Source organism: Castor canadensis, chromosome 11 (assembly GCF_047511655.1).
Source record: "Castor canadensis chromosome 11, mCasCan1.hap1v2, whole genome shotgun sequence".
Lineage (NCBI taxonomy): Eukaryota > Metazoa > Chordata > Mammalia > Rodentia > Castoridae > Castor > Castor canadensis.
Window position 1 is genome coordinate 71368004 of NC_133396.1, and position 72089 is coordinate 71440092.

Sequence of the window (72089 nt, forward strand, 5' to 3'; positions counted from 1 at the left end):
CTCACCCAACCTTTCCAATGCTCTTGATCCAATTTTCATTGTATTTCAGAGCTTGTATGACATATTTTCATCCATTGTTATGAACATCTTTAAATTAACTGAAGATAGAGTGGCCTTTTTTGTTTTTTTCTCCTTTTGTTTTCATGAATACTTTCTAAAGAGGGGGCAGAGACTATTTTGCTCAGCTTGCTTTTCCCAGAGTTCTCTCAAAAGGCTTCAAGTGTGTTTGAAGAGAGATTGAATGCTAAAAATCATCCAGTAAAATAAAACACAGAATTTAAAATTTAAGAGGTTGATATTTTTGATGGTGACAAATTTGACTATGGAAATAGTATCAGAGGTAAATATAAAATATAATGCAGATAAAAAGTTAAGAAAACTGTGAAGCTGGGGTGCAATCATTTATGTGAAAACTGAAGAATAATGTAATATTTGGGGTTGATGGGAAGACTGAATTGTATAATGAAGTTTTCAGAGAATGTGCATTAATTGGAAGCTCTGAGGTGGCAAAAGAAAGGAAGGTGGGTATCTTGTGCTGTGTGTAAGAAGAGAGAAATTGCACCTATGGCAGTTTAAGGACTGAGTCCTGTGACAGATGCAGTTAGCAAGTGCAGGCTCAGGATGGCGATGTTTTCATGCATTGACAAGAACTGGGTGGAAGTTGGAAGGGTGACAGACTGCTTGTTGAAGTGTATCTCTGTGCTGGAAAAGATGGCTCCTGCTTTTGCATTAGTCACAGGAGCATCGGCAGGATCTGAGCTTGTGCCTTTCTAGGTATTTTTTATGATACACAGAAACTCTATTAAAATCTGTGGGGAACATTCTGATTTCATTACATTTTCACAGTTGCATTTTTGTTGCTTCTGAATTAAGCAATGGTAGAGTAGAAAAATGTGATTAAAAACCTGGCTGTGGCTGCTTCTTACTTCATTAATGGAATTCCTTAATTTATCTCTGGGAATGGTGATTCTTTTGTTGTTGAAAGTGCTGAGATGGACTCTGGTGGAATTTTTGCTTGAAGAATGAAAGGCTATGGGGCAGCTTGGATGGAGTGAGTGGAAGACAAACAGGAACTATTCAACAGTACAGTTATAGGTATTTGGAGTTACAGTGAATAAACAAGATTATTGTATTTAAGAGAAGAGTCAAAATAGGGGGAAAGAGAAAATTAAGAACATGATAGCAAGGACTGGGCATGGGGTTCAAGTAGCAGGACTTACCTCCTATGTGTAAGGACAGTCCTCAGAACTGCTGCAAAAATAAAAGAATGTGATAGTGATAACATGAGGATGTTTGTGGATGCAAGGGCACAAAGATGAGTACGTCTGTGTCGGAAAAGTGGAGTGGAGTATCTAGAAACAGTGATGTCCTCCACTGAGGTTGCAGTATCTCTTCTCTATTCAATGCTTCCTCATCTCTTCATGCGATGTTTCCATTGAAGTTTTGTATATGTTTTTATTTAAAATAGTCTTGTGTCATTTAACTTGCAGAATTTGTGTTACAATATTGAGGAATATTTGGGCATGGTTCTCAGTGACAGAAAAGTTAAAGAACTTGGTTCAAATATGATGGGAAGTTTATTCCTCACATCTAGAAATTCCAGGGGAAAGCAATCCATGGCAACTATTAAGGTTCCAGGGTCATCAGGGACTCCTGCTCCTACTAGATCTCTACCCTCTCACCCTGAAGGTGTGGCTGTCATCTGTGTGATGACCCATGCACTCATCACAGAAGAGCATCATCTGTGTGATGACACATGCAGTCATCACAGCATATCTGCATTCCAGGGATAAGATGGGAAAGGGAAAAAGAAGAGTATATTCCATCTTTTCAATTGAGGGTTTCTGGAAGCTTCACAGAAAGCTTCCATTTGCACAGAACTTATACACATCTCACTATCCATTACTTAGGGACTAGGAATCGTGGAAAACATAGACTTTTTAGCTGACTGCAATTTGCCTCCAAAAGTTACTATCCTATTATTATGAGAGATAAGGTGAGAATGTAAATTTGGATGGTGAAAGAAAAATAACTTGGAGTATCATGGTGGCTGTAATGAGAACTACAGCTGGATGAGGCAGGCAACAGTGAAGAATCATCTGCAAAGTAGATTGATTCAGAAAATAAATTCCTCTCCATCCTTAATCCCTCAACTCCATCCTCAGAATGCTCAGGAATTGTCTGGAAGAGACAGGTAGGATTGCTTCAGCATATGTAATGGAGTCAAGCCACTCTTCTTGACTATTCTTCATGATCTCAACTAGACTTTCCTATACCCAGAGGACAGAAACACGGATAACTAGGGAGCCCCAGTTGTGACATCTCAGATTTTACTTTACTCTCCAGTGCTCATTGCTAGTCTCCATTTGTACATATAAGCTTCATATTCCCTCATTTAAAGCATCCATAGTCATAAAAATATTTGGTTAGGTACATTTTTAAATATTTCATCAAATCTTAACTCTGTGCTTTTATTCAACCAATACATTGTATGAGTTCGGGATCACTGTCAAGACCTTGGTGAATTCTATCAACCTGATCTATGTATTTCTATCAGAAGACTGATTTTCATCAGCCTGTTTGCAGGATGCTCTGGAGATGTCTAAGGGAAATTGAAGGGAATATTAAGTTCTGTGATTAGATATCTATAGGATTTAAATTTTTAAATGAAAAAGAAAAAAATTAAAGAGAAAAATAAAAAGTATCATTTTGGGGCATGCAGATAAAAATAGGTGTATGTGGGCTGCCAGTGCAACATTGATGCAATTGCCAAAGTCCAGAAACTTTGATTTATACAGCCTTAGCAAAAGTAGTGGGAAAGGAGAAGAACTGATGGATATATTTTGCTTTTGTTTTTTTGAGACAGGGTTTCACTAATTCAGTCTAGCCTTGAAGTCACAATTCTTTTGCCTCAGCTTCCCGAGTGCTGAGATTACAGTGTGCACAATCAAGCTTAGATCAGTAAATGGATTTAGGATTTCACTACAATAGGATATGTTTCAAATCTTTTGAAATAAATACCTAAGTCCCATATTTTTGAGTAGTGTAATTTTTGAAATAAGGGCAAAAAAAAAAAAAAAAGGCAAGCACTGGAGGTTCACACCCATAATTCTAGCTACTTGGGAGGCTGAGATCAAGAGGATTGCAGTAGAACCCAGCCTATGCAAACAGTTCAAGAGACCCCATCTCCAAAACAACCAGAAGAGTGGCTGAAGTGGTAGAGCACCTTCTTTGCAAGTGAGAAGCCCTGACTTAAAACCCCAGTTCCACTAGAAAAAAAAACAAAACAAAGCAAGACAATATAAAAGTTCAATAAATTAATTTGTGGGTATAACAGACATCACAATTAATGGTGAATTTTTTTCATCAAAAGCAGAAGTTTTCATAACTTTTGGTTCTGGACCATTTTCTAATTCTGAAAGACACTAAAGACACCAAAGAAATTTTGATTATTCATATTTATGAATAGAAATTAAAACAGAGTATAAATTTTTTATATTAATTCATTTAAAAACTACCAATAGTCACTTTGCATGCTAACACAAATTACATATTTTAATGAAATATCTGTATATTCTGATAAAAATTTAGTAAGAAGAGTGGCAGTATTTTATACCTCATACAGGATCTAATCGAGAACCGCTGGGTTATTACATTTGCTTTTGCACAGCAGTGTTTTGTGACACGTTGCTCTGGTTGAAATAAATGGAGAAAATTCAGCCTTGTATGCATCATGTATGCAGTTTAAAAGGAATGAGTGTTCAACAGTTGTTAATTGTCTCTTTGATACTGCACCCAAACTTGACAAGTAGTTTCTTAAAGTTCAACTTGAAATGTGGAATCTAAAATTTTATCAAGGAAGTCTTTATAATATTAGAATTTACTAGTATATCAATGTAATCTGAATCTATCTTTTCTTTATTTTGTAATATGGCACTTAGAAAATACAGTGATGCTGATTTATGCCAAACTTCTAAATGTTGATGACTTTCATTATATGAAAAGGAGAAAATCCATTATTAGTTTCACTAACAAATTCCTAAGAAATGTCTTTAAGTATTGGAAAACTGTCAAGCTAATGGAAGCTTTCACTTGAAGTTTGAATTATTATTGGCAATAAATACTGTTACTTGTTTTCCTTAAGTGACAGTCTTACTTTGTTCATTTTTGATAAAATAGCTGCCAAATATCCAAGTTTGCATAACCTTATCTGTCTGCCAATTGTTCTTTTCAGTAAAAATTATATTTTATGAAAATGGTAGCTAGTTCACTTCACAACTTCAATAATTGCACAAATGATTTTTTTTATAGCAACCATCAGGTGTAAAAAAAAAACAAAATAAAAAAACTAGAAATAACAACCATCAGGTGTATTTCCCATTTTTTCACATATAATCCAAAAAGAGCATGTACTTAAGGGTCTAGATTTAATAACATTCATAATTTTTGCTGTTTGATCCAGAACCTTTCTGAACTGGCAATGAATGACTTGGCTGTGAAGAGAACAGAGACCTAGGGATCACTATGGTTGGTGATATGGCCTTGTTTCATTCTAAAATGCAAGTGGTTAAGTCTTAATTTCATCATTGTTTGGTGAATTAAATGCAAATATCAAGGGGTGGGGAGAAGGATAATAGAAAACAATGACTTCATTTTATTAAAATATGTCTAAATTTTTTGAGCGTCCAAAATGATCTTGGGGAACCTAAGCTCGTTTTGAGAACTACTGAAGTATCCAGTGGCGTGGTTCAACATAACTAGTGCATTAGATTTTAGTGGTCAGTTCTGGTTTTGAACACCTTGAAATTAATAGAACAGATTTAATTTTTGTGTTTTTTATCTCCATCTTAATAAATAAAACTATATTTTGACAACTTAAAATGTCTAGTAGTGACCAAAATGGTTGAATATTCTCTGCTACTCCATTTTCCTGTAGAATTTAATTTATGAAGCAAAAGACAGTAGATAATATTGTCTCTGAATCCAATCTTGGTGCAAGATGTTGGGCTAAAGAAAAAAATGCTCTTAACTGAATATACTATTGTAAAGTGTATCTCACTAATGATCACATTTTCTTCAGTAGTTTCTTTTTAAAGGTTTCTTTTATTAATGGTCATTATTCAGTAAGACTGGCCATGCATTCAGTATGGCTTAAATATGATAGAAATTTGGTTTTTTTAAATTAATCAACCATATTTCTCTCTTCCTAGCCATAGGCAGTAATTTTTGTGTGGGAAAGATTTTACTGGGATATCTGTGGTCATCTCCATCCGGTGCCTGTGTTCACCTTTTATTCTGTGCTGGAAAGCTCTCTTGTCATTTATTCTTGTCTGCAGTTACCAGCTTCTCTTTGACCCTTAGGTTTTCTTCCTCCTCAAGTGTGTTTGGAGAAAATACTCCAAACTCTCTTATTCTTTTCTGCCTGTAGAAAACTAATCATACATACAGACCTCTATTTAATTTTTATTTATTTAACTGAACAATAGCAGGGATATTAAACATTTAAAAGTCAATTCAACCCATCTCTTGCATTGAATCTGAGTTGTTCCCTTTATTGTTTGCTTTCACCTTGTCACGTCTCTTCTACCACCTCCTTTGCAATAAGTCCTGCTGGTCTTCATATCAGTGAGGAGCTGCATGGTTGAGTTCTTGGACTTTTTAAAAACACATTTTTAATTATCTTTTATTTTTTCCATCTGTTGTATCCCCTGTCTCCAAGCTCTTATGTTGAAGTCCTAACCCCTAGTGGATTTGCTAATTGGCGATGGGACCTTTTGGAGGTAGTTAGGTATAGCAGAGGTCATGAGGTGAAGGGCTCATTAATGTTCGTATAAGAAGAGGCATGGGAGAGCTCATTCTCCCTCATGTTCAGACTTCTGAGGATGCAACAAGAAGGTGACTGTCTATCACCTAAGGAGAGAGCCCTGATCTGATCTCAGACCTTCAGCCTCCAGACTTGCAAGACATACATTTGTATTGTTTAGTTCATTGAGACTGTGGTATTTTGTTATAGCAGCCCACTGAATGAGACATCACCTAACTGCAAAAATCAATTTAACTGTCTGCTTTTTCATGTCTATTGCCAATTGAACTGCTGAGACAATCTTGAAATTACCAAGTGACCGGTAAGACAACCTAATTGTACTCATTTTTGGCACTATTTAGAAACCCTTCTAGTTATAATGAGAGGAAACAGTGACAATTTTGATCTTTTATACTCTGTTCAGACTTCTGTCTTCATTTCCTCCTCACTCTCACAGCAGAGAACTGTTTCTTCTACTTGGATAGAGGAGCTCTAAAGAAACAGCATGGAAACTCTGGACTCTTTGACTCTGACACAATCTGGTTGTAAGATCTTGGGAAATCTATCCTCTGGGGTAGTCTTTTTCATTTGCAAACTGGGAAGAATCATATCAAGGTTACAAGAGGTTATGAGTATTAGAAGAAACTTAAAATATTGTTAATAAATTTGATTGCTATATTTGTTCACATTAAAAAACTGAGACTATTATATGGGAATTATACCAAAATTTTGCTAATGCACCATTATATTTGTCTATTTTCATGTTTTTTTTTATTATATTCCCATTATAGTGCAATAAGGACCCTTCTAAAAAACTCATTACTTTGTGGTATTATGTCTTCCTGAGGCACTTGTCCTATTAATTAAACCCACTCTCATCTCTAGTTCTGTATACTTACTCTTTCCACTGGATTCTTCCCATTAGCATTTAGACCTAGACAAGACTGTCATATTTTAAAGGGAAATGATTTGCTTTCATTTTGCATTGCTCTTTCTTGTTCTTTTTCTTCAACCCTTCTGCCTAATAGCACCTCACTGGAGACCCAGTTTAAATGTCACTTTATCTAGAAATCTTTCCATAATTCCTGTGCTCTGGTCTTGATGCCTTTTTGATGTGTCCCTTACCAAGCTGCTCCTCTTTGTCAAAGGACATACCACACTTGAATTGTCTCATTGCTGGCTGTGTCTCCAAAAATATTGCAAGCTCTCTCAGGGCAAGGAACCTGTATTTATCTTATTTACTATCATATCTTCAATATTGGGCACAGTGCTTGGAATATAGTAGGCATTCAGTAACCATTTATTAACTGCATAGAGAGAAACAGATAAAGCTTAAGAAAAATAACAAGGGAGATTGAGAAGGTTGGTATTATTTTAAAGTCACTGTCTTGGCTACTCACTGACTTACATGTTCTCCTAAGCTCCCTTAAAACTTGTAAGATACATTTTAAAAGCTAGCAAAGTAGAGACATTATGGTGCAAAGGCCCAATGTTAATCTAATGTCAAATATAATTTAATAGTAATTAAATGGTCAGTACAATTTTGAACTTGCAGAATTGTTCCCCATTTTCTGTCTGCAGTCAAACTTAATTTCTCTTAGGGATAACAGTGGTGAAGAAACAGACTTTTTGCAGAGGGTTTTCTTTTCTTTGTTTTACTTCCAAATAATCTTTAATAATATTGTTAAAATTCCCCATGTTCTGAATAGAATGAACTTTACTTACATAGAGAATGTGGGATGTTTTGAGTCTAATGCAGAACAAAAGCATGAGAAAGTTTTTAAGTCTTGAGCCCTTAAAAGTAACAATAAGGTTCCTAGATAAGATGCCACACTCCCTGACTCCTTTTGTTTTCTTATGGAAATGGGAAGGGCTCCCAACTGGGAACAACCTGGAGAACACAGTGTACTACTTTGACTCATAGGATTTTATGAAAGTTGTGCTGGGTTAAATTGTATTTCCTGACTCCTCGGGCATCCTTTTAGTCATGGCCTCTGCTTCCTTTTTGAAATTATACTGGTCACAAAGGGCCATGATGAGTACAATAACAAAGTACTGAACTTGATAGTTATATGTAGCCAAAACCAAATAGTTCACTCTATTTTTATATCAGGGTGTGGTGGACCTTAATTATTAAGACTTTTCCATCATGGAAATCTTCAGCATTCTCAAAGTTAAGAAAAGTCCTTCTTCCCAGGAAGTATATTGTAGTAGACATTAGAGGAAAAGAGGGACGGACATGCTACATAGCTTGATAGGTACCTAAGAAATGTCTTTCACTCAAGTGGGAATTTATAATTCAGTGATCCACATTCTAGTTTCATCCCCATTTCCTCTTCCATCCATATTATGACACATGCTCTTTGTCCAGAGCCACATGTTCTTTCTTTCCCTCCTCTGGATAATAGCTGAAGGAAAGAGAGATATAATTCCCTTTATTGTCTTGTGTATTTGAAAGTTAGGTACAGAGGCAAAACAAACAAAAGCACAGAGAAAGGACTAGACTATTGACCATTGTCTCAGGGTGCTTTCTCACAGTTCTTTGCCCTAAATTGAAAACAAACTCAGAGAAATATTAATATTCCTTGTCTTATTTGCTACAGTATATGGAATAATAGCATTATAATACCTTCCTAATGCTTTCTCTGACTTCAGTACTTTTTGCTAATTAATATGTTTTAGTTAAGATTTTTAATTTGTGATCCATGGACTTAGGTGTGAATGCATCTCTGTAGGTAACACTGATTTTCATATGTGCACCACTTAATTTTCCTTAGATTTTACCTGATAGCCCAAGGAATTCAAGATTTAGATGATTAAGTATTATGTATGTCTCTTTTGTGAACATGTAGTTATTGCTATAAAGATGTAGATATAGATACAGACTCTATCAACTGCGTATTATATAGAATTGCATATGTAGAATCTATCAACTATGCATGTATTCATGTAAATGTGAGTATACATATAATTACATATATAAATATACATGTTTATATCTACATGCATGCATATATTTATCAATATATAAATTATGTTGCTGACACGTAGAAATAATTGATGGCTTTACAAATAAAGATTTTAAATATGTTGAACATATAAGGAAATAAAGGTCAGAATATGTTTACACAGTGTCGTTAGTATGATAAATTACTTCGGTAAAGAAAAAGATATTAAGATGGCTTATAGTCTAAACGCATGAAAATAAATGAAGACCATTTATGTAATTTTAGTCTTCTTGTACTTTTCAGATTCTTGATTTTCCCTCCTGGTTTGCTTTAACTAAAATGCCTACCAAAGAATGGACATGCCTGTACCAACCACAAATTAACTAAATATAAATAATTTCATTAATGTCTTTCCATCACTCACAATGGGTACATATATTATTTTAGCACTGTCAGGTTTGAAACCACACAAATTTAATGCAATTTCTAGATTTAATGCCTTTCCCCCCCAAAGGTACACAGAAAAGGCCCTTTTAGAAGAGGATGGATAAAAATCCAGCATCTTTTCATTATGAAAATTTTACTGATGAATTCTACAAACACAACTTTTAGGGTCAAAATGTGACAAAGTATTTCTTCAACTTTTTTATGGATACCTCAAATTCCTTTGACTATGCCTTGAATTTCTTATCTCTGTGGCAAGACAAGATAGAAACATCCCAAGTATTCACCAATTTTACTCAGCATTAGGTTGGGGAACGATAGCTGTGAATAATCCAGAGAATATACACTTTAAAAGGGTCTCTAAGCAGTTTGTTCACAGTCAGTGATGCACTTTAGCCAGCAAGTGTTTAATTTCTAACTTAATAAAATTACCAAAATGTGGATCTTAAAATAGAGAGGTATTTAAGAAATGTCTCTTTAGGGAGTGATTGCTATCAACCGCACATAAAGCACAATTGGATATTGCAATACTACTTACTGTAAAAGAGCATCTGTTCCTGGGCCTATTAATCCTCTTGCTTATAAAAACCACCCACCCTTGAGTGCACAGAGGAAAGAAGGGCATAGAGAATGATGCTGACAGCCACAGGTGGGGAGAAGCCAGGGCCACTGAGAGCATCCCTGAAAGCCACTTTAAGGCACTAAAGTCCAGCATCTGTTTGCTAATATCATTTTATCACTCTGCTAGGCCATGTCCAGTTTATTCAATCTAATGTAGATAATGAACATGAAATCTTTAGGGTAGCGAAGGACATTTCCTAATGAATATAAGAGTCTTAGAAAGGGAAATGATGATAATGGATGGAGCAGTGTTCTTTGAATCACTAGACCAAATAAATTGGACATGACATAATAGCTTCTTGTTTTTGCCAGAGACTCACTCTGGCTCCTTAGAGAGAAATTCAATCATTTCTGTTTCGGTCAACTCTTTATCAGCTGTTTAAATTATTTGATGAATAGCTCCAGTGAATATCCTGGGGACTGGAATTTTTAATGAATAGCTTAGGGTGCTTGTCTATGTAATAGAAGGGTTTAGAATATTTTGGCTGAACACATTTTCCTTGCCAAATCTTGAATCCAAAATTACTTGTAATGAACTGATGTGCTTAATTGGTATCTTTTGAGAGTTGCTTTCACTTTCATCTTCATATTTTAGTGGAATAAATTCTAATGAGAGCACATTGGGGTGAAACACATAACCAGTTTCCGTAAGATTAATCACCCTTTTTGAAGTAGATGATGCTGTTTTAACACTGGCATATACTCTTCTAGCCTTTAGTTTACCCTTTAAATAGTATACAAAAATAATAACTAGTTCTTATATAGTGCCTATTACCAGATGAATTTTTAAGTGTTTGTATTACTAATAGTGTAGTTAGCATGAATGATATTTAACCTTATTGATGATGGTCAATTTTAGGATGCTTTCTGCTTATGGCCTGGTGCTGTTTTCAGGACAGAGCTTTGTTCAGTTGCAGCATGCAGTGGTGGTGGGGGGGGTTGGTAAGGAAGCTCAGGAAATAGCCTGAAAAGCTGCATATTCAGGCTCCACTCTGAGAATGAACCAAAATTCTGTATTCAGCCCACAGGGAGAAGTGGGACTCTACTCAGCATTCAACTTTGCTCTGATAATTAGCTGCTTATTGATCCTGCTGCCTTCAGAAAGGTGGTCCAGCACTCTCTTCTCTTGAACTTTGCTATTTTATGTCTCACCCACTTCAACTGTTTTAACTTCTGCAGGTAATGACTGACTCAATCTTTGCATGTTTCACAGTCACCATCCGGTATGAGGACACTTCTTATAGAGAGAATCCTGTGACAGGCCCATGTAGACCATGCCTTAGAGTCCACCAGCCATACCTATTCCAAATAGCTGTGGCCACGATTCACAACCTAAGAACTCCTGGGCCAATCCCCCAGAAGACAGAGAGCTAAGGACAGTTAGATACTCAACATATCTGTCCAAATCATACTTTTACACATTTCCCCCTCAAATTATATAAATGTCAGTCAGATTAACAGCTTTTCTCAACTACATTTGATATCAATTATAGATAATAAAGTTGTTTAAAGTGACTGAAAATAGTGTTTCCCAAACACATAATTAACATAGTTTATTAGCCAAGTATTAAATCTGAAGAAATATTATAAATATGCATGAATTTAAAGATACACAAACAACTTTCTAATCTTCACACTTCTTTTACAGAGATTTAAGGATTGAGTGCAGATGCAACTTTCATTGAAGAATAAGTTTAATATTGAAGTCTTTCAAAAAAAGACTTAAATTAGTTCTGTTATTGTTTCTTTTTTTTATTTGACTGTTTAAAAAAATACTCTAATTTCTAGGGCAAGATGTGCCCTTAAAATTTTAAAGACTGCTGGCACAAATAATATGCTATATTAACTGCAAGACTTCAGTACCTCTGTATAGATATGTATTCTCCTGTGTGTTATTAGTTTGACTTAGTGATAGTGCCTCCATAATGGATTACACTCATGAGTTCCCTTCACTGTGGGGTGTCCTTTATCCTCCTGTTTTCTGGTGGTTTAATATGACAGACCTCTGAGCTGAGCCAACATAGTAGGAAAGAAAGAAAATAAATTGGATATAAAAATAATTTGTGGCTCCCTGAATTTTCTCACAAAACTGAGACTCTCATGTCAGAATATATTTTAAATTTGACTTCCTTTTGCTAATATGAAATAGGTTTTATTTAATTATACCTTTACTTGGTAATCTTTTTTTTTTTTTTTGGTGGTGAGAGGTTTGAACTCATGGCCTTGTGCTTGTTAGACCCGTGAGCCACACCTCCAGCCCTGTTCTTTAATCTTTACTTTATACTGGAATCCATGCTGAACATGCCATTTTATTTTACATTTGTCATTTAAAAATGTCTCCACTCTGTTTACAATATGTGAATACAAAACTCCATTGTGTACTTTTTGTCACCTGCTGTCTATTGTACTAAATTCTGGATGAACTTTGCTTCTGAGTAGCTTAGCTACAGCTCTGTGCTACTCATTAGTGGAATGTTTTTTAAGCCCGAGGTGGCAAGTAAAGGAGAAACTCATAAAATATTTATAAGGAATGGAATAAACTGGATTAGGAGTTGGGAGTGTGCCACGAAATTGTACCACAGCCAGGTAACCCCTCAACCCTCAATTTCTCACTGGTGAAGGGGAGATGCTTATATTTGTTCTCAGAGGTGGTTGTGAGTTTGAAATATTAATATCAGCCATTTGGCACACGACCATTGGAAAATACTATTGTTTTTCTTAGTGGAATATGATTCCCATAAGAAATAGGGACTTTATTTGCTAAATAGTGCATTATTGGGAAAGAAACAGACTAGCAACACAGCTAACAGGTGATTCCAGACATAAGGGACTTGTTTGCCTCAGTGTACATAGGCTTTGATGTTTGATGTAGTGTTATATGTATTCCTGAAGCTCCCTGACAGACCCCAGGGACATGGTAGCAGGAAAAGCAGTTAGTGGAACATGATGTTTCGCTCCTCCATTTCCTTCTTTCCATTTTTTGTGTGTTTTTAAAATATTTCAAGGTATTTTGTGATACATGTTTGAAAATCACCAGTTATAGTCAACATCCTCATTTTCAGATGAAACATCTTATTTTCAAATCCATCCTTAACTCATGCAAGTCTGTGATTCTAATTGCAAAAAGCTGTAGAGTCTGAGGGAAAAAAAAGATTTTTGAGTGGTGTTTTCAACTTTGTTTGCACATTGCAATCACCTTGAGGGATGTAAAAATTCTGATGCCCAGGTGGCTCCCAGACCAATTATATCAAGTCTCCACAGGTGACTCCTATGGGCAGCCAAAGTTGGAAACCACTGGCTTGGTAGGAGGGAGAGGTGACTTTGATTTATGTTGGTGGGGAAGAGTAGGCTCTGAGAAGGATTTGACAGGTGGGCTGAGTTTTGATGGATAAAAAAATAGAGATGTTTTAGCTGATACAATAATGTTAGTTTTACAGAGTATAACGAGGGGACAAGAGAGAAGAAAGGAAGAAAGAACAAAAGAAGGAAGGAAGAAATGAAAGGAAAGAAAGAAGAAAGGAAGAAAGGAAAGAAGGAAGAAAGAAAAAGAAAAACAGTATGATATGATATGAAGAATAAGAAATAACTTCAAATTCTGACCCTATCATTTAATACCTGTGAAATATGGCTAACTTATTTAATCTCAAAATCTCTGTTTTTTCATCTGCAAAATAGGAAATAAAAGGGTCGATTGACAAAGTTTAGCAAAGGATAGATGGGCGCAAGGTGTCACGGGGGAACCCACTGACGCACGAGGGTTCTTGCTCTCAGAACACTCTCAAGAATGAGAGGCTGGAGCGCGGCAGTTACAGGCAGGAAAGAAACTTCATCAATAGAGAAAGGCTGAGCGGAGAGACGCACAGCGGGGTCTGGAAACCCGGTGCCCCAGAGCACTGTTCCTAGTGGAATCCTATACGCCATTCGTAGTGCAGGCGAGCCTCCTGCACATTAATCTCTTGATAGTGGCATGAAGAAGGAGTGGACATGTTTATCATCCTCAGAATAGTGATAAGTCCTCAGGAAATGTTTCTAATTAGCACTTCTTAGAGTTTTCAGTGGATGCCAGTGGTTCATGCCTGTAATCCTAGCCACTCAGGAGGCGGAAATCAGGAGGATTGTGGTTTGAAGCCATCCCGGGGAAATAGTTCTCGAGACCCTATCTCAAAAAAAAAAAAAAAAAAAAAAAACCATCATAAAAATGGGGTTTGATTTTTCCTGAGTTATAATTTTAATATATTTTTTTCGTAACAAAATTGATGTCAGATGATCCTGAGTTGCAAAAGCAAAGTAGAAAAATATTTTTCTGTTGTTTCATGAATTGCCTCATTTCGGGAAGAGTCAGATAACTCAGCAGAGATTCATTGTCTGTTTCACAGACTTGCTTTCCAAGTACCCTTACCGGAGCTCGTATTTCCGTCGTGGATTCCTATGGGGGCATTTCCTACCCATTCATTAGGAAAGAATCTTTCCAAGTTCAAAGCAACCATTTTCCTCCATGGTGAAGTCATTTGGTAAAAACACACTGAACCAAAACAGCCTGTTTCTAAAGAGTTTATTACTTGGCCACCTGCAGAAAGAGAGCTGCTACTGAGAGCCTTAGGAGAGGTAGGATATGCATCCCAAAGGGCCACTCTTGTGTGTCAGAGAACGTGTAAGGTCTGAGTATGAGTAAACTGTGCACCTCCCAGCACTGCTGAATCATTGTTGCTGTTTCTGAATTCTCATTCATTCATTGCTTAATTTATGGTTAAGCAAGAAAAATCATTCATTGTAATAGTCCTTTCTTTAGGATATTCCTCTACAGCTTTCCCAAACCAATGAAGTCATTCAGCTGGTCAGTTTGACACAAAAGGTGGTCCAGATGCAGATGTGGTTTCCACTTCTATGAAGGCTTCTGTACCCATGCACTGTGCTTATGTTTGCATCACATCTCCAGCCTCTCCTTCAAAACACTTTTATTATTTGTCTTGTGAATATAGTAACTAAATGTATTTATGGTGTCGTTTAATTTTTATTAAATAGTTGCTAAACAGAAACTTGAGAACACTACTTTTAAATTTTTCTACAAAATGAAAAAGTTACTTATCAGGAGACTGTCATATGGAAATAAACCACAAGGTGGCAGAAAAGTATTTGAAGTTACTGCATTTATGTTTATGCTAAAACAATGATAGGGTATCTCTCTCTCTCTCTCTCTCTCTCTCTCTCTCTCTCTCTATTTCTCTCTCTCTGGCAATGTTCTGGATCAAAACCAGAACTTTGAACATGCAAGACAAGCAAGCAGCATTCTTATATTTTAAAAGATGTATGTAGATTTATATGCAATTGACTTCAAAGGAAATATTTTAAATTAAAGCTTTTCTAGATGCTATCTTGCTTTCAAATGTGAGAGCCCACTGAATCAAAATTTAAAAAGAAAAACAAAGCTGTGGATCAAGTCAGAAAGTCAGAAATGAAGGATCAAAAAGAGATGTGCAATATCATTCTATAGGCTGATACATACACACACACATATATATATATATCACATAACACACACACATACACTCACATATTTTCTTCAGTGGAAGTAGTCTGGGCTGTGTTCTGCCTTACATCCCCTTGTAGACTCCATCCAAAGCACTTTCCTTGCAAAGCCCTTCCTGATAGCTTCCAGGATAATATCTAACACTCATTCTGTTGTTTGTGCCCCATTATTTCCTTCTACAGTTTGAAGAAAAATTTACCTTTTAAGTGTACATACTTGTTTTCCTGTCAGCCATATTATGTTTAAATGTATGTGATTTGAGAAAAAAGATTTTGATCTTGACTCCAACAAGAAAAACTTCATTAATGAAAATCAGACATTCCATTCTAGAGACTAAACAACAGAGAATGTACTTTAAATTATGCTTCAAAGGTAACAGTTTCTGGTCTTTGTTGATATCAGTCAAATTTAATCAATAAGTGATCAAAATTTATCATTTTCATCAATATAGCTAACATAAATATGACCATTAAAAGGTTATTATTCTTCCTATTTCTTGGGGTGTGGGTGGAAGAAACTAATCGTAAAATACAAGAAGATGAGCTAAATAACCATTATCCTAATCACTTTGCAAATTAACTTTTGCTTATAAAGCTCTGCCATCTCCCCATTCACTGCATTTGTAAACCAGATCAAATAAAACCAGACTCAATGTTGATCCTACCATATGCTGTTTGGCACTCCCTCATCAGCTAGGAGTTAAGATTTTAATTTTTTTAAACCCCCTGTTTACAAACCTTCTGCTTATTTCCAAATATTGCAGCAATGCTAAAATCTGTGCCAATAAGACTTAATTTTCAAGAACCAAATGCTCAGGCTAAATAAAGATACAGTATCTTGGAAATATGTGAAGTAATGAATGCCTTTGTGAGAAGTTTAGCTTCATGGGTGAAAAGATGCTTGAAATAAATAAATTAGTATTATGTAAAATTGCAGTAATTATTTCAAAGTCAATTTAACTTATATTTTTAAGGTGGAAACTGGAGTAACTGATTTCTGTTACATATCAATGCACTAGGAAACATACACACAGAGTTCTCTTTTTCTGCTAAATAAGATCTTCAGTGAGCTGAGGGCTGGAAGTGTAGCTCAGTGGTATGGCACCTGCCCAGAGTATATAGCACCCTGGTTTTGATACAAAACAAGAAATAAACAAAAATACTTCCATGAGGAGATAAAAGACCAATGGTGACCAAACACAGGGCAAATGGAGAGGCAGCAAAGCATCTGGGCACCAGTGTTTTAATTCTGCCACTGCCTTACATTTTTTCTCATATTTTCTCGAGCCTAAAGAAAGTGCATGTGCATGTGAGCTATTTGACCTACAAAATCTAGATAGAATGAAAATAATTTCCATCTCTTAAAAGGCTATCCTTGTTTTCCCCATCACCACAGGAAAAAAAAAACTTTTTCATCCTCATAACCTCTTTTTTTTTTTTTTTTTGAGATATGGAGTTTGAATTCAGGCTCAAGGGTTCACTCTTGCTAGGCAGGTGCTTTTACTGCTTCAGCCACTCCACCAGCCCCACCCATCCTTATAATCTCTAATGTAGATTTTGCAGATAAATATTAAGAAATGTATATCTATATATTAGAATGTCAAATGCATGCAAGCAAACCATTGTGCCAGACATGAATAAATATATGGAACAAAAAGGCCTCACATTTTGCATGATTTTCAGTTTTTTCTTCCCAGAAACAACCCCACACAAGCACTGTTCTCCTGGCATCTTTTTCCTCTTTTCCTACTTTACTCATTTCTTCCATACTTTATATAATCTTTTAGAATCTCTTAGTGTGTGAGTCATGTATCACTGTAATGAGCCATTTTCACAAACCTTCAGCCATATTACGTATTTGTCTTTTATTATCATAGTGCTTAAGATATCTTATTCCCAGAATAGAGTATTGGTGATTTGCAAAAGCATCCTCTCTTTCATTACTTTACTTTCTCTCTCTCTCTGTCTATACTGTTGGTTGGTTTTCTGATTAATATAATGTTAGGCATCCAATGACCAATTGCTGAATATCTGATTAATGGATAAATGCACCACTTGCAAGGCTGTTGAATTAAAGATTTTGATGTGAGAGAAACTCACACACCCATGCCTTAACTTTTTGTTTACAGAAATCTCAAAGACATGGGTTCATTTACTGATATTTTCTCAGCTCCTACCAGAATTTCTTGCCCAAAGAATATATACAATGCTGCTTTAACAATTTCTAGATGTGCAATTGTGTTTGAATTATGACTCCACCATTTATTAGCTGTATTACTCCTTTTATTAGCATATATTATCTGTACAAAGGAGTTTATTATACTATTTCTATGTATGCATATAATGTATTTTAATCATATTTATACCCTCTAGTACTCTTTCTTATCCCTCCACTTGCCTCTCCCTTTTTAAAACAATTTTTAATGAGACTCACACAATGGAATATTCATCCAAAAAGAGGATGAAATTATGTCATTTGGAGGAAAATGGATGGAACTTAAGATCATCATGCACAATATGCCATATCCAGAAAGACAAATGCCACATATTGTCTGTCATATGTGGAATATAGGACACACCACACACACACACACACACACACACGCACACACACGGAGAATTTTGGAGAACTAGTGAGAAGGGGAAAGAGGAGAGTGATAGGAGATGAGTATGTTCCAAGTAGATTGCATGCATTCATATAATGGTTCTTTTTTTCTTTTTTGGCAGTACTGAGGTTTGAACTCAGGGCCTACACCTTGAGCAACTCTGCCATCGCTTTTATGTGATGGACTTTTTTGAGATAGTGTTTCACAAAGTATTTGCCTGGACTGGATTTGAACTGTGATCCTCCTGATCTCTGCCCCCTGAGTAGCAAGGATTATAGGTGAGAGTCACAGCACCCAGCTAATTAATGGTTTGTAAGGCTGGGTTCTCATTGCAAAATGCAGAAGATGATGCAGAGCCAATAGGTTTCTTTTGAGGATTGAGATTATGTGACAAAACTATTAATACATCTATCCAGTCCTCTTTCCAATAAGCCATCTGTGGAATTTAGTGGCATAAAATGGAAACTATTTTTTTTAAGCTCATGGATTCTGTGGTTTGGCAGTTGAGGATGTCTGGGATCTCAAATAGCAGGAAATGCATCAAATGCTGGAGTGAAATCATGCAGAGGGTTTTACACCTACCTCATTGGTAATGGCGTGAAGAACAATTCCTCTGCAGTTATGCAATGGCACGCCTATATGCATCCTCCCTCTGTGCTAGTGCTTTTTACAATGTGGTAACCAGATTCCAAGAGGTTGTGTCCTAAGGGGAGTATTTGGAAAGAAAATGTTCAAAGAGAAACAGATGAAGAAGCATGGCTTTTCTAACTTAGCCACCAATTTCACTTCCCCCATGTTCTTTTTTTAATTTTTAATTTTTATTCATTTATTCACATGTGCATACATTGTTTGGACCATTTCTCCCCCCTGCCTTTTAATTACAATCAAGTACTAAGTCCAACCTAGGTTCCAAGCAAGAGATATTAGACTCCACCTAAGAATGAGCAGGGTCACATTACAGAAGGACTATGGGATGGAAGATATCATTATAGCTATCTTTTAAAAATTTCACATCTAGGACTGGAGGTGTGGCTCAATTAGTAGAGCTCCTGCTTTGAAAGTGTGAAGCCTTGAGGTCAAACCACAGTCCCACCAAAAATAAATAAATAAATAAAACATAATAAAATAGAAATTCCATGTCTAAAGAGTGCTTCACATACACTAAGTGATCAGAACACTTTTGCCATCACTGTCGAGAATTCTATATCTGGGCACCTGTGGCTCACGCCTGTAATCCTAGTACTCAGGAGGCAGAAATCAGGAGGACTGTGGTTCAAAGCCAGCCTGTGCAAATAGTTTGTGAGATCCTGTCTTGAAAAAACCCATCACAAAAAAGGGCTGGTGGAATGGCTCAAGGTGTAGGCCCTGAGTTCAAACATCACTACCTCAAAAAAAAGAAAAGAGTTCTATATAATTATAAGATACATTTATGGGTGTTTCTGCACTGTAGGATGAGAAATAAGCTCTGAATTTGTGAAGTATTTTGGGTTCAGTGCTGGAGACTGTGACTTGCATAGCTGGCTGTCAGTCATCATTAGTTGAATGAATATGAGTGCTTTGGTGACTGAGCTCACTCTGTCTCCTGATCATATACTGGGTTGTTGACTGACCTCCAGTACTACCAGATACCTTTTCTTGGAATGTGCTAAAAGGTTTTGGTCAACAAAATGCCTAAAGCCATGATATGAACTGCGCTGTGCACATCCCTCAGCTCTTTAAGACTGTGTAGGGCGAAGTGTCCTGTTTCGACAATTTTTTATTTTTCTGATTCTGATGGTTGAACTTGGGGGCTTGTGCTTGTAAGGCAGGCATACTACCACTTGAACCACTTTGCCAGCCCTTTTTGTGTTGGTTATTTTTGAGATAGGGTCTCATGTATACCTGAACTAACCTAGATCATGATTCTCATATCTATGCTTCTTTCACGTAGCTGTGATGAGATGCCTAGCTATTGATTGAGATGGGGGATGTGAAGCTTCACAAATGCTTTACCCAGACTGTCCTTAAACCATAATCCTCCCAGTCTTTGCCTCACAAGTAGCTAGGATTACAGGCTTGAGCCACCATAGCTGGTGAGAATTTTTTAAATATTCCTGCATTGTACATTGTAACACCTTCTTGGTCTCTTTTCTGGTTTCTTTACTTCTGACTGTAGCTCCTGAAGACTCAGTCCTTGATTTCTTCTTCTGTACTTTTTTGTCTTTTTTGATGGGACTGGGGTTTGTTCTCAAGGATTCATGTGTGTAAAGCAGGCTGACTGCCACTTGAGCCACACCTCCAGTCCACTTTGCTCTGGTTATTTTGGAGAGTGGTTGTGTGAACTATTTTCCCTGACTAACCTCTAATTGTCATTCTCCTGATCTCAGCCTCTCAAGTTGCTAGGATTACAGGTCTGACCCACTGGTACCCGGCTCTGGTTTGTTCTTTACTTAAATTCTGCCTCTATGATCTCATCCAGTGCCCCAGCTTTGAATACTGTCTTTCTGAGTCAGTCTGCATGCTTGTCTGTCCACTGATGGACAAAATCATTAATTAATCTATAATAATCATATGCCATGTAGCCTACTCTACATATCTTTTTGGCTGGCTAAGAGCATTCTTAAACAAACACATGTCCAAAACTGAATTCCTAACCTCCCACTGCCTTTCTCACCACCAATTTATGTCCAGAAATCTCCTTTCATTCAGTCATCACTATTCATTTAGCTGCTCAGGTTAAGATTCATCTTGTCAAGTTGTTTCCTCTTTCTGCTACAGTCTGATCCAATGTGGATGACAATTCTCTTGGATGTGACCTTAAAATACATTGTCATGGTTTCTCATACAGCCATGGTTCTAGCTCTGGCCCATTCCATTTTCATATCTCTCTTGCATTATACTCATGAGTTTGTATATACACTTATATGTATATTTATCTATATATCTATATCAGTATGTCTTCATCATGGGTCTCAGTAATTTTACGTTTCCTTCCTGTATTCTATTTTTAATTCCACTCTTAAATATATTGACCAATTTATTACATTAGTGCTTTATTCAAAACTTTCCTGTCTTCCTCAGTGTTCTCTTGTATTACTCAGACCAAAAGTCAAAGTTCTTGTAATGACCTATAAGGCCCAACAAAAACACACAACCACGCCCTTATCTGATCCCACTTTCTTTACCACATCTACAGTAATGGCCTCCCAAGCCTGCTTGTACTTCAGGGCCATTGCAATGGCTGTCCCTTCACCCTGGGCTTCTCTTCAGGGAGACACAAGATGGGTTCTTTCACCTTCAGCCACTGTACAAATGTCACCTCCTCAATGAGTCCATCCTGATCATCCTACCATTTCAACATTCCTCACATTCCTTCCCTGCAATATTTTTCTCACAGCACATGTTTTACATTTGATATATTGGAATTTACTATTTGTTTCACTTAATTGTTTCTTATGATTCCTTGCCTGGAAATTCAGGTTTTATGAGGCAGGGATTCTTGTCTGTTTTTTTTTTTTATTGTCTCTCAGCTGCTAGTACAATGCCTCTTCCAAGGTGTGTAAGAAGTATCTTTAAATCAATGTATCAATTAATAAGACAATGCTAAAGTGAGATAAAGTATTACGACAGGTTTAAAATTCAAATGAAATAAACTCATTTATCATCTACAAGATATCAAAAATGATACCCATTGAGGACACTCAACATATTTTTTTCACCAGCTAGTTTTTCTGAGTGTTCTAAGTGCATTTCAGGTTATTTTGCTTCCCTGGCCCCTGGCCAGGCTGCCAGTTCTTTATTAACTGCTTTGTGCTCACTGGTGCAGCTTCTTTGGTGAGATAACTTACAAACTATGAGTCATTTCAGCTTTCATGAGAATGTGATTCAATCTGTATCTTCATTTAAAATATGTTATTGCTAAATAAAAATTTCCTGTGTTGCTTTGTGAGATATCAATGTGTATTTTTAAAATATGATTTTGTAAGTAATTTTTATCAAATGCAGGAAAATTTAGTGATTTCAACCACAAGACAAATTGAGACCAACATAGGTCAAAAATTTAGCCAATATTATGAAATTATAAGTGTTTTGACCTTGTGAATAATTTTAGTGCAAAAATGCATAGCCAAGCATAAACTGATTCTTCACATTTAAAAATAAGATCAAGAATGTAATTCAACAATCTTCTAAACCCAAGTTAGTAACAATTGTGAATTATGTGCATCTCGGAATTTATATGGATAGTTAACTGCGGGATCAGTATTTTTCAAAGCTTATATAAAGAACTGTATTAATAGTCTTATTTACTGAGCTTTCACAAAACAAGGTGCTTGATTTTTATGGATTTTTAATAGTCAGAGAAAACATACAGACTAAATAAAACAATGTACATTTTATTTTAAAGGTGAACTATTTTGCTCCATTTAAGGGACATGTATTTGATTCTATCACTTTTGTTTATCCTTTAATTCAGTTATATATTTGATACATTATTTGAAAAAACTCTGAACTTAAATTTGAGTTGTTAATTAGATATGATTGGTTAAATATTTAGGAGTATTGGGTAAATATTTATGGATTGGTTGATTTATATTCACAAAGCTTGCATTACAGACTTACACATACATGTTTATTTTCACATCATAATCAATTTTCTGTGATGTCAGAAAAGTTTATTAGAGTGGTATGTTTACTAGGGTGAACATAAAAAAATAATCCTGATTAAGAGGGGTTATATGACTTTTGTACTGTCCTTTAACCAGATGATAGGCTTATAGCATTATATCACTCATGGTTCTCCATAAAGTGACAGACCAGTAGGACAGAGAGATATAAACAGAGGGATAGATGGGAAAGAAGTTATTAGGAAAATTGGTTCAGGCACTTAGGGGCAATGGAATGGCAGTAGGGTGGCTCAACACAAGGGCAAATCTTGAGAACCCAGGGGTCTGCTAGTGCAAGTTCAAAGGCTGGATACCTTGGAGTTCTAATATCCAAGAACAAAAGAAGTGTGTCCAGATGTAGAAGAAAGTATTTGCCTTGGGTATGTGTGTGAGGGTGTGTCCGAAAGAGACAGATCTGAATCAGGAAACCTGGTGAAAAAGATCTGTTTACACTGTTGTGGGCAAGCTTCAGCAAATCTTCGAGGGGTGGGATAGAACAAAAAGGCAGAAGGAGGGAGAGTTGCCTGTCTTCCTGAGCTGAGCTGGGATACCCACCTTCTGCCCTTGTACATCAATGATCTTGGTTCTCAGACCTTTGAATATGAACTGAAAGTGCACCACCAGCTTTCCTCCATCTCCTGCAGACACAACCTCCATAGTCACATGAGCCATTTCCTCTTACTAACTCTCTTTTTATGTACCTGCATCCATTGCATTGGTTCTGCATATTATACTGAAATCACCACTATGAGTTTTGCTTCATGGGTTTAACCATAGTATTAAAAGGCTAGCCATGTTTGTCATATAATAGTCACTTGACAAAAGCTTACCTTATGAATGACCAGAGTGCTCCAGAACAAATCAGCTTTCTTTGAAATTCAGGGTTTATATCATAATACCTGTGTTAAATCTAGCTCAAGACTAGTTCTGTGATCTTGATTAATCACTTCTTTTTGTGCTTAGTTTTCCTCATGGTAATGTAAAATGGGGATTTTGGATAATGAATTCAGATAATCATTTTGTCTTAGTGCAACGCAGTAGGGAAAGTGGTACAGAGAGCTTGATGGTATTGTCACTTCCCTCTCTGGTCCAAGTGCCCATCCCTCAAAGTTCAGTGTCTGTTTTTGTATTCTCTATTACTTCAAATCTAATATTTATTTATTTATATTAGACATATCCATATGTATTTCTATTTAACAGAAACATAAATTTTGTTCATTCTTTCTCTCTCTTATTTCATAGCATTGTCAAAGTATAACTTACATACCACACAATTCATATTGCAAAGGGACAAGTCAACAATTTTAGTAAATTTAAACTTGTGTAACTTTCATTAAAATCCAGTTTTTAAATATTTCCATTTCTCTCAAAAGTTCCCTTGTGCCTGTTTAGATTAATCCCCTTTTCCACTCAGCAATACACATTTAAGCACATTTATTACATCTTTCATGGATAATTACATTTATCCTGTTTTAGAATTCTGAAGCTTTTCTAAAGAATCAATGTTAAGAAAATAAATTATTACTAAACAAGGAGGCTGAAATCAGACACTTAGTGACTACTTGTAAAAAAAATTTCTGCTGCACTGCAGCTGTAAGTGTCCAGTGTCTGACTTCTTCTGATGAGATATAAGACATTGTTTGTGGTTGCAGTGGAGGTGTGGTAGAGCGATGTGCATGGCAACAATCCTGGGGTAGATTGCTAAGAATGCTTCTGGTCTACCCGAAGTGGAAAAGCTGAGTTTTATCCCTGTCTTCACCATTTCCTGGTTGTAATGTTAGACAAACATTTGATGCCACTGACTAATTTTCTCATCTGCAAAGTGGAAGTCATATTCATTTTTCTCCTTTTGCTGTATAGGGTTGTTATAACAGTAAAGGATATGTCTGAAAATACCTTGAAAAATGCTACACATAGTCTAGTTGTTTTCCTTCATCATTAATAAGGACCAACAGTGTTTACAGTTAACTCATTTTACCAAAACTCTAATATCAAGTTGATGAATTAATACAGTGAAGTATTTTTCATTTGTGTGTTTATACACTCTATGATTCATTAGGTCCATGGTTGAAAGTAATTAACATCCATCTGAATTACATTTTTGCATCACTTGAATGGCTGAAATCTTAATATTGGTAACTCATATAGAGAACTTATTGAAATTTTAATAAAATTCCATCTTTTTAAGTCCTAGAAGTCTAATGGTTGCCTTTTCTTGATGAAAATTTTCAAGAATTTTCATATTTCTAGTTGAGAATTTAAAGTTGCTAGTGACACTTGGTAGAAGGCATCCTGCACAATGAGATTATAGTTTCACTCCCTGTCAAGAGTAAGAGCTCAAAACTGTGTTGTCATATAGGGTAGAAGTGAGCTATTTGAACTGTCTTCAAGTAGAAAGAAATAGAATAGAGAATTTATGAAATTCTTGCAGTCCCACTTCTCAAAATTTTTTTTTCTGTCAGATTCTTCTGCTTTTCAATGGAAAACATTGATAAAGCCATAGAAGCCTGTATCACAGAGTTTCCTTCAATTTGTGAGGGGCAGAGAAAAGACTCTTTGCAGGCACATATGGCATAGTTTGAGATGACTGAACATTATAGATTTTAAGTTCTATTATTTCCTGTTAGGGTATCATATTTATTGGACCAGTATCTTGCTATTGTTTGCAAAGGGTATGTCATTCTAAAGGGCTGAATTTAAAAGTATGTGGTGACATTGATAAGAATCAAATACAGATTTATCACAATCATTGTCTCATTTATTCTTTCATTAAACTAAATTACAGCTGAATAATTGATAGTAGATATTTAATTCTTCCTCTTGTTTGTCCACTGAATTGATAAGAGAAACTTCCTCATTTCTTTCTTCCAGGGTTTCTTATTCTATGGGTAAACATTTATTTGCATGCTTTCACATAACTTTCAATTGGATTTTGTTGATTTTTAAATTATTAATTTGCAAATAAAATATGAGTGGTTTTCCATCACATTCAAAAAGCAAACCTTCCTGGCTCCCACAGATGCTAACAATGATCTCCCTTTGTAGCCTAATTTTCTGACCTTGACTTGACCCATTCTTTGGCACATTAAACTCTAACTTCAACTTTATTTTTGCTTATCCTTCCTATTTGAAAAGCCTTAACAATAGCAGTTTCCCTTTCCCGGATGGTTCCTAGACCTAATCATGGTATAGCTAGCCCTGCAGTTCAGTTTCCCAGGAAACAGACTGTGCGGTGGAAATTAGAATGCAGTGGCTTCATTAGGGAATGCTCTCAGGGTCAATGTTGTGCAAGGGAGGAAAGCAAGATTAAGCACAGAGAGAAGATGAGCTGCAGTGCTGCTCAATAAGGGCCTCAGGTAGCCTCACAGGGGTTTTTGATGTTGAATTGGCCCCTCAGACTTGTCTGGGTTTGGGTGGAGGGAATTAGGTCTTTCTTCCTCTTCATTAATAGTTATCAAATATAAGACTCTCCTTGAAGGGCTGTGATCTTTAGCAAGGTAATGCTCTTCGATGAGGAAAGTTTCCAGTGAGGGTCAATACGTAAGAGGTCTTAGCCTTAGCTAGCAACATTTTAGTTGTCCTCAGGGGATCATCAGTACACCATCACAGTGTCCAGGCCAACTGCCTTTTCCTGGTTTTCCAGATCTCAGCCTACAAGCAACTCATATAGATGGGCTTTAATCAACTTCTGTGGCAAACCCAGGTAAGCACACCTTTGCAGAATCCTCTCTCCTTGAGTGTGTGTGGAGCTTGTGACTTGCTTCTCATTAGAAGACTTTGACAGAGGTGAAAGAAAGTCACTACTGTGATTACTTTATATGTGTAAGACTTTACCTTATAGTCTGGGGTGAGAGAGACTGCCATTGGCTTGGGAGAAGCAAATGTTCTGGAGACTGCCACATGACAAGAGGGTGTGGACCCATCTCTAAGCCTTGAGAGTAGTTTCTGCTGTATGCCAATAAGAATCCAGGCCTCCCAGTCATATGAACAAGGAAATGAATTTTACCAACTGTCTAGGGAGTTTGGAGCAGGGCACTGAACTCCAGAAAGAATGGCAAATCTAAATGACAATGAGCTATCACCTCATGTTTATTGGAATAGCTATTAACAAAAAGACAGAAAGATGTGCAGAAAAGAAAACACCTGCACATTGTTGATGGGAAAGCAAATTGATATTACTATTGTGGAAGACAGTATGGAGTTTCTTCATGTGATCCAGCAAGTTCAGTACTGGGTATATATCCAAAGAAAATAAAATCAAGAAGATACAGCCGCACTCCCTTGTTCCTTACAGCACTATTTATGATTCCCAAGACAATGAAGCAGTTAAGTGTCCATCTACACATGAATGAAGAAAATGTGGTACAGATATGCAATGAAATGTCATTCAGCCTTAGAAAAAGAAGGACATCCCGACATTTGTAACAACATGGAACAATTTGGAGACATTATGCTAAGTGAATTAAGTTAGTCACAAAAAGACAAATGCTACATGATTATCTATATATGGAATCTAAAAATGTTGAAGTCATAAAAGCAGAGAGTAGAGGGGTGGTTGCTAGGGACTAAGGGTTTGGGGATATGAGACATTGACCAAAGTATACAAAATTTCAGTTATAAGATGAACAAATTCTGGAGAACTAATTTATAGCAGGGTGAAAGTCAATAATAATGTGTTATATATTTGAAAAAGGTAACTTAGTGAGTGACAGAGTTGGTAATAGCTGGATTGTGGTGATCATTTTATAATGTATATTAAAGCATCCTGTTGCACAGTGTTAAAATACATAATTTTTATTTGTCAATTATTTCTCAATAAGGCTTGGGGAAAATAAGTATCAGTTTGGCCAATGCCTTGATTGCAACCTTTTGAGCCATAGGTGAAGGACCCAGGAAACCATCCTTTGACTTTGAACCTATGGAAACTCAGTTGAGAAGTTTGTGTTGATACAAGTCATAAAATTTGTAGCAAAATAAAATTAAAACACACAGTAAATGATTTCCTATTGTATCACTCTTCTTTAATTCTCTGTAGAACAGTTACATAGTATTTTACATTTATCATCAGTTTCCTATTGACAGAAAGGAAGCAACATAAAGACATCTATCTTATCTGCTTTTTGTATAGCTTTGTTCCTGGTATATTGGTCAGTCTTAGATGATATCAGTAAATGAGGAAATGTTCCTTATCTAGAAATCTTTAGAAATCCTGGTATGGGCCTTCCAGTTCTACTCATATTAATTTGCATAAATACATATGAAAATATATATGAAACATCCTAATTCAATGTTTTTTTTATGTCTTGTTCCTCAACTTTGTTTCAATTTAATATGTTTTAGAAATATTCCCATGTCACTTTATGTCAGTTTCATTCTGTCATTTCATTATTGAGAATCATTGCATATTATGTATGCATTGTGATTTACTTAACATTTCTTAGTATAGGTAGTCTCCATTGTTTAAAAGAGCACTACTGTTTTTAGACAGTCACATGATTTTTTTCGTTCTATGCATTTTCATGTAAACATACCAAAATTTGTGCATAATAGAACCTAGATATTGAACTGTTAAAGGGCAGTAAGCATTTCGTTTTCACAAATTTTTCATACCAAACCATTTTAATAACTTATTATGAGCTTGTGTCACCTTCAAGTGGTCCCTACTCCTCCATCCCACCAACTTTTAGTATTTCACTAACATATCTCTGATCATGCAATAAATATCCTCCTTAAACCTTTCAATGTTTTCTTATAGTCGATCAAATAAAGTCTCAGCTTCTTAGTTAGGCATTCATTGTTGCTACGTAATTTTCCTAGACTCCCAGCCTCATATATAACTAGCTATTCACCTCCCATGATTTATTACTAGACCAAAAGAAACATCTATTCTCCAAGCATCCCTGGCCCTTTGTCTTCTATGTATCTTGTTCTTATTCTTTCTTCCCCTTCTCTTACTCTGTGTTGCCTCTGTCCTATCTTGTAGCTCAAATTTGCCTTTTCTTATGAAATATTTCTTGATTTTCCTAGTCTTTAAAAATTGCAGTAGTAAGCTTTTGGATCAAGTTACTGAAGAACAGGAATTTTTTCTGTAAAATTTTCTTTGTTGTTTTTGTGATGCTAGGGATAGAACCAGGGTCTTGAGTATACAAGGCAAGTGCTGTACCTCAACTGGGATCTATATCCCCGGCTCAAAAAAGTTTCTTTAACTCCCAGTTTTGGAGGTTCAAAGTCTGTTTAGCACAGTGCAGGCTCAGTGAAGGCTGTACCTTGTCTACATCAATTTAAGGTACAGATAGCAATGGGAGTAGTGCATATGAGAGCAAGCATGACATTTAAATCAGGAACAGAGAGTGACTAGGGTCCCACAATCTCCTTTGCAGGCATGACTTAAGGATCTACTACTAGCTCCACCTCTTAAAGGTCCACACCACTTCCCAACAGTACCATCCAGGAGAACAAACTTTCAATCACCATAGACACTTGGGGACACAAACCTTTTTCAAATGATGGCAATAATGCTTATATATCTGTGACTTTTTTCAATTATTCATCAACATTTTATATAGTTTTTATATCCTTTTTATATCCTCAAAGCAATCTTTTGAAAGAGGTAATAGTACATGTTTTGCAGATGAACTAACTAAGGTTAGAGATTTTAGTTGATTTACTGAAAACCACACTTCTTTTCAAGAGGCAAGGCTATAAAGCAAAGCCTTTTTAGTCCAGTGCACAGCCCACTGTCTTATTGTTGCCTCTCTTTTTTCTGAACACCTGTAAGGCTGAACACCTGTAAGCTTTGGTGCTTCTTCAAGTCTGCTATATAAATTTTAAATAATTTTGTCTTATATTCCCTTCTATATTAAAACCTCCTAGAAGTCAGAGAACTTTTTTAATTAAAAAATTTCCAACTTCTTATTCTCTTTGTTATGTTTAATTAGTTGGTGAAGAGTTCAATTTTGTATCAACTGAATTTGATGAGGAAAATCATGTTTGTGTGGAGAAAATCATCTGAGTCTGGGCTAGCCATGTTCCCTTTGGGGCCCTTGTGCTCAAGGTTGTAGTCCTCTAGCATTTGTGGTGTATGGTATGACCAACACTGCCTTCTGTGTCTAGAGTCTGTGGGCATTTGGCTTCTAGGTACTCAAGAGTATGGCTCAACCACTGTTTTTCCAACCAGTTTATAAGCAGCATATATAGAAAAATTTCTAAATAATAATTGATTACCAGTACTCAATGTGAGCAACTCAGTAGAGTCCTTAGACATGCCTCAGGGCTTTGAGTCACCTCCAGCAGATTCCAGGTCACATCCCCTCTTTGACTCAGTACCGGAAAATTTTCCAGGGACAGACCATGGCAAGGCTACTCCTGGGATACAGTACCAATACTACCTATTTTCAATGAATTCTATAAAACCACCATGCATGCTCAGAGACAAACCCACTGATCAAAGTGAAAAATGTTTATATATTTGCTTGAGAAATATTTTAAGTATCACTTTTTTCACTCTCTGATGAGTGCTTGACATATACCATTAATTTTTCTTTAGTTCAATTCTACAAGTATAAATACTCTGATAAGAAAACATATTTTAAGTGAAATTAAAGTGATATCATCAGTTAATTACTGCTTACAACTAGACCAATATCTTATCTGCCTTTCCAGTTCCCAATGCTCTTTCTGACTTAGGTAAAATATATTGCTACAGGTGGTGACCAGGTCTTAAAGGTCAGAACATATTAGAAACTGTCAAAGAGGTACCTCATTGTTTTCCTTCTAATATCGATATGTAATTTTAAGTCTTTCTCGTAGTAATTTTAGTTTGCTTTGAGATACACAAGGATTTGCAAAAAAAATTAAAAAAATGAGTTCCCAAAACACCAAAGCACATAAAGCAAACAGTGAAAGTGCTCATTTTTTCCTCCACTTCTATATCCATAAAGAGTAACTGTTAACATTTTGGGTATTCCTTTGCAGATCAGTGCAAGAGTGTGTGTGTGTGTATTTGTGTGTGTGTGTGTGTGTGTGTGTGTGTGTGTATTGAAGACATTCAGACTGTTCCACTTTCCACAAATTATTGTTTTCACTCCAAAATATAACAAGGATCCCTTCCATATGAATACACAGCTGCCACCTTCCACATCCCTCAGGCTGCAGGCTGATGTCTTTGCAAAGCTCCTGCCTGCAAGACTGGCCTTGTTTGTATTCTTCGTATTTACTTGTCCAGCCATCAGGGAAGACTATGGTCAAAGGTGAAGAAGTGGAGGTGGTGTTATTTGCATTACCTGAAACTCTTTGGAGGGCTGTTACTTCTTGTCCTCTGATCTAATGTTGTATGAGTGGAAAATGATATATGCTGGTGATAGGCAGATCACTTCTAATATTATCAAACAAGCTGTAAAACAAAGTTGAACACTTCTTTTTAATTATTTATCACCAGGTCGCACCAACCTCTGGATATTTCTGTAGTGATTTCAAAGAAAAATCCTTTATGTTATTAATGCATTTTCATTTAATAACAATACCCAGTGGTTTCTACTAGCCTGCATATTTTAAAAATCACATCCATAAATATCATCAAATGATTTAGGTCATTTGAACATCTAACAGATGCTATGTGTAAATTGGTTCTCATTTAACATACTCAATTCTTTTGCATATCATAAGTCATATCCAAATTCCCTCTCTACTTACCTTGACTAATTAAGATTGGTTATTTTTTCTTCTTTTTCTTATCTTCCTACATACACATTATATACATATAGATATTTATATAAATAAATCATTCTTTTTTTTTTTGTTTTGTGGGACTGGAGTATTAGCTCAGGGCTTCACACTATATTACTTCAGCCACATCTGCAGTCCATTTTGCTGTGGCTATTTTGGAAATGGGGTCTCATGAACTATTTGCTTGGACTGGCCTGGAATCACGATCCTTCTGATCTCAGACTCCACAGTAGCATAAACCACCAGTTCTTGGCATAAAGCATCATTTCTTCAAATTAAATACAAATTTTAACAAAAAATTTTCATGACATCCCCTTCTTTTTAGGCAAAGAATAGAGGTAAGTAAGCACATATTCTAACAAGTGTTGAGAGAAATAAATCACTCATAATTTAAATATACATTTCAAATTAATGGGAAAAAGTCCTTTAGATTTGCTCATTTTCATTTTTGTCTTTGTAAACTTATTTTGTATTGAGGGCACAGACTTATTTTTGAAATTTCAAAAACATTTAACTGTCCCTCAAGTTTAGTTTTAGATGTTCTGCCTTTGTAAATAGAATAAAAATAAATTCCAGATGTAGAATTCATCCATCACTGTAAGAGAAGGGACTACAAAATTTTCTCTTCTTGGTAATATTCCATGATGGACACTGTCCAAATTAAAATCTGAACAATCCTAGTGATTTCTCCAGCAATATTTAATTACTCTTTTTTTTAACATTTTTTAAATTTTATTATTCATATGTGCATACAAGGCTTGGGTCATTTCTCCCCCCTGCTCCCATCACCTCCCTTACCACCCACTCCGCCCCTCCCTCTCCCCCCTACCCCCTCAATACCCAGCAAAAACTATTTTGCCCTTTTTTCTAATTTTGTTGTAAGAGAGTATAAGCCATAATAGGAAGGAACAAGGGTTTTTGCTCATTGAGATAAGGATAGCTATGCAGGGAGTTGATTCACATTAATTTCCTGTGCGTGTGTGTTACCTTCTAGGTTAATTCTTTTTGATCTCACCTTTTCTCTAGTTCCTGGTCCCCTTTTCCTATTGGTGTCAGTTGCTTTTAAGGTATCTGCTTTAGTTTCTCTGCATTAAGGGCAACAAATGCTAGCTAATTTTTTAGGTGTCTTACCTATCCTCACCCCTCCCTTGTGTGCTCTGGCTTTTATCATGTGCTCAAAGTCCAATCCCATTGTTGTGTTTGCCCTTGATCTAATGTCCACATATGAGGGAGAACATAGGATTTTTGGTCTTTTGGGGCAGGCTAACCTCACTCAGAATGATGTTCTCCAATTCCATCCATTTACCGGCGAATGATAACATTTCGTTCTTCTTCATGGCTGCATAAAATTCCATTGTGTATAGATACCACATTTTCTTAATCCATTCGTCAGTGGTGGGGCATCTTGGCTGTTTCCATAACTTGGCTATTGTGAATAGTGCTGCAATAAACATGGGTGTGCAGGTGCCTCTGGAGTAACCTGTGTCACAGTCTTTTGGGTATATCCCCAAGAGTGGTATTGCTGGATCAAATGGTAGATCAATGTCTAGCTTTTAAGTAGCCTCCAAATTTTTTTCCAGAGTGGTTGTACTAGTTTACATTCCCACCAACAGTGTAAGAGGGTTCCTTTTTCCCCCACATCCTCGCCAACACCTGTTGGTGGTGGTGTTGCTAATGATAGCTATTCTAACAGGTGTGAGGTGGAATCTTAGCGTGGTTTTAATTTGCATTTCCTTTATTGCTAGAGATGGTGAGCATTTTTTCATGTATTTTTTGGCCATTTGAATTTCTTCTTTTGAGAAAGTTCTGTTTAGTTCACATGCCCATTTCTTTATTGGTTCATTAGTTTTGGGAGAATTTAGTTTTTTAAGTTCCCTGTATATTCTGGTTATCAGTCCTTTGTCTGATGTGTAGCTGGCAAATATTTTCTCCCACTCTGTGGGTGTTCTCTTCAGTTTAGAGAACATTTGTTTTGATGAACAGAAGCTTTTTAGTTTTATGAGGTCCCATTTATCTATGCTATCTCTTAGTTGCTGTGCTGCTGGGGTTTCGTTGAGAAAGTTCTTACCTATACCTACTAACTCCAGAGTATTTCCTGCTCTTTCCTGTATCAACTTTAGAGTTTGGGGTCTGATATTAAGATCCTTGATCCATTTTGAGTTAATCTTGGTATAGGGTGATATACATGGATCTAGTTTCAGTTTTTTGCAGACTGCTAACCAGTTTTCCCAGCAGTTTTTGTTGAAGAGGCTGCTATTTCTCCATCGTATATTTTTAGCTCCTTTGTCAAAGCAAGTTGGTTATTAATTACTCTTGATATCTGTGTTTGTCATACTTTTTGTTCCTGTGACAAATACCTGAGAGGAGAAAGATGGATTTTGGTGAACAGTTTCAGAAGTTTTAGTCCATGATTGGCTGACTCCATTGCTACGAGAGTTTGTGGTAATAAGGAAGAATATCATTGCTGTAGGGTGTGGTAGACGTAAGCTGATCACCTCATGGCAGTAGGAGGCAGAGAGAGATGGAAGTGTCCTTCAGTCCTGCAGTGACCCACATCTTCCAACAGCCCCCTTCCTGAGAGCCCAGTCACGTTAACCCACTGATGAGGTTAACATTGTCATGATTCAATCTCTTCTCAATAGCACCGCTAGCTGGGGACCAAGCCTTCAACTCTTGAGTCATTTGGGGGAACACTTCAGATTCAAGCTACAACAATATATGAGGAAGAGATTGACTAGAATAAGTAGCTCTTAACTTGTATAATGGTTCACACTGCTAAGGCCAGGAAAGACTCTTTTTTATGGAAAATCACACAATCCGTAATCCATGTGTCAGTTTGACTATTATTTCTGATTTCCACTGTCATTTGTCAAAAGCTTGCTAGATAGTATTTACTCTCCAGGTCATCTCTGCAGAAGTACTCTACTTTGCCTTTGTAATGAGATGGCAGACACAGACAATAAGCAAACACACGGGCATAACAGGGCTCCAATAAAACTTAATTTATAAACACAGGCAGAGGGTCAAAATTGTCCCACAGGTCTTAGTTTGCTGATATTTCCTCTAGTTTGATGTTATTCATTGTAACAGACTCATGGCATGGAATGTTTATTATGACTGTACAGTGGTATATGGCATTTGTATCAGAATGTGAATTACCCTCATTGAGAAGTACGACTATGAAAAATATTTCAGTTGAAGTATAGAATGCTTAGTGACTATGGAGATGATTTATATTTTGTCTCAAGCTTCTTGTCTCACATGGACTATGAACAGTTTCAACTAGTACTGGTCCACACAGCACAAGAAGTAACACTGTGCAAGCTTTTTCTCCAGAAGATTCCCCCTGAAAACTTTCTAACTTATGATCCTGCTAATACCAATGTTTTTTTTCTCAATATATAAAAGAATTCTTACTCTATGTATTTTGATGTTATCATGGGAAGTACAGTTCAAATGAAAGGTAAAACCAAGTGTTCTATCAGCCATCATTTCTTTAGTGATTGCAGAGCTGGCTCTTAACTTCAGATATTTTCACCTCATTGCCTTCATTAAATTAATATTCAAATTGTATTTGACTTTACAGTAGAAGAAATATCAAATCTTTAACTTACATATTAAATTGCTCATTAAAATGACATACTTGGTGGGGTGGTAAATGAAGAGGGTAAAGAAGGGTGTTGTACTTTATAGACAAGTATAAATATAGAACACTGAAAACTGCCAAAGTCATTTTAAGAAGGGGGTGGGAGGAAAAGGGGAAATAATGAAGGAGATGAACCAAACCAGTGGACAACATATGTATATATGGAAATGTCATAATGAAACCCCTGTTTAACTGTCACATACTAATAAAAATGTTCTTTTAAAAAAAGACGCATTTAATTGAGTGATAGTAACAGAAAAGACATGTAGAGAAAACTTATGCACATTTTTCAATTACTCAGTTTATTCATGTCAAAATATAGTTAAAATGTCATGACATTTTGCATGTTAAGCATGTGAAATTTTGACCGTGTTTTGGGTAATTAGAGGAAACTGCATATAATAAACAAATTTATGCATAATATTTGCATAAATTTTCAAGCGAGTGTATACAATTTAAAAGTGTGGTGAAGGTATGTCCAGTATATGTGAAATTAGGAGATTATTACCTTTCTTTCTTTAGTTCCTGTAATAGAATTCCAACTCCTTAAACCTGAACTATTGGATGCTTTTCTTTACTATGTAGTCTTTCAATCAGCTAAGCTTGAAATGATTGTACATATTAGTCAGTCAGTTTTAAATTATGTCTCTAGTTGTTTCAATTTACCAAAGGACAATTTAAAATTAACTAAACTTACATGTTTAATCCATCACAGGTTTAAACTTCTTGTCAATTGTGGTTATTGGATAATTTGTGGGATGTTGTGTTGACTCCCTACTGCATACAATTTGTGACACAATTGCATTTCTATTTCTATTTTTAAAATACTCAATATTCATATTATGTCGGACTTCCTTCTAAGAGAAATTGAGCAACTTTCTCTTTTCCACAAATTACTCAGAACATGTTGCAAGTCTTGGCTTCATGTGGATTTCAAAGATGTGAGAGAAAGTATCACAAAAGATAAAGTGTGCTTTGGAGAAACCATGTATTCATTCCTTCATTAAGCATTTATTGGTCCATTATTCAGTGTTCAGAGTTTCTCTTTAAAGCATCTAAATATAACAATTCAGTTTGATAGGACTTCATGAATATACTTTATAATTTAAAGTTAGGTTTTCATGGTTTTTACCAATTTAGTCACATACAAGCAGAAATATTTGATCATATTCTATTCTCTGGCTTCAAGGTTTCAAGCCTCTTCAGGGCAGAAATGAAAGATTGTGAGTGTGCTACATTTCTATAGCTCTTTCATTTCCACCCCAGCCTTCATGTCTGCAATAAAAATTTTGATCCAGGTCGGATTTATGTGAACATTACAGTTTTCAGATTGACCTACTCTGTGACTGAATTTTGCAATGAAACCTTATCAGGTTATTATATACCATTGCAACTGGGCTCTTTAAAATTAGATGGAAGAAACAGAGTCTGTTCCTAAAGGATTGCTGACTGGATAAAAAGTGGGTTTTACCTCGTTTCATATTTTTTGAGCATATAAGCCACTTTAAAAGTTTGCAAGTGTTTAAAGCATTAGCTCCAGATATTTCAAATGTGGTAAGGTTAGAAAGTGCAATGAAAATTCTAAAACACCATGTGAAGGAAATGCTGATGTGCTATTATATTAAGGAAAATAAATAGAGTTCAGGAACATGTTGGAAAGAAACCAGGAAAAGATTTCCTCATTTTAACTTTCATACCAACTGGTTAAAAGATGATGTATGGAAAACGTGCTTTGTGTCCCAAGTTTTCTACAGACTACTGATCATATTTTGTCATCAATTTTGCTTGCTTCTCCAAATTGATATAATTTTGATGAAATTCAAAGGAACACTGTTTTACTTAGCACATCCAAGATAGTTAAATATGAAATATGTTTAGGACCATTTATAGGTGGAAATAGCTTACAGTCTTCCATAACTGTCTTGAGAGGTGGAAGGCATATTGGTTAAGACACCCAAGTTGCTTGGGCTTACATCTCAACCCAGTCATTTATTAACTGAGTGACCTTGGGAAAGCTCCCTTATCTCTCTGTGCTTAAATGTCATCTGTAGAGTGAACAATATTGACTTCTTATCTTTGTTTTAAGGATTAAATGATTAATATATACAAGACATATGGAATGGTTCATGGAACAAAGCAGACATGACAAATGTGAATTCTCATTATATGTCATCATTAACATTAGTATTATTATTTTGGAATTCATGTTGGGTTGAACTGTAGATTTCAGGTTTCTAGATTGAAGACCAAACTTATAAACTTACTAATCTGAATTTTGTTTTTGAAAAATAAATTAAATCAGTCAAATGAGCATTCATAAAATAATATTCTTATTACTTACTTATTAGTATAGGTATAAACTTTTAGGCATTGTGTATATACATTGAATTCAAAATAGTTTACCACATTCTGTTTTGACTTTTGCAATGAATTGATAAAGGTAGGTCAGAACATAAACCTTAGTTGCTGACAAACACAGAAGGCTTTTAGACCTTATTTTTTGACAAGTACACAGAAAGCCTTTCAACCTAAGGGTGTCCAGACTAAAATATAAATTGTTCTTTTAAAATTACATTTCATGTAGAAATAATTCTTATTTTTAATTTCTAGTAATATTTTTTCATTTCCTCCTTTTTCTCAATAGCCAGATTGTATTTATAGCTCTTATTTATAGTTAAGTTTTCTGTGCTATTGACTAGGGATGCTGCATTTGTACTGTTTCCAGGTATATTGAGGAGTGGATATGTTTGTGAATTAGCTGTAGTCATACATACTGTATGGATGTTTCTTAATAAATAAGATCATAAATAGAAGAGCTGATAATCAATTAAGTATAATATTGAGGTGAATTATGCTAAAGTTGTTCTAAATTATAGATTTCGTGATATGGTACACTTCCACAGCCACCACTCTAGGTGCACTGGTGCTTGGTTTATTATTTCACTTGTGAAGACTGATTTGCCTGCAAAGTTCTGTTTAAAAGTAGACAGGTTCTACCTAGCAAAGAATCTCATCTAAATATTTTTGGAAACTTTGTGTTCTATAATGATGTGACACCTAATAACATGAGTTTAAAAAATTGTTTAGTTTTCTTACCTTTAGTTCAGAGCTATGTTGGCACGTATGATTGAGATTCAAAAGGCTTCTTGACGTTACACAGTAACATATCATTGGAAGAAAAACATTTTATAAACAGCATCATTGTGCTTTACATTTAAATGTTAGATTTGAGCAAGAATTACATTGTCATTTCCATTTTTCTAAAATATGTTTCTTTTTTTTTTTCATTTTTCTTTTATTGTTCATATGTGCATACAAGGCTTGGTTCATTTCTCCCCCCTGCCCCCACCCCCTCCCTTACCACTCATCGTATGAGGGAGAACATACGATTTTTGGTCTTTTGGGCCAGGCTAACCTCACTCAGAATGATGTTCTCCAATTCCATCCATTTACCGGTGAATGATAACATTTCGTTCTTCTTCATGGCTGCATAAAATTCCATTGTGTATACATACCACATTTTCTTAATCCATTCGTCAGTGCTGGGGCATCTTGGCATACCGCCCCTTAAGGTCCTATAGGAAGCTCTGGATTTTAAAATGGTTTGTTCTGATGTGTTCTTCCATTAAAAAAAATACCATTTTCTCATAAGCAGGAAACATTTGGAGATTATAAAATTCTGACTTTTAAATTGTAAAAAAATTGTGATTAAAGGAAATATTTTAACTCTTTTCATTTATTCATATCATAAAATAAATTACCTAGCAGAAGTTCTAAATCTCCCATAATTGATAAGATCATTGACTCCTTGAATTTATGTTTTATGACCCAAAACAGAGTCAACTTTTATAGATGATGATATGAACTTTGGAGGACTGCGTCTACTGATTTTAAAGTTCTATTTTCTATATACATCCAGTATATTTAGTTTATTAATTTTTCTATTTAAATCTTGTATATTTTAATTTTTGTTGAATTAATCTCCAAATTAATAAGTGGATTATTATGTTTGCTAATTTGGCAAATGGTGGATACATTGTAAATATATCAACTTCTTCGTGCTGTTCTACTATTTTTACTTTACATAATTAAAGTACATTTATCTATTAGGTACATTTATCTTGGAGTGCCAAATTAAATTTTTTTTGAAAAGATAAAAACTTCATCTTTAACTTTTTATACATATTTTTACATTTTATACATTTTCACTTTACAAATTCGTGATTATTTTTAGCTCTTTTACATTTTTGTCAAGAATGTATATCAAACTTAAAAATGAAAATAGCAGTTATTAGTTGAAAATACTTAATTTTAATAGGAAAATATTTTTGTTTTCATATATTTGACATACGCAATCCATAATGGTACATTCACTTTGGAAATCCAGAATATTTCTTTTTTCTTGCTATGCAGTAATTTTTTCTCTTACTTGTACATTAAAGCTAAAGAAATATGAATCATATTAATAGGCAAATAGCTGATTTGTATAGCTTATGATGAGGGTTTCTTGGTTAAAATTTATCTATATAAACATTAGAATCCTTGATTTATTGGATTTTAATCACTGAATGTGACATACCTTGCCTATAAAATAGCCATTGTTTTATGCCATAGTTAGGAATATTTACGTATATCTGTTTTACTTTCTGAACTATGTCTGAGGAACTTGTGTAGAAACTACTTTATAAGAATTCAACACATCAAATTCTCACAATTTGGTTGTTACCCTAATTAATGTTTCATTAAATATGTCTGTGCATATTTGAGGCAAGATTGTGCACAGATTACTAGTAAGATGTGTTTTTAAGCAACATTGAAAATATATAATGACAAGAATATATCCAATATTATTAACAATGTTATTCACAATATTATTATAACAAAAATTATATTAACATTTATCTGACATCTATCTACAATAGCCAGATTTTCCCTTTTCTCAGAGACAAGTGTAACAAAAATAAGCCTAATATATTTGAAGGCATTCTGGTGAGGTTACTGTAACAAACATCTGGAATAAAAGTACTGCTCATGTATTGTTATTGGATTAGGGGCTATCGCATCCTTATTATCTTTAATATTTCTTCTCACCATTTAAACATCAGTAAGAATCTTTTATTTCCATCACCTCAAGAAAATACTAGATAAAAATATCCCTTTTAATTGCACTTTAAAGAGAGAATCATTTAGTGAATTATGTAATCTTATTTATTTAAATATCAACAGCCAAAATCTGGATGAGTCAGCACATAGGGTTAGTAGCAGTTAGAGAAAATTGGTGATGTACTGTGATAATACATAGTATTAGGTTGTCACAGGATACACACAAAAACCAGAAATCTTACTCCAATCAAGTTTTATTTGTAATCTTAAGAAGATATGCAGTCATGAGGCATATATGAAACAGGAACAGCCAATATCTTCAGTGAGCTGCCCAGGTTATTTCTTGCCAGTCAGGATGTGCTCTGGCTCAGTTACTGAAAGAGGCCTCTCTGTGATATTGTGACCACATAAATGACAAGGAAGTGGGCCATTTTTACTTTGACACATTGTCATTTTCAGATGGTTATAAAGCTGATGTGACATTTTTTCCAGAGAGCCATATGCTATAAAGTGATAGATTCTTGCTTTGTTTAGTTACAAACAATTCTAGACAAACCAAGTATGTTCTGCTAAATCCTTTCATAGATTAAAAACTCTAGGAAGAGAACATTATGAGTTTGTACATCAGGAGAAACTGTCATTAGTGTGTTGACAAAGAGATTTGACTAGGTCAGCTTCTTTCTTTCTCAAAGTGTCCTCTCTATTTCCTTCTTACTGCCCCAAAGGAGACTGTGGACCACAAACCTTTTTCTTTTCTCCCCAGGAACCATTCTTGAAGATGTGATTAACCATAGGGCAGAAAAATGCCTGGAGGAAAAGAGCACTCAGTGTAGTGGTTATTGAATCTTTAAAAAGGGGCAGTATTTGCCCTAGCCTTTCAGTTAATTCCAGGGAGATGGCATGATTTTGTGACAAAGTAATTTGGAGGTGCTTCCAAACTGGGACTACCATGGCTTATGTGTCTCAGGCCATAGCCAACAAGATAGCAAGTGTCTAGGAATATTAAAATCATAGGTCACTAGTGGTTGAGGGAGGTGTCCTGTGGAACTGCGTGGGGGTGTCATCACAGGCAAGTGTAGTGAGGATTTTTTTAAAAGTTACTGTACCCATAATAAAGACATGGATGCTAGAGTCAGTAAATAAGAAGTTTCAGCACTAAAATAAGTAGTATATTGAACCTGGACCTGTAGTCAGATGTCACAGCAGATCAGAGACATTTAACAGCAGGTCAATAGAGGTTGAGGATGGTAACTAGAAAAGGAGGATGGAATGTCTCAGGGAAGCCAGTGATGATACAGGTCACACCATGGATAAGGCACCTCACTCATGGCTAGGAAAACACACGAACACGCTTGGAACTTGCATTACTTTAGGGAGAGAAGAAGGAGGAAGAAGGGAAAGAGATGAAACTTGATTTGACCCAGTTTTGTATTAGAAGGGACTATGTTACTTTGGATTGGCAAGATAAATTCTTTTAGTGAAAAAGAATATTGAGAGATAAATTCCAGTCAGTCCTATTGCAATAACAATATATTTTTTGAGAGAGTAAATTCATTGCTGTGAAGTTTCAAACATGCTCCAACCACCTATGCTAAAGAATAAGAAAATAATGGAAGGACACTGGAGCTATAAAGATGCTCGGCATCACTAATCACCAGGGAAACATGAATTAAACCACAAGAGTTAGCACCTCACTCCAGTTAGAATGGCTTGGATCCAAGAACAAAGATGAGCAGCCCGATGAGGGGGTGGAGAAAAGGGAGCAAGCACGTTGTTGGTGGGAATGTCAATTAGTGAATTCTTTATGGAAAGTGATGTAGCTGTGTCAAAAAATTAAAAACAGCTGTCATATGATCTAGCAATCCCTCTACTGAGTATGTAGTCACAGGAAATGAAATCAGTTTGTTGAAGAGGCATCTGTGCTCCCATATTTATCTCAGCATTGTTCACAATACTGAAGAAATGAAGACATCCTAAGTGCCCACCAACTGATGAGTGGATAAAGAAAATGTGGTATGTATGCACACTGGAATACTATTCAACCATAAAGAGAATGAAATTCTGTCATTTCCAACAACATGGATGGAAACTGATGAGACCATTATGTTGAATGAAATAAGCCAGGCACAGAAAGGCAAATAATCACACTACCTTACTCATATATGTAATCTAAAGAATCAATCTCAGTAGAGCAATGGTTATCAGAAGTTGAAGAGCACAGAGAGAAAGGAGAAAAGGGGCTGGATTGACCCTTTAATTATAGGTAAAAGATGAAATTATAGTTACATAGAAGAAATAAGTTCTGGTGTGCTATTGCACAGTAGGGTGACTTACTATACATTACAGTAATGAGCTAAATAGTTCTAAAATGCTAAAAGGAAGGATTTTGAATGTTTCAAAATAAGAAAATGAAGTGATGAATGTTTGAGTATATATATATATACCTATGCTTGCTCTGATTTGAACATTGAACAATATACAAATATATCACAGCATCACATTGTTTCTAATAAATGTGTACAATTTATGTCAATTGAGAGAATACCTCAGTTCTTACAGATTTTGTTGCCTTGATCATATTACTCAACGTCGTTGACCTGCAGTTTCCTTATTGATAGCAGAGGTATATTATACCTATTCCTACAGTTGCCGCAGATGAGATGTAAGTGACAACACCTCACCTATGGTCTGGTTAGTGTAGATCTCCGGTAGGTGCCTCAGAAAGCACAATATGTGATAGTTAAGTGGTGTCACACTACTCCTTAACACTTCATAACATATTTAGCTTCTGCTTCTACACTAAGGCAAATCTCCCACGACCCTTTGAAATTTTAAGTCATCATTTTTATTCCTTTTCTTCTGGAATACAAACATTATTTGTGACAAGGATGCTTTCAACAGTTATTAGAGGTATGAGTTTCAGTTGTAAAAGGGAGATAAAATAGATGGGTACACCAAATCGCTTTGCATGACTGTAGCTGCATGTCCTTACAGATGTGATATGAAATAAGCCTCACATTTCTGGAATTAGTTCTGTATAGCATTCATCTTTTTCTTTATACTGATGTTAAAGTATTTTAATTTCTTTTGGAAATTTGTTTCATCATAATTTGCATGAGAGAAGGTAAACACATTTCTGCTATCTCATTCATTATCCATTTATTTATTCATTTTCTTATAAGTGAGAATACTGATATCAAAAGAATGTGTGTATTTTTCAAGAAGCTAAAGTATCTTCAACTGCAATAAATAATACCTGAAAGCTGTTTGGAAGCACTCACTCTCCTATGAGATCAGGAATGTGTAGATATAAAAGATGCAATATATCCTCAGGACATCTTTTTAAGCAGCAACCACAAGGCCACCAGAGTCTTCATTTTCAAAAGAAGTCCACTGAGGTTTGCAAATTTATTTATGTTCAAATGCTGCGATGAGAGACATGAAACTAATTAGAGAGCAAAGGCTTCACTTCCACTTTATCTTCTTCTGGGGACAACACACTGGAGGAGCTGGTGACAAGGAGGCTAGAGGGGAACATATGGCTGAGCCCATCATTCTTTAACAGCAAACCAATCCAAACAAAGTGCAATGTTTCTGCTCTAGATTTTGAATTTTAAAAATGAGTCTGAAGGGCAAAAGGAAGTTTAAACTATCCTAAATGATCTTTAAAAATGATCACTGCAAAAACTTTTAGTAAAGGAATAAATCTGTTAAGTCACCTTACTACTTTCAACATAACTAATTTAGACCTCAAAACCCACAGTGACATGGAAATTATATGGGGAGTATAACTATAAAGGAGAAGAATTTGGTTGATAAAACAGTTTTCTGGAGAGGCAGCACTCATTGTCTCCTCCAGACCTGTGTTTTCGTTTACATGAAATGACGCAGTATTAAAAGATTTCTAATTCTTTTATTAATCTTCTGAAATTGCATCACCAATTGTTGTTGACTTTTACCTCTCACTTTCACAATCCTTAACATAGACATATGAAATTTTTAATGTTTCATCACCATGCTGTTGTGAAATGTCATTTAGTACTATGGACTGAATTGAGACCCATTTTGAATAACATACCATAACATAACGGACATTCTTTGAGTAGCGAATAAGAATGTACCATCACTTGGATTTTGGTTCAGCACTTGTTTGGTGAGAGGCTCTGTGGCTCCTACGTGACATATTAGATAACTGGCAGCTAAGACTGGTCTTTATTCCTTTCTCCTCGCTTTCCTGGAGGTCAGAAGAAACTGAACACTGTGATAGTATTCACTAGAACCTGGCCTTTGTGATCCATGCCAGAGCCATATTTGTGGCCCAGGTTTTCATTCTATGTATCTCTCAGTGTTTTGTCAGATCCAATTTTATTGCCAGTTGTGGTAATTTGTTCACATCTGTGGGCTTAAACTAGCAGAAACAGAGGAATTGACAACTAATTACAGATGCTATTAGAGAAACAAATGCTTAGATGAAAAAAATTGAAGCTCTTAAAGTGATTGTGAAGAATATTGTCATGTAAGATGGCTAGGGTATAAATTTTTAGGGCTGAAAATGATTAGAAATGGAAACTAAATTGAAATTAAAACTAGATACATGAAAAGGTGAATGGCATTGATGAGCTAAACATTTATCTGCAAAAATTTAAAATGTTACAAAAATAGACATTCTAAAATAGTAGCAGTATAAAAGTAATTTTACTTGATGCAGTGAATAGCAGAATTTCAGAAATCTAAAGGTTAACAATTGTGGAGCAGAAACTTCATTAAAAATTAAATATTATTTTAATCAAGAAGCCATCTATAAGTTTTTATAGAATGTGTGATTGATATTCAAGGATAACTGCATCCATCAATTGGCTACAATTTCTTAAAATATCACTTGTGTAGGTTATCTGTTTTTTCTTCCTAGATTGAATAAAAGAAATTTCAGTTCATTCTTTTTTTAAAATTTTCTCTTTGATTTTATTTATTTTTATTTTATTCTTTATTCATTTATTCATATGTGCATACATTGTTTGGGCTATTTCTCCCCCCTGCCCTCTACCCCTTTCCTCTCCCCCCAACCCCATCACTTCCAGGCAGAACCTGTTCTGCCCTCTTCTCCAATTTTGTTGAAGAGTAGACATGAGCAATAAATAATAAGAAAGACAAAGCATTTTTGCTACTTGAGATAAGGATAGCTATACAGAGAGATTTCTAGCACTGCTTCCATGCACAAGTGTATTACAACCCAAAATGATTCATCTCTAACAGACCTTTTCACTACTTCCTGGTGACCTTCCCATATTGACGTCTGTTTTTTTTAAGTTTACTGTAATAGCACATTTGCAGTAGGGACATAAGACACTTTCAAGTTTTGGACTTCCTACCTATCCCTATTCCTTCCTTATGTGCTCTGCCTTTAGCTTCTGACACAAGTCCAACAACATTACTGCATTTGCCCTAGATCTAAAGTCTGCATATGAGGGAGAACATACGATTTTTGGTCTTCTGAGTCTGGATAACCTCACTCAGAATGATGTTTTCCAGTTCCATCTATTTACTTGTGAATGATAAGATTTCATTTTTGTTCGTGGCTGAGTAAAATTCAATTGTGAATAAATACCACATTTTATTAATCCATTCATCAGTAGTGGGGCATTTTGGCTGTTTCCATAACTTGGCTATTATGAACAGTGCTGCAATAATCATGGGTGTGCAGGTGCCTCTGGAGTAACCTCAGTCGCATTGCTTTGGCTATATCCCTAGGAGTAGGATTGCTGGATCATATGGCAGATCTATGCTTAGTTTTTTAATAAGCCTCCATATTGTTTTGCAGAGTGGTTGCACTAACTTTCATTCCCAACAGCAGTGTATGAAGGCTCCATTTTCCCCACATCCTTGCCAACACCTATTGTTGGTGGTGTTTTTGATGATAGCTATTCTAACAGGGGTGAGGTGGAATCTTAGTGTGGTTTTGATTTGCATTTCCTTTATGGCCAGAGATGGTGAGCATTTTTTCATGTGTGTTTTGGCCATTTGAATTTCTTCTTTTGAGAAAGTTCTGTTTGGTTCAGTTGCCCATTTCTTTATTGGTTCATTGATTTTGGGGAGTTCTGTTTTTTGAGCTCCCTGTATATTCTGGTTATCAGTCCTTTGTCATATGTGTAGCTGGCAAATATTTTCTCCCACTCTGTAGGTGGTCTCTTCAGTTTAGAGACCATTTCTTTTGTTGTGCAGAAGCTTTTTAATTTTAGGTAGTCCCATTTGTCCATTCTTTCTCTTAGTTGTTGAGCACTGGGGTTCTATTGAGGAAGTCCTTGCCTATACCTATTGCTTCCAGATTGTTCCCTGCTCTTTCCTGTACTAACTTCAGAGTTTCAGGTCTGATGTTAAGGTCCTTGATCCATTTTGAGTGGATACTAGTACAGGGTGGTAAACATGGATCTAGTGTTAGTTTTCTGCAGGCAAATAACCATTTTTCCCGGCAACATTTGTCAAAGAGGCTCTTTTCTCCATCATATGTTTTTGTCGCCTTTGTCAAAAATAAGGTGGGTATAACAGTGTATATCCAGGTCCTGTATTCTGTTCCACTTGTCTTTGTATCTGTTTTTGTGCCAGTACCATGCTGTTTCTATTACTGTGGTTCTATAATATAATTATAAGTCGGGTACTGTGATACCTCCAGCATTGCTCTTTTTGCTGAGTATTGCCTTGGCTATTTGCAGTCTTTTGTGTTTCCAAATGAACTTCAGGGTACATTTTTCAATCTCTGTGATGAAAGTCATTGGGATTTTGATGGGAATTGCATTAAACATGTAGATTGTTTTTGGTAGTTTAGCCATTTTTACTATGTTGATTCTACCTTGTAGAGGTCATTCACATCCTTTGTTAACTTTACTCCTAGGTAATTGATTTTTTTTGAGGCTATTGTAAAAGGAATTGTTTCCATATATTCTTTCTCAATTTGTTCTTTGTTGGTGTATAGAAAAGCTAATGATTTTTGTAAGATGATTTTGTATCCTCTCACCTTGCTGAAGGCGTTTATGGAGTTATATGAGTTGTTGGGTAGTTTTTTGGTTCCTTAAGATATAGGATCATGTCATTTGCAAAAAGGGATATTTTGAGAGTTTCTTTACTTATTTGTATTCCTTTTATTTCTTCTTCTTGCCTAATTGCTCTGGCTAGGAAATCCAAGACTATATTGAATATGAGTGGGGATAGTGGGCACCCTTGTCTCATTCCTGATTTTAGAGAGAATGGTTTCAGTTTTTCACCACTAAGTATGATATTGGTTATAGGTTTGTCATATACAACCTTTACAATGTTGAGGTACATTTGTTCTATTCCCAGTTTTCTTAGAGCTTTTATCATGAAGTGGTGTTGGATTTTGTTGAAGGCTTTTTTTGCATCTATTGAGATGATCAACTGGTTTTTGCCTTTGCTTCTATTAATATGCTTTATTACATTTATAGATTTGCATATGTTGAATCACTCCCTCATCTCTGTGATGAAGCCAAGTTGTTTTAGATGAATGCTCTTTCTGATATGTTGTTGGATTTGGTTTGTCATTATTTTACTGAGGAATTTTGCATCAATGTTTCTTAAGGACATTGGACTATAGTTCTCCTTTTTCGAGGTGTCATTGTCTGATTTGGGGATGAATGTAATACTGGCTTCATATAATGAGTTAGGCAGTGTTCCCTTTTGATTTCGTGGAACAGTTTAAGGAGGGTTGGTATTAGTTCTTCTTTAAAGGTCTGACAGAATTCAGCAGAGAATCCATCAGGTCCTAGACTTTTCTTTTTAGGGAGACTCTATTGATGCTTCAATTTCATTTTGTGTTATAGGTCTATTCAGGTGGTTAATATCATCTAGGTTCAATTTTGGATGGTCATAAGTATCAAAAAATTTGTCCATTTCTTCAAAATTTTTTAATTTATTGGAATATAATTTCTCAAAGTAATCTCTGATGATTCCCTGGATTTCCATGGTGTTTGATGTTATCTCTCCTTTTGCATTTCTGATTTTACAGATTTGGGTTTTTTCTCTCCTCATTTTAGTCAGATTTTCCAGGGGTCTGTCAATCTTGTTTACTTTTTTCAAAGAAACAGCTTTTTGTTTCATTGATTCTTTGCACTTTTTTTTGTTTGTTTCTATTTCATTAATTTTGGCCCTTGTTTTAATCCTTTCCTTCTGCTTGTTTTGATTTTTGCTTGTTCTTATTTTTCTAGGAGTTTGAGATACAGCATTAGATCATTGATTTGAAATCTTTCTGTCCTTTTAACATATGCACTCATGGCTATAAACTTTCTCTTAGGGGACTGCCTTTTCTGTGTCCGATAGGTTCTGGTAGGTTGTGTTTTCATTTTCATTAATTTCCAAGAACCTTTTAACTTCCCCTTTTATTTCATCAATGACCCACTGATCATTGAGCAATATATTGTTGAGATTCCAAATGTTTGCATATTTTCTGCTGTTGTTTTTGTTGTTGAGATTTAGTTTTAAAGCATCGTGATCAGATAGAATGTATGGGATTATTTCTGTTTCTTTATATTTGCTGAGACTTGCTTTGGGCCCTAAGATATGATCAGTTTTGGAGAAAGTTCCGTGGGCTGCTGAGAAGAATGTATATCGTGCAAAAGTTGGATGAAATACTCTGTAGACATCAGCTAGGTCCATTTGATCTACAGTGTGGTTTAGTTCTAGAATTTCTTTATTGATTTTTTGTTTGGATGACCTATCTATTGGTGATGGGGGGGGTACTAAAATCTCCCACTACCACTGTGTTGTAGTCTATATATGCTTTTATGTCCTTCAGAGTATGTTTGATGAAATTGAGTACCCTGATATTGGGTGCATATAGGTTGATAATTGTTATTTCCTTTTGGTGTATTTCTCCTTTTATTAGTATGGAGTGTCTTCTTTATCTCGTTTGATCAATGTAAGTTTGAAGCCTACTTTGTCCCAGATAAGTATTGCTACTCTTGGTGGTTTTCGGGGGCTATTAGCTTGGTGAATCTTTATCCAGACTTTCACCCTAAGCCAGTGTTTGTTTCTGTCAATAATATGGGTCTCCTGTAAACAACAGATTTTTGGATCTTCCTTCTTAATCCAGTTTGACAAACCATGTCTTTTGATGAGGGAGTTAAGTCTGTTAATATTTAGTGTTAACATTGGTAGGTATGTAGAGATTCCTGTCATTTAGTTGTTTTTGTTGTTTAAGGGTTTGACTGTGTGCAGATGAATCAGTGTTACTCTCTGATTCCTTGTGTTTTCTTCCCCTGTGGTTTGGTACTGCCTGTCCTCTAATGGTTTTGTTTGCTTTCATTTTCTATGTGCAGAATTCCTTGGAGAATCATTTGTAGTGGTGGCTTGGTGGTAACATATTGTATTAGTTTCTGCTTATCATGGAAGACTATTATTGCTCCATCTATTTTGAATGATAGTTTTGCTGGGTAGAGTATCCTAGGCTTGAAGTTATTTTCATTCATTGCCCGGAAGACCTCACTCCATGCTCTTCTTGCTTTTAAGGTTTCTCTTGAGAAATATGCCGTGATTTTGATGGGTTTACCTTTGTATGTTATTTTTTTTTCTCTCTTACAGCCTTCAATATTCTTTCTCTATTCTCCGTGCTTGTTGTTTTAATGATAATATATCATAGAGTAGTTCTAATTTGGTCAAGTCTGTTTGTTGTCCTGGAGGCTTCCTGTACATGAATGGGCATAGCTTTCTCTAGATTTGGGAAATTTTCTGTTATTATTTTGTTGAATATATTATGAATTCTTTTTGCTTACATCTCTTCTTCTTCTTCTTCAGGGCCCATGATTCTCAGGTTTGGTCTTTTGATGATGTCAGTGAGTTCTTGCATATTTCTTTTACAGAACTTAAGTTGTTTGACTAATCGCTCTTTAAGTTTTTCCTTTAATTTCCATTTCATCTTCAAGTTCTGAGATTCTGTCTTCCGCTTGTTCTAGTCTGCTGGAGTGGCCTTCCACTGTGTTTTGTGTTTCTGTTTCATTCTTTTTTCTGAGGTTTTCCATGTCATGGGTCACTTCACTTCCTCTTTAATATTGTCTATTTTTATGTTTAATTCATTTATCTCTATTTATAGTGTTCTCTGTCTCACTTTAGTGTTTATTTAGGGTTCTTATGAGGTCATTTATTTGTTTCTGTGTCTTCTCATATTCTTTAGTTTTGGTGTCTTGAAATTTCTTGAATGCCCCTTGTATATTTTGATTAAACATGTCTATGTCATCTCCATGAAATTCTCAGTGATTACTTGCAGGAATTCTTCTTTGAGGATGTTCTTGTGGACATCAATGGGTTCCTTGGTATCATTTATCTTTGTTTTGTTGGAGTCTGAAACTGGGTAATCATTTTCTTCATTTCCATCTGAATCTTGTATTACATTATTTTTATGTGGAGAATGGTTTCCATCCTTTTTTCTTCTTCCTATTGCTCCACTTGGTACTGTGTAACTATGTTCTTGATAGGCTAGTTGATGGTTTCAGTCTCCTGTTTTCTTTCCCTTGATTTAGTTTTGTTTTGTGGCTGTATTGGGTTTTCAGCTAAGTGTGTGTGTGCTATTTCTGTCCCTGGTCTGGGTGTAATTTAGTATTAACTAATTCACAGGTTTAACACTCAACCAGTAGTTCATGTATTGTATAAAAGATTCCCTGGTGGTAATATCTATAAGCAGTGGGAGTTGGGGGGTTAATGTTTGTAGTGATAGCTATAGAAATTTGGGGAGTTGGATAGGGTGGCACTAAAGGTGGAGATGGGAAGTGAGTGGGTGAGTAGAGAAAGCAGTGTGGGCTGCTGTTTTTGTGGTCATTGTGTGTGTTTGAGTATGTTTCTTTTGTTGTAAAAGAGGGTGTTTGTGTTATGGATTGCAGGGTTTTTTAGTTGTGTAAAGTTGGTATAGTAGGTTGTTGAGTGGGTGATGAGTATGAAGGAGTAAGGGGTAGTCTGTTGACAGGTTAGGGGAGAATCGGAGGGGAAGGTGAGGGCTGGGGGAAGAGAGTGTGTGAGAGGGCACAGAATAAGTTGTGGGATAGGGAAGCAGTGGGTCTTAGCACAGGAGAAGGATGGAGAGTGAAGGGGTTGAGAGTAGAGATGAGGGGATGATGATGGTTTAGTTGATAGCATAGAACGAGGAAAGAAAAAATGGATAACAGGAGTAAAAGTAAAAATAGAAAACCCACAATAATAAGAACAACAACAACAACAACAAAAAACCCAAAGAAAGAAACAGGGAGAGATGAACAAACAGAGAAGAAACACAACAAATAAACAAACAAACTCCAGTTTCAGAAACATAGAATTTCAGTCTCAGTTTAAGTTGTGGTGTTACTCCTCCAGCATCAAGTTCTGGTCTTGGTATTTAAGCAGATGCTTTGTCATAGTCTCACCAGGTGGTTGGTTGTGGGTAGTGTTTGTTTTTCTTCTGTCTTTCAGCAGCAGCTGCTTGGTCAGTTCCTCCCTCGGAGAGGTGTGGCAGTTTAGGTTTGGAATGCTGTCCTCAGGTTCAGAAGATCAGCTCTGTAGTCCACCATCTGTCCTACTGTGGAGGTTGCTATTCACTGTACTTGTTTACTGGTGGCTTATTTCTTTGCCTTGCTCCCTTTCTCTGGGATAAGGTCAATGATTTGTCATCTGGCCCCCTGCTCTCAGTGCATTATGATGGTTTGCTATTTGTCTTTCAATTTTGCAGGTCTGTTTGATTTTGGGTATTGCTCACTGGCTTAGGAGATGATCTTTGTGGTCTGCTACCTGCCCTACTTCAGTCTGTGGCTTATCACCTTTTCAGCCTTTGTTTACTGAATTTTCTCATGGAGATCAGCTTCTTCCTCTTCCCCCTTTTCCTGTGAGCTTTCAGTGTTCTTGCCCCCTCTGCTGTATGCTAGTTTTCAGTTTGTTGTTTATTTTCCAGTTTTTTTTTTTTTTTTAACAAGGGGGTCAGTCTGCTCAGGGGGGCTATACTGGTTTATCCCAAGGGTTGCTGGGAGAATACTGAATGATGCTTGGTGCTTACCTGTTTGGTCTACTGAATATCTCCCAAGCAGGTTTGGAGTCGGTGTCTGGCGGAGGCAGCAGCCCTCCTGTTCTCTCATTGTAATGTGGTGTTGAGAAGTTTTCAATGGGCTAGGGGGTTCAAGGTGTCAAAGATTTGATTTTTCTTGGTGCTTTATTTCTGTCAAGTGTGGCTGCAGCATTTCAGCAAGGTTTTTGAGTCACAGAGCTCATGCTGTCTGCTTCTGCACCCTAGTCACCATCTTGGATCCTCTCATTCTCTTTTCTGATTATAAATTTTGAGTTAATAGAGACTGTAAAATATTTTGCAAGTTTTTGTGCATAGTTTTCTTTTTTTCATACATTTAAAATTTTTACTTTTCCAAGGAACTTGCAGATATATAAAGGAAGAATAGCCAGTTTGATAAATGGTAAAATTTTTATCTCTCCAAGGAAGCTACAGATTTTTAAAGAAGACCAGGATAGTTACTTTGAGTGGTTCTTAAAATCCGGGGAGTGATTCAGTGTCAGGAGGCTGCTTTCTTTCTTTCCCTCTGGTTTTATGAAATTAATTATTTAGTAGCAATTTTGTTTATATCATTAAGATTAAATCTCAATCAAATAAGTCTTCAAGAAATTTAAAAAGGTTTGGGAAGATTGTATTAAGAACCCTGCCAGTTTATCATATTAAAAGACGTTTTTCTCTAACATCTTATTTTTTTCTTTTTTTGTTATTATTGTTGTTCTGGGGGTACATTGTGACATTGACAGAAGTTCTTACAATATAGCATAGTTGAATTCACTCCTCCATCTTTCTCCCTCATCACCCTCCCCCTCTGACATTCTAATGTGTATGTTTATGACTCTGCATGTATGTGTAAAGAGAGAGAGAGAGAGAGAAAGAGAGAGAGAGAGAGAGAGAAATATTTTGGATGGCAGAATAAAAAATAAGGAGCTTAATAATGGGTAGGCATATGTTACTCCATTAGAACTGTTGTATTATTTTAAGGGTTTGAAGTGCTGGAGAGGAAGTTGAGTATAACTTCTTAGACTTTAGAACATTAATAGATGGTACATTTTTCTATTATACAAAATTGAAATAGAGAAATGCTAAATTATGAAATACTGAAAAAGAAAGTAATATAAATTTTAAATGCAACAGTTTCTAGAATAGGAAATTTTATGATTTTTGGTTTCCTTTGATGATTTGATTTTTCTTTATTGATTTCTTTCTTTTTATTATTATCATTATTATTGTTCTACTATTCTCAAAGTTGTTTTTAAGTAATTGCTTAATAAACAGTATATGGTGAATATAATCATTCCTGGAAAACAACTACGTAACCACAGATGTCTTGTGACCATCTGTTATGAATAATTCTTACACCCATAACTGCTGATAAATACTTCATTTTATTCTAATATCAGATTTTTTTGTTGTAATGATTCATTTACAAGAAAAGAGGGAAAGAATTTTTAAATTCTTATTCTTGTGAAATTTTTGGTATTATGAGAAAACCTTCTGGGTCTTAGAATTTCTGCAGTTATGGACATTTTTAAGTGCTCTCTGCTGTTTCCTGCTTAGTCAACAGGCTTAATGATAACCAAATCTTGTGGAGAATACCATTTCCAAAATGTTAAATTATTTAATAAGCATTTCATTTTTCAGTGATCTCACCTCCAAGGAAGTGTAAGTCAAAAATGATTTATGGAATTCAGCATTCTTAATGTTAACAGGGTGGGATCTGTTCCTTGATTGCTTATAAATGCACATTGTTGCCTAAATGCTCACTGATTGAATTTCTAGACTTCACAAGTAAATTAATCATCTCATAGTGCAGCTCCTGATGGGAAGGAGATGCTAACGCACACATAGGCTCCCCATGGCATCACATCCTCCTTTTGCACATCTCATTTGGGCAGTCACCAAAGTTTACTGTGGATAGAATCACTTGGGATGATAACTGAGAAATAAGTGGAAGACCTCAGTATATCAATATCTGATTTGTGTAGGTACTATGTGGAAAGAAACTGTCCAGAGTAATCTAGTAATCTCATAGAAATAACACAAACATCATTTAATCTCTAAAATACTAAACAGTTGATAGAGTTATAATAATAGCAGTAGTAGAAATCATAGTAATGGTTGTCAAATATGTTTATTTTTATTCATAGTTTTATAGACACATTTGCATGCATATTTTATACATGTACATTACTTCATGATCATTGACTCTGTGTTTCTGGATGACATGATCAGAAGGAAGAGATACCAAAAGACTGGTGAACTGTTCCAAAAACTTTCACAAAGTTAATTTTCACTCTTAGCTGAAAAAGTACTTGCCTAATTTAGTTTTTTTTTTTCATTCGAATATCTATTTCTTGAACATTAGAAGAGGAAATCTTTCCTCTGCACTACTGGAGAAGTGAAGAAATTAGACTGTACAATACTGAGAATAATACTTATATGAACTGAAGAAAGTGAAATAATTAAAGTTATTTCTTGGGTCAAATTAGAGAGCTATATTAAAGTTTTAGCATAAAATATTATTTGTTTCACTGAAAGTTGTAATAACATTCTATTAAAGAAGGCATTGTGAAAATATTTTCCAAAAAAAAAAAAAAAGACAACAATAAGCCAGGCGTGGTAGCAGAATCATAATCCCAGCTACCTGGTAGACAGAGATGAGAGGATTACAGTTCAAGGACAGACAGCATGGGAAAACAATTAAGGAGACCCTATCTCAAAGAACAAGTGGGGTATGGCAGTTTGTGCCTGTAATCCTAGGTACTTGGAAGGCAGAGGTAGGAACATCCTGGTGTGAAGTCAGTCCTAAGCAAAATTGAGACCCTGTCTGAAAAATAAACTAAAGCAAAAAGGGCTTGGGTGTGGCTCAAGTGGTAGAGGAGGCCCTGAGTTCAAAACTTCAATACTCTCAAAAAAAAAAAAAAAAAAAAGCAACAATAAGACACAAGTCTCTCAGAGGCTCCCCAGTGGGAAGATGAGGCCTCTGATGTCAGCATTCAGTTTAGGATTTAATTGCCCTGTACTTTCAGTCATGTTAACCCATCTGACAAGAGAGGGGAACAGCACAGCTTTATTCTTGATGTGATGTTATATTTTAAACATTCTTTTACTGAGCTTTTTTTTTTCTAATTTGGACTAAAAAAAGGAAAAGAAGATTGTTAATGGAGTTTGAAGCAGTGTAGGAACATACATCAAATAAGAAATCATGAGTTAAAGATCTGATGACTGTTATTACCTTCAGGTGACAAGATAAAGCCAACATCCAAAACCTATTCTGTTTCTTGGTTCTTTAAAACAATTTTGGAATTGATATAATTTGGAGTTACTTATTATTCATGAATATAGAAAAAAACTCATAAATTCTCCCTTATCTTTTAAAACCAGGCAGAAGGGTATAGTTTTAGTATTAACTTCCCATTTTTACAATTATCATACATTGAATAATTATGGTTTGGTACAGAATTCTTTTCAATACTAAAACCTTTTTTTAAGGCCCTGAAATGCTTAGAGCTTGCTTTGAAGTCAAGAAAGCTCTGAATATAGGGAAGATGCCTGAAAAATACTGTGAAAGTATTAAATCAGAATAAATTTGGCAGGAAAAGGGGAAGAAATAATAGAGCATATTCATTTTGTTTTTGAAAGGTTACCAGATTGTCACGTCAGGACGGCATTCATGCTATTGGTTTAGTTAAATTACAGGTGGATCATGAGATGTGCCCAGGGGCTCTGTTACATGTCTGTTCTGTTATTGTTCTTATTTTAGGACTTAGATTTTGTTTTAAAAACAGTACATGAGATGCCTAATGCAGGCAAACTATCTCACCCCATGTGTCTTCTATTGAAATTGCTGCAATTTAAAGCTGCTGTCAACATAATATGATATTATTCAGGAAATACCCTCAGTGTTTCAGAATTTGAGGTTCATATTATTGCTGTTTACTTAAGTGTACATCTTGGAATTAATGTCACCTGTTCTGGGAGCTGTGCCTTCTTCCTGGTCTGGTGTCTCTCTCCTCACTCCCTTTGGCACATCTCATTCCTAAAATGTCGGTGCTGCAACCCCTGCAGACCACTCTCCACCCCAAAGTGGACTGTGCAGCATGGTTCTCTTACCAACCTGGAGAATGATAATGCTCAAAGCGTGATGCTAAAGATACATTCACACCTAAGTGAGGATCTTTTCTTGGCGTAATCAGAAGAACTAAACATTCAAAAAGAAAAAGTCTGGTAGAAACCAAAATATGGACAACAAACACATGTCAGAAATGTTTTGCAGGAGTAATAAATGTTTTTAATTGTGTTCTTTTTTCGGTCACTGACACCCTGTGTGAATTAGGCAACATATTTATTTATTTATTTAATATTATAGGAAAACTTCAAAGTAGCTTGCAAGAAATTATTACAACAAATATGAAATGTGGTACAGTACATGACATACTAACTGTTCTCAGCTGAAATTTTTGACCTTTCCATATCTGTTTTCTTTGCTTGATGTTTACGTCTTGCTGTCTACTAAAAAGCTTAAGCAGAAACTATTAAATCATTGGTGACTGAACCTTTGGGTATGCTGATCAAATCACTTATTTCATCGTATAAATTCCTATAGCTGACTGGTAACTCCAAGTAGCAGTTTCATTGTTTCTCCAATGGAAGAGGAACTTGGCTCCCCACACAGGTTGGTGTGGCTGTGGAGACTGATACCATGCATGTAGACCATGAGGGCACTAAGAGATGTGTGGCTTACTTGAAGATTTCTGGGGAAAGCAGCATGGGTTCTAAGCCAGTTTATAAGAAAGGACAGACACATGGCTTTGGTTTTCACTGTGGTTAGAAGGTAGGCCAAGTGAAGGTTCCCAGGTGAGGCAGGGACCTGCAGAGTTTGAACTTTTTCACTGGTGCTAAGGAAGGAACCATCAGGCTTTCTTAGCATCTGCCCAGTTCTGGAGCAAGAGGGAAGTGGAAGGGATGGCATCTGAAACCTGTGATCAATGAAACACCAAAAATTTTTATGCTCTTTACAGCAGCAATAAATATTACCATTTAAGCCAGTTTGAATCCTTGGTTTGTCTCTCATTTCCAACTGCACCATCATCTTTCATCTCTATAACCTGATGCTGCTTCACTTATGTTCCTATAACTGGCACGACTGACTGGAGTATGTGCATGTCTTTGTTTATTGTTTGCCTCCTTCATCTAGAATCTGAACCTCCCCAGAGCCAAGGTTATGTCCGTTTTGTTTACTGCTCTATCCTCAGCACTGTGAAAGAAACCTGCTAGGCATACAATAATTTTTAAAAATAAACATCACTCAGCTTATAGATTATAAACTCCATGAAGCCATACTATGCCTGTTTCACAGTTGATTCTGGTGACAAAGGAGAGCTTCCTGCCTCACTAAATATTGGTGGAAATAATTCATTCTTTCAGTTACTTTGGTATAGCACTTTTGTAAAGTTCTCCCCTATCTTTTAATTTCTAATAAAGAGTAAATCTGTTTTATATAAAATCTTGGCTCATCTAAGTTCTGAAGTGGAGAAAGAGCAGGTTGAGTCCAGTTGATTTGTTTAGAAATTTGAGCAGGGCGGCAACTTGACCCAAGAAGAGTTGGGAATTCACTTTTGAAAACAAAGAGATGATAAAACTATCAACAATTTTGGGCTAAGTAGATATGACTACATTCTATTCAGGGAGAGCCACAAGAAATATCTTTATTACTAGAATTTAGTGATTTTTCAATTTAAAAATCAATAATTATAAACTACAGAACAGCACAATTGATGTTGGGGAATAACATTTAGGTAAAATCTAATATGCATATTTATATACAAGTCAAAATATCCCTCCAACCTACAGGAGTAAATATGCAGACAAATGGACACTAAATGGAGAAATAAAGAAAAATAAAGTAGACAAATTAGATGCAAAGTTACTGTCTTGGAATTAAACAATACTTTTTGATTCATTAAATGCTCTGACACTTAGGCTGGTTATTTTTGTTCTTCTTAAACATTTTGTTCACTCTAATTTGGTAACTGTTATTATTATAAAGACATTTGGTATTCTGCAGCTGTGCAGTTACACGGCTGCCAAACTCTGGATTGATTGCGATGCTGTCACAGTCTGGGAATGGTGGCTCAGCCAATGCCCCTTCCTGGTGTCCATGCCGGAGTTCAGCTGCCTCCAGCTGCTGCTTTTTACCAACTGAGGAAGGTGCAGAACTCAAGGCTTTTTAGGCCAGGCTGTTGCTCAGCAACCAGGCCTTCCCTCTTAGGAAACAGGTGAGGAAAAGGAACCTAGATGAGGGGTGATTAAATGTATGTCTGCCATCTCTGATAAAGCAGAAAACCTCTGAAGAGAAATTGTTCTGGACAGATATCTCCTCTACACAGGAACACAAATGAATCTCGTTAGACAAGGGGTTAATATTGTTTGTTAGAAATACTGTTTCTATATCACTTGGGGAATTTTTAGTGATTTTAAATAATGCTGAAGGCCAACACAATTGTACTTGGTAAAGTTAGAAATTTTAGTATGGTATATACATCACCTCAAGGTCAAAAAAGATTCATTCTTGAATGACAAGAAAGGATGCTTTATTTTATAATGTAGACTTATGTAGTTATTCAGAGACACTTCAAATCTAGGGTATTTGTTTTAATGACATAAAGTTCATTGAAACATCTTTGTCTACTGTTACTTATGTATACTGATGGATAATGTATGTTAAGAAATATTCTAAGTGCAAAACTGCATTACAGAATCTTGAATGCCTCCATCTAAAGAATTTTAAAAGATAATGATGAATGGTTTTTCCAGTGCAGGTATCAAACTTAGGGCTTTGTGTAGGCTCTCTACCTCTGAGCTTATATTGCCAGCCCCAAAAAATATAATTTTGAAATCAAATTTCCTTTCATGCATCAAATTATGTGAATCTGTGAACTATTGACCATTTGGTAGAAATACAATCTAAAATAATTAAAATTATAACAATTAAAGTTTAGAATTAAAAATCTGAGAGGCCAGGCATGGTGGTACACATTTATAATTCCAGTTACCTGAAAGGCAGAGATAAGGAAGATCACAGTCTGAGCCTAGCCCCAGATGAAAAATGGGAGAGATCCTATCAGCAAAATAATTAAAACAAAAAAGGACCTGGGGCATTGTTCAAGTGATAGAGTGAACACCTGCCCTGCAAGAGTGAGACCCTGAGTTCAAACTCGCATATAGTCCTCCCTCCAAAAAATTAAAAAATCTGAACATCAAACATACAGGATATGGAGTATATGGAAAAAGAAATAATGGGTCTTTAAAGGTTGACACTCAACACTCCTCTTAAATCAATTTTGTCTCTCTATATATAAATGTATATCTCATCTGGCATAACTATACACTTTAAAATCAACATTTGTTTTCTATATTATCTCACTGATATGCTATTTAAAAGACATAATATGCTACTTTAGTAATTTTCCAAGTAAGTTTTAATGTTGACAGGAAAGCAGTACTTTTCTGTTTTAAGTCAGTCAGCAAGTGAGATGAGGAGTGTAATGTTGTGTGTATGTCAACAGTACTGCATTGCAACCTGAAACATTCAAGGTGGTAGAACTTAGTGAGGTGTTCTCACCTCAATAAAATAAATAAAATAGGATTAAACAGGGGCCAATTAAGAAAAGGCAAGTTCCCTCATAGGAAATAGCCAAGTGCCTAACCAGGACACTGTGTACTTATAAATAGGTGTTGATTATATTGCAAGGGTCTGAAACAAGGTCTATGTGATGAACCATGCAGGGATTTGTGTGTCATTCATTTAGTTTACATGACTAACAAGAAATATGAATAGACTAGGCCTGGTATAGTGGTATAAGCCTATAATTCCAGCTATACAGGAAGCAGAGCTAAGAGGATAACAGGTGGATAGTTGGAGGCCAACCCATGCAAAGTTAGCACACAAGACTCCATCTGACAACCCCTCCCAAAACAAAAAAGGTAAGGGCAAAAGGCTTGGGGTTTACTCAGTGGTTGCATACCCTGACGTCAACGCTCAGTACCACAAGAAAAAAGAAAGAAAAAAATGGGTAGGTTAATTTTGTAATGATTCATTTACTTTAACTTTTTGTTTCCCCAGTGGAAAAATAGAGACAACTGACCATATTTAAAACCCACAGAAAAACAGAGAGTGAGATTCATTCCTTTTATATTCTTGATGAACTCACTATCATAAATCCCCAAATCCACTTGTATTTTACTTTGTCTTCTATGAAATGGGGCTTAACTTAATCTTGCATATTTAAAGTATTTGGTGTTGCTGGGGTTTGAACTCAGGGCCTCATGCTTGCTAGGCAGGTGCTCTACCACTTGAGCCATGCACTCAGCCCTTTTTTACATTAGTTATTTTTCAGATAGGATCTCACATTTTTGCTTAGGCTGGCCTCCAGCTATAATTCCCCTACTTATAGCTTCTGTTTACAGATTCATGGGATTTACAGAAGTGAGCCACCAATTTGGAGTTGGTGTATGGGATTTTATTTTTGAAAGTATTTAAGTCCTTAGTTATAGCTAGTTATGTTATAATTAAGAGCAGTGCTATACAAACAATAATGAATAATGAATAATTTAAATCACTCTAGCTATATATAATACACTTATATTTACATTTTTATAGTTTCTATCAGGAACTTGTAATTGTTATGTATTTGAATACGGAAAATTTTTAGCACAAGCACATGTATTGATAGGTTTGTGTTTTACCATGCCCCATAGATATAGCTCAAGTGGTTGCTGTTGCAATTTTGATTATGCTATCTCTGTATCTTTAGAACGGGATCATTTTCAGTCACATCATTCTCACTTCTACTTTTCAGTTCCCCTGCTGCCAGTGAAACCCCCAAGAAACACAGTGCAGAGGCATATTACCCACTTCAGAGTCATTTTATGACCTTTGTATTATTGCTCAGCCCTGTCACTGAAATATAGGAAGGCCACATTTCAGGTAAGAGATAGCATTCTTCAAAACTCACAAAATTTAAGACTAATTTCCCTTAGATATTTGTATTTTAGCATGACCTGGTTGAGTTTAGCTATGAAAAAATAGCAAAATATGCCTATATTATTTAGACATAGCATGTTTGTGTGTGTGTATGTGTGCGTGTGTGTGTGTGTGTGTGTGTGTTCAGCTAACTTTTGCAACTACACCTAATCTATGGACTCTCTTGTTTCTTAAGATTCCCTCACTAGTGTTACAGACTAGCAGTGTATCAATTTGCATTTAAACGTGATAATCAGGAGAAAAGAGATTCTTTAAAATAGAAAGCTCAGATCAAGAATAAATTGCAGATGCAAATGTGCTGCTTTGGATGCAGAGGATGAATTCTTAACAGTGGGGTAACTGAAGAAATTAAGGCTAACTATTTCCTGAGTCCCTAGTAATGTTGAATTACAATTGAATACCTATAGAAATAAGTGTGACATCCGAATGGATGCTAAATGAATATATTATACTCTGTGATGTTTCACTGAATTCTAAATGAGTTCAGAATGATGACATACCAAGAGAGGACTGAAGTACTTCAGACACAGTCATATGCGTGTGGTTAAATAAAACTCAGTGGAATATTCCTTACATAAAATGAGTTTCCTATCAGGAAAGCAGAAAGTAGAGCAATTTAATTTTTCCTCATAAAGTCTCATCACAAGTATGAGTTTACTTTAATAAACTTGCTTTGGTTTTTGAGAAACTCTTGTAATTTGAAAGTTACTTTGTGATTTGTTTGAGCCCTAATTCTCTATACTTGCAATGTTGCCTTTATTGTGCCCTGTAGCAGTAAGTAACCTCCATGGCAGGACTCTCTATGCCTTCCTGGGAACTGGGGAATTGGGATGCTCTGGTTAGTCAAATGGTTAATATTTTTAAATCATATTTATAAAAGAAGAAGCAAGCGTTATGAATTATAGTGCAATAAAATGCACTTATATTTCAAGTTCCTATTCCTTTTGAAAAGTATTAGGAGCAAATTTCAAATAATGAACTCAAAGTGACCCCTGTGAAGGGTGATTCCCTGAGGTGGATCTGTCCTCTAGTTGTAGTCTGGAGAAGCAGATGCCTGTGTGAGGAGCTCCTAGTGAGTTACACCTCAACCTGTGCAATTAATTAGTAAGGCAAAAACAGAGCTGAGTCAGGGACCACAGCAGAGCACAGCCTAGGACTGAAATTAATTTCATGTGGCCAGTGGAGAGAAAGACAAGGAGGAATTTAGGAAGTAGCAAATGGCTCTTAATTCGCTCTCAGGTCTCTCCACATTTTCACCAAGGACTAATATCCAGTAATTTCACAAAATGTTGCAAATTATGTTTCTGCCAATTACTTGCTCTGAGATCCTGGTGAGGTTACACTAATCTCTCAACTTCTACAGTTGTTCAAGATGTAAAATGAAGTTAAGCTTTGAGTGTTGGACAATTAAAGGTTTAGCAAAAATGTTTATAAAGGAGGCAGTGCAAAGTTTACTTAATCAATTCACGATTGTTGTTACTCTTACTCAGCCAGGCCGCCCAAGGGCCAATGTGCCTGTATTGATTTATTAACTATTTTAACCTCCACTCGAATATAAGATCCAGAGAGCTGAACTTGGTTACTCTTCTTCGCATCTGTATCCTTTCTCCCTAACCTATTGTGGCTGGACATACTAGGTGATCAATAAATATTTGTTGGATGGTAAGTTTGTATTGCAAGCTGACCGGGGTTACACTTGCATCGCCTGTGTATAGAGGTTTCCCTTCTCTATGCAGGCATGAACCCCTCACCTACTTAGACTTAAGATTTCAGGAATCCTCAGGATATTCTGAGGACATTTTTCTCCAAACTGAGAATCGAATGCTAACGTTCCTCCTCACTGCTACTGCTCCCTCTTTTCCCTCCTCCCCCTACCCCTCCCCCCTCTTCCTTTACTCTTTTCCTCAGTGACCATGCTCTTACTAGATTTAGTATGTCAAGACACCCAATGTAAGTTTCTTATCATCATGTCTTAGTGTGGAATATAAGCAGTGTGGGACTCCAGTCAATAGAAATAAATTAAAAGCATGATAGTGAGACTTCAGTGTTGTGTGTGTGTGTGTGTGTGTGTGTGTGTGTGCACGGCTTTTAACATAAGTGTTGAATTATAAATTGCTTCTGAAGAAGGCAGCACTGTTGAATAAAGAGAAAAAGTTTTATCAGGCCTCTAATGATTCCTAACCAGTGGTTCCTCTGAATGTGGCAGTGGATATCTGCAGAAATCCTAACCCAGAATGATAAAACTGTTTGCCTAGAGCAAGCATTTTGTTTGCTTTGTCTAAATTTGAACACTTTGGCTTCTAAAAACATCTAATTCAGATAATCATATGCTATTAATTCTTTATGTTGCATATAAAGTAAGAGGTGGCTGACATTTGCTAATGAGAAAAAGCCATTTCTTTCCCATTCCTTCCCCTTTAGTGGCACTACTTGTGAATGGTGTGTACTGAGGTCCATCCTGCTGTCAGCTCCAAAACCCCAGAAGAGCTGCCTCTCTGAGTGACTGAGATCCTCTTCTCTCCTGTGTTCTTTTTCTCTTTGATATTTAAATACATTTACCTTTGACTGTGGAGACGTGATGTTCTGGTATGTCATGATACACTATTTCATGAAAAATTGGGAAGTAGAACACTTCAGGCATGATCTTACAATTTTCCCTTCCTCCTTCTCTCTACACTACCCACCACCACCCCAGTTCTGGTGCTCACAGTAAAAACCCCGAAAACCAGAAAGCAGAGATTTCTTCTCAGTACTAGAGCATAAAGATGTTACATTCTATGTAAAGGATGACAAAACTCACCTGCATGTCAAATAGACAGAAGTCGGTGTTTTTCTGATACTACTCCCAGCACCATGGGAGAAAGCCCACGCCAAGTCTGAACCCTCCACTAAAACTATGGGAAGTTAAGAGATGAGGTGGAGAAGCACAGGCCATCTGGAGTACCAAATGAAAAGAAAGCATATTTTCTCTCATCTCTGTGTCGGGAAGAAGGTTGGCAACTTTCTGAATTTAGGATCCTACCTTCCCATAAAGATGGGAAGATAAGATGTTCTCTGCTTTCGTGATTACATTTCAGAGAGATTGTTTCCAGAAACTGATAAGTTTTAGAAAACATTTACTTTTCATGGAGGCAGAGAAAGTATTCTAATTTTCTTAAGTAAATGCTCTAGGAAAAGGTAGGTCAGAGGCCTGGAGCTTCATGCCAAGGAAAGATGAAGAGAATGTTATGATCTTTGGCCACCAAACAAAACTGACTTTCCTGAGGAGCAAATTAACCTAAGGACCCTTCATAATGAGAAGTTCATCTTGAACCATATCACCAACAATTTGCTTGCATTTTCCCCATTTTCTTTGCCTGGCATGTGATGATTTTGGCTAGCTTAAAATCCAGCTTCACAGTGTTTTCCTTTTCTCACCTATATCTCTAAAATATCACAGAGTACGCTTTCTCAAATTAACAGCACAGTGAAGTCTGCTCGATCTCCAGATACCTGCACAGTGTTTTCATATTCCAAAGATATTGACTTAAGCAGTTTCCTAAAGTGAGGTTTCTGTCACTTGAATGTTCGCATGATATTAGAGTGTTAAAGTTAGTTCTTTTATGTTAAAATAATAGCACAGTGGAAACCAATATCAACAGTAGAAGTTCCTATGTATATAATCAACACCTTGGATAAAAAAATACTAGGAAAGTTTTGAAGTGGATGTTTGTTTACCTGCAAAAGCACTGTTCATATGAGACTTGTGCTCATATAGACTTTACTTCATTTGGTCAGTCGAATATGCAATTTTGCCAATTATTTGAAGTACTGTTATTTAGAATTTTCTTACAAGTGGATTAACAATATTAATCTATTAGCAATTTGTGGACCTATTTGTTTATTTGGAAATAGAAAACCTTTACCTTAGTGACTGCTATAACCTTTAGGAGGCTACATTTTCATTTCCTTCTAACTTTTTGGGGGGATTTTAGGAAGGGAAACTCAATTTACCATCTTTTTATTTTTTTCTAGTTTTATTTACTTTTTTACATTTTTTCAATATTATATCACCACTAACTATACTCAATGTGCTGTACAAGCCAGTTACATTTTTCAAAAAAGAGGAAATCTAATTACTTAAGATCAAGCACATACATGAATGCTTCCTAGAGTGTACTCACAGTGATTTGCATCGGTTGTCAAAGCCATTTCTGTGTTAATGATACTGGTGCTTGCATGTTGATTGGGGCAGATTTCTGTCTTCATTTGCCTGTTATACGTGAAATGCTGAGGTGCCTCTTTTAGATGACTGCTCAATCTTTCCTTTAAACTTTAGTTATTTCCAAGTTTGCAACCATGATTTTATTTCATGTTATTTTAATTTAACTTTTAATGGAAAATATGAAATATTTTAAAAATGAGTATCAAGAAAAGAAAATGTGAAACTGAAACTTTTACAAATTGCTTAATGGCTACAAAATTTTAGCTTGTGGTGGAGATTTATTCTAAGAGCAGGCAAATTTCTCCTCATTTGAAAGTGGCTTTTCTAACATGGTTATTATTTTAAATAAAGATTCTTACTATCTATCAAAAGAATATAGGAATTTGCTGAAGATAAGGCCAAGGTCAGGGTTAGGGTTACCTACAGAACCTGGACCCTTTATTTGGCTCTTCCTGGAGACTTTGCAATTCAGCAGTGTCTAAGCTTTCCTCTTTCATACCTGAGGTGAGAAACGCATACAATGGATTTCTCAAATTGGGTATAGGTCTCCCTCCATCTCCCTACACCTCTTCCTACCAAGTTCCCATGTTCTGTAAATATTCTAGGAAGACCACTGTCTCTTAGTGATTACTTTTTAATTTTTAAAAATTCTGTTTACATAAATACCTAAAATAAGTCTACTCTAAAGTGCATGAGTGAACATGCCATAACTGAGTATATTAGGTCATTTTAGGTCCTACACTCATTTTATTACTATAGTTATCATTCACTGAATGCAAAACCGTGTGAAATAACTTTTTCTAGATTAAACATTTTTAAATGTGCGGTACAGAAGAGTTTGCCACATGTGCATTTTCAGGCAACAGATCTCTAGAACTTTTCATAAAACAACTGAAAGTCCACACCCATCGATCAATTCCCACTTTGCCCCTTCTACCAGTCTCTGGAAGTCAACATTCTACTTTGTGTTTCTAAGACTTCAATTATTTCAAATACCTTATGAAAATAGATCACGCAACATTTCTCTTTTTGTGTCTGGCTTTTTTTAGTTAGTATCATGCCCCCTGGATTTTCATCTATATTGTAGCATATGACAGGATATTCTTTTTTCTTTTTCTTTTTGGAAGTACCGGGGTTTGAACTCGGAGATTCCTGATTGCTAAGCAGATGCTCTGTTGCTTTAGCCACATCTCCACCCTTTTTGCTCTGTTAGTTTGGAGACTGGGTTTCACTTTTTGCCCAAACTAACCTGACCCTCATGCTCCAATTTTAAGCTTCAGCTGTGGCAGGGGTGACATATGCATGACATCACACCCAACATTTTTTTGTTGAGATGGAGTCTCACACACTGTTTTGCCTGGGCTGGCCTATCTGTGATCCTCCCTACCACAGCTTCCCATGTAGCTTGGTATGACAGGCAGCTGTAGGTTGAGATGGGGATCTCATTTATTCAAATGTTTTAAATTTGTTAAGATTTGTTTTGTGTTCTAACCTGTGATTTATCTTGGAAAGTTTTCAGTATGTCTTTGAAAAACATGTGCATTTGGTTGTTGTGTGGAATGAACATTCTGCATATTAGCTCTTAGGTCTATGGTTTGCAATGTTATTCAAATCCTCTCTCTCCTTTCATATCTTCTCTCTGGTTGATCTATTAGTTATTGAAAGAGGCATGCTGAAATCTCCTACTATTATCTTCTGCATTACTATCTACTAATCCTTTCAGTTCCATCAATGTTCACCTAATATATCTGTGTGCACTACTATAGGTTGGCATATATTTATAATTGTTATAACTTCCTTAGTGAAATGACTTTTATTATTATGTATTGTCCTTCTTAATATCTTGTAACAATTTTTGATTTAATGTCTATTTTGTCTAGTGGAATATGGCCACTGCTGCTTCATTTTGGTCACTTTTTTTGCATTTCACTTTCATTATATACTGTCCTTATATCTAAAGTAAGTTTCTTGTACATAGACTATGGTTGGACTTTGTTTTAAAACTCATTCAGTTATTTTATAAATTTTGATTGGAGATTTTAATCTTTTTACATGTGATCACTGATGGAGAAGACCATACTATAGTCATTTTGCTGTTTCCAATATGCCTTGTACCCATTTTTTTCCTTTTCTTCTCTTGTCGCCTTCCTTTGTGCTGCAGTGATTCTTTTGTAGTCATAAACCTTGATTTCCTTCCCAGTTTGGGGTACATATCCTATTGGTAGCTTCTTTGAGATTACCATGAGGACTATATGGAACAATTTATAGTCATAATAATATATTATTTTACACTAATAACACATTAACTTTGTTGAATAAGCACCCCATTTTAGTATACTAATATATATTACATCTTTTATATTTTGAATCCATTAATATAGTTCTTGGTTATGATTAGTTTATGTTCTTTTCTAAGTTCTATATGTAGAATAAAATTGATCTACATATCATTATTACAATAGTTAGGGTTCTGTTTTTTCTTTGTATTTATTTTCCTTTATCATAGAACTTTATTAATGCCTTACTCTGTGCTGCCATCTAGTGTCCTTTTATTTCAACTGAAGGACTCCCTTTAACAATTTAAGACAAGTATAATGGTGATGACTTGTCTTAGTTTTCTTTATCTAGGTAAGTCTTTACTCTTTGTTTATTTTTAAAGAATCGGTTTCCCAGACATTTTATTCATTATAGGCAGCTTTCTCTTTCAGCATGTTGAATATGTCATTCTAGTCTCTTTTGAGAAATCTACTGATTATGTTACCGGTGCTCTCTTGTATGTGATGAGTTGCTTTTCTTCTGCTTCTATAAATTTCTTTTATTGCCCTTGAATTTTAATGGCTTGATTATAATGTGTATCAGGTTGAGCCTCACTGAGATTATTCTACTTGGGATCTGTTGAACTTAAATTTGATAAAATTTGATATTCTGCTTTTTTCCTCAGATTTGGGAATCTGGAGGGAGGCTTTTTTTTTTTTTAATATAAGCTGTCTGTCCCAATCCTTTATTTTTTCTTCTGCTAGCAATTACATAATGTATATAGTGATATTCTTTGTGGCATTCCATAAATCCCTTAGACTTCCTTCAATTTTCATTATTCTTTGATTATTTCAAATAATTTGATGTCAAAGATTCTTTCTTGCACCTGATCAAATGTGCTATTGATTACCTCTAGTGAATTCTTCAATTTTGTAATTGTGTTTTTCAGCTAGGATTTCTGCTTGGTTCTTTCTTTTTAAAATTTTATATCTTTTTCAGAAATCTCATTTTGTTAATACATATCTTTTATTATTTAGTTTACTGATCAATTTGAGGACTCTTTAGTACATTGGAATTCATTCAGATAGTTATTTTAAATTCTTTGCAAGTAATTCATAAATATCCATCTCTTTATCTTTGGTTTGGATTAGGCCATGTTTTCCTGTTTGTTTATGTGCCTCACTGTATTTTGTTGTGATTTTTGCTTTTGATAAAACAGTATCCTTTTCAAGTTTTTATGGACTGGCTTCATACAGGGCAAGCCTTTCTCCATGAGCTCTGCTAGAGATTCTAGAGGCTTCTCCAAACTTTAAATGGGACTGTATCTTCTCTGAGCTTCCATGTCTAATTTCTCTAATCAAGAAGTTTGCTAATTTTCTTTTCAATACTGTGAGGATCTCCCTTCTCCTGGTGTCTGTATGTGATTCTAGAAGTCATCTGGAGCTGCAAGTTATTGAGCTCTGTCTTGTTCTGTGGAACACTTAGGCTTCCAAAGTTTGCCTATTCCATCAATGCTCAGAGGACAGAAACTAGTCCTTTAAACAGCCTCCTGAAGTTTCAGAATATTGTAACCAAATTCTTACATCTAAAAGTTGATTTGAGTTGACTTCAGTGTTCTATCTTACCCTTTAGAGAAAAATTCTATAGTTCTCAGTATTTTCACTGCATTATCTTTCTAAAATCTAAAATTCTGAAAACATTTGGGACAAGAGATTCAGATAAGAGATTATAGACATTGTTATTAGAGTCAATTTAATTTTATACCACGGGGAGGTGGTATCCCTAAGATGGTGCAATAGGAACCCCTAGAATGTTTTTGTTTTGCCCCAGAGATAATAGATGGTGCATAAAACTTTTATGAGTACCACAAAACCCAGTTAGAAGGGTCAAGCCAGATCATTTTCAATCCTACCATGTTGAAATGGTTAAAAAAATCCATTTCATTTCAATTGTTTCTGCCTGTCCTCCAAGCCAGCAGAGTACAGACTGAGAAGAAAAGTCCACCTTAGATCTTCTTTCTAGGGAAGCAAAGAGAAAGAGGGTAAGTATAGCCAACATTGTGGCTGCTTGGCCGCTGCCATATGGACTGGTTTCTGTCTCATCCGACTGTGCTGATAGGAAATTCACATATCTTAGATGCCTTGGGACCACTGAGAACATGAGAGAGACCAGTAGATGTTGCAAGTACCAGGGAACATTTAATAACGCTAACTATAATTCGGGAAAAGCACCAAGTTCATGATTTCTCCCTTGGGAAAATAAAAGAAGAGTTTCAGCTTCACTTGGCATCCCAAATTAAATATTTGTAGCAAGTTCTGGTGATGGAGCATGATAGTGATTTCTTTGTCATAAAATGAGCCACGACTGCAGGTTCCACAGGCCAGTCCTGTGGGATCTCTTTCTTCCTCTAGTGCTGTGTATCAACCACAGAAGTAATGGGTACTTCTTAAATCTGCTAAGTTTGGATTTTTAAAGTTTCCTTCACTTTTTACTAGCCAATATTTTGTTACTTCCATAACTTACTATAATTAATAATTTTTGACTAAATGTTCCTTGCCCACAATGTTTGTTTCTTCTTTCCTTATTGGATCTAGACTAAGCATTAGGCTTTCCACACAAATGTCAAGCAATACATCAAGTAGAAGAAACTAGGGAGAAATTGACTTAGCTACGGGATAAACTAAATCACAAGCAATAATACTGTAGCTGCCACAATCACATTCACATTCTGAATTGTAATTTGCCTGTAAAAAATGACATTTCTATTATGGTAAATTCCTTATATCCTCCTTCCTCTTACTGGAACCAACCTACAGACAGGACCTGTTTTACCTTCCTGTCCTTCATTTATGAAAAAAGACATGTCTGTTAAAGATAGGTATATGAGGAGTTTCATTATGACGTTTCCATGTATATATGCATTATTTCTCCTCCATTTGGGCCTACAATGAAGCAGAACATATGGCAGGGGGCACATGGTGGAGCAAAGTGGATTATCTTATGGTGGTCAGAAGACCAGGATTGGAGTAGGAGGATCAACAGACAAGATACACCCCCTCAAAAGCACACCCCCAGCAACCTACTTCCTCCAACTAGGCTCCACACCCTAATAGGTACTTTAGCTTCTCTGCATTGAGGTACTAATGCACTGATGAAGTTAGATCCCTCATGATCCAATCACCTCCATAACACCTCCAGTTGGGGATTAATTTGTCAACACAGGAGGCTTTGGGGGGGCTATATCATATTAGGGCCATAATAGGATGCATATAGGGTCAATATGATGTGCACACGATGATGTCCATCTACCAACCAGGTAAAGGGTCTTGGAACAGATCCTTTCTATGGAGGCCTTAGAAGGATTGAACCCTAATGATATCTTGATTTTGAATTTCTAGTCTCTAGAACTGTGAATTAATAACTTTATATTGTTTAAGTCATCTAATTTTTGGCACTTTATTATAATAGCTATAGTAAACTAATACAATATCTAACTGAAGTTAGGAAAAATACATGTTTTTATTTTCTTCTGCAAATATGCTTAATGTATTTGAATCTTTGTAACACAAAAATTGCATAGTAGAAAAAATTATGTGCATTTATTTTAAATCTTTTATTTCCCATCCTAATGGTTTGCTCATACTATTATTTATCCAACTAATTAGAGATGGAAAGTATATGATTTAAAAATCTTTTTCATGTCATTTCCTTTTCTGCTCATATATTTCTTCATAAACATTCATGTAATTTTAGAGAATCAAAAGCTTTAAGGCTAACTTAGCCATCATGGAGAAAACTGTCAAGTTACACTATAAATGAATAGATGTGTATCCAGTTTATAATGGCACTTGTAACAAAAGAATGCAAAATAAAGTACATTGCATTCTTTATAATCACAATAGGTACAGTAGTTATATAAGGTAGCTTTCTCTTTTGTGGTCTATTCCTTCTTTAATCCTTTTTTAATCCTCATGATCCAGTCACCTGTCTTATTTTCTCTGTGTTTCTCTTATATACAAATATTCTGCCTTTCCCAGTTCTCATAAACTTTTTTTAGCAAAAGATGGTAATTATTTAATTACATGCTGGCCATTTCTTGCTTATCATTTGTGCTCTTAGAACAAAAGAAAAATGGAAACAAGTCAATAAATCAATAATATCCACCAGAAAGAAAAAAAAAAGCTTCAGGATTCAACCATTTCTTATAAATTCTATTTGCTTGTTTCTATGACTAATAAATGCAGTGTGGAAATTATTCACACTCCAGCAGCAACCTGAATGCAAACCCATTTGCAGAAGGCCTTGAATAAGAACAAAATTCAGCATTCATTCATTTTATATGCAAATTGTTGAATCTGAGTAGGACCAGAATTACAGAGAGGAAGGGACTGTTCTCAGGCACCTAAGAAAGTTGTCATCCTGACAGGAAGGTATACAATCTTACTTATTTATAAAAATAAATCAGAAAAAGGAGTCAGGCACAGGCATAATGTTAGA